General features: G+C 40.5%; 2 protein-coding genes and 1 long non-coding RNA gene across 3 annotated transcripts; all 3 read right to left on the minus strand.

The window, feature by feature from the left end:
• Positions 1 to 9,685: 9,685 nt before the first annotated feature.
• Positions 9,686 to 15,917, minus strand: dph3 (diphthamide biosynthesis 3). The gene is made up of 3 exons (XM_086284022.1): positions 15,595 to 15,917; positions 11,472 to 11,546; positions 9,686 to 10,976 (listed from the first exon to the last, which is right to left on the minus strand). Exons 1-3 carry the CDS (start codon positions 15,700 to 15,702, stop codon positions 10,908 to 10,910), a joined length of 252 nt encoding a protein of 83 aa, XP_086140148.1. The 5' UTR covers positions 15,703 to 15,917; the 3' UTR covers positions 9,686 to 10,907.
• An 8,763-nt stretch (positions 15,918 to 24,680) lies between these two features.
• On the minus strand, positions 24,681 to 32,908 carry LOC147301549 (adhesion G protein-coupled receptor G7-like). Its single transcript, XM_086282416.1, has 13 exons — positions 32,542 to 32,908; positions 31,970 to 32,079; positions 31,655 to 31,795; positions 31,487 to 31,575; positions 30,476 to 30,624; positions 29,273 to 29,386; positions 28,997 to 29,187; positions 28,310 to 28,462; positions 28,083 to 28,195; positions 26,562 to 26,896; positions 26,387 to 26,468; positions 25,807 to 26,095; positions 24,681 to 24,845 (listed from the first exon to the last, which is right to left on the minus strand). The coding sequence occupies exons 1-13, from the start codon at positions 32,906 to 32,908 to the stop codon at positions 24,681 to 24,683; spliced, it is 2,298 nt and encodes a 765-aa protein (XP_086138542.1).
• A 16,457-nt stretch (positions 32,909 to 49,365) lies between these two features.
• LOC147301550 (uncharacterized) lies at positions 49,366 to 50,864 on the minus strand. Its single transcript, XR_015127301.1, has 4 exons — positions 50,756 to 50,864; positions 50,173 to 50,347; positions 49,863 to 50,028; positions 49,366 to 49,704 (listed from the first exon to the last, which is right to left on the minus strand). It is a non-coding gene; the product is annotated as an uncharacterized LOC147301550 (long non-coding RNA).
• Between the last annotated feature and the right edge of the window lie 21,225 nt (positions 50,865 to 72,089).

Here is a 72,089-nt window from a genome sequence, read left to right on the forward strand (position 1 = left end):
CACAATGCACCCGACCCCTATGGCGCCTCCTGCAGGTGGTGGGCCTGCGGGAGGATGGGCCCATGTCTCCTCTTCGGGCTGTGCCCGGCCGGGCCCCATGGACTAAGGCCCGGCCACCAGACGCTCGCCCTCGGGCACCCTCCCCGGGCCTGGCTCCAGGGCGAGGCCCCGGTAACCCTATCCCGGGCAGGGTAAACTGTTCCCTCGGTTTCCTTTTCATAAGGGTCTTATGAATCGCTCTTTGTCTGGTCCCTCACCCAGGGCCAATTTGCCATGGGAGACCCTACCAGGGGGCAAAAGCCCCCAGACAACATAGCCCCTGGGATCCCTGTGACACACAAACCCCTCCACCACGATAAGGTAGCGATTCAATACCTTATCGTGGTAATAAATACATTAATTCTATTTAATGTATTTATTCATTTATTTATAAAGCACATTTAATAACAAGAGTTGACCAAAGTGCTTTACAACATAATAAATAAACAATAAAATTAACATCAATAAGCAAATAAGAAAATTCGAGAAAAAAAAAAAAGGTAACTCTCATGCAGTATAGAAAGCCAAAGAGAAAAAACATGTTTTAAGATGGGATTTAAAAAGAGTGACAGTTGGGGGCTTTCTAATATGAGAGGTAAATCGTTCCACATTTTCAGTGCCACAACCGCAAATGCCCGATCCCCATCTATGAACCATTCTAGACTTGTGTAAGGTAAGGCGCAAATGATCACTTGATCGAAGAGCTCTAGAGGGCGTATAAAGCTGCAAAAGGTCAAACAAATAGTCTGGTGCTGGCCATTTAGCACTTTGTAAGTCAAAAGTAAGATTTTAATATTAATTCTAAAACGCACTGGAAGCCAATGAAGAGAGGCAAGCACCGGGGTAAGATGTCAGTGTCTCTTCACACGGGTCAAAAGGTGGGCTGCAGTGTTTTGTACAAGTTGGAGCCATGCCAGACTGGACTGACTGACACCAACATATAGCCAATTACAGTAGTCCAGTTGCGAAAGGATGAACACATGGATTGCTCGCTCCAAGTTTTTAAGGGATAAAAACAATCACCTTAGATAGGAGCCTTAGTTTAAAAACAGACTGCTGAACAATTAAACTAACTTGTTTCTTAAATGTGAGTTTGTTATTCAAGAAAACCCCCAGGTTTTTTACATGTGTTTTAACAACAGATGCTAAGTTACATAAATCTAAATCTGGGGCATTAGAGTTATAGCTTGGTCCAGAAATAATTATTTTAGTGTTGTCCTCATTAAAGGTAAGAAAATTTGAGACCATCCAGGTTTTAACTTCGTCGAGGCATTTGAATAATGATTCCATGGGAGTGGAGGTATGGAAGATCGTGAAGGACCTCAGCCATCCCAACAACAGACTGTTCTCTCTGTTGAGGTCAGGAAAGCGATTCCGCTCCCTGAAGACCAACACAGAGAGACTGAGGAGGAGTTTCTTCCCGCAGGCGATACGGTCTCTCAATCACACCACCACACAGTACTGACCCACACATATAGTTCTTACACACACACTGGACATTCTGGACATTGTTTTCACTTCATCACTTAAATCACTTTAAGCATATTTGCACTGCACAAGACATAATGTGGATTGCACAACACTGGTCACTATATTCTTCGTTTCCAGTTAATACTTGTACAGCTGCTGTTATTGTGTATATATTTATTTATTTATATTTCTTCATACATTCTTATATAGTTCTATACTGTGTATTGTGTATTTTGTTGTACAGTTATTTTATTTTCCAACTTTAATTTATATATTTTATCTTATTCTTTCCCAGTTAAATTTACCCTTCATTCTAATTTGTGTTGTACAGTTATTTCATTTTTAACCTTAATTTATATTTTATTCCTTCCTAGTTAAATTTACCCTTTTTAATTTTTCATATTTATTTCCTATCTTATTCATAGCCTTTTCCTTTTTTTTTCTTTTTTTTCCCTTTAGGTTACGAGCAGTTGTCTAAGCATTTCACTGCATATCGTACTGTGTATGACTGTGTACGTGACAAATAAAATTTGAATTTGAATTTTGAGGTGTTTCTATTAAGCCGAAAATAGATCTGGGTGTCGTCAGCATAAGAGTGAAAACAGATGTTATGCTTCTTAAAAATTAGGCCTAAGGGTAGCATATAGATTGAAAAGAGAATTGGGCCTAATACGGAACCCTACGGGACACCACAGGTAAATGAAGCTGTGGAGGAAGTAAAATCATCAAGGCTCACAGAAAAAGTCCTCTCGGAGAGGTAGGACCTAAGCCATTCCAAAAGGGATACCTGTCATGGTCCTGAGTCTGAGGACTCAGTGTTTTGTGTTTCCTTATGCTTTTGTTCATTCCAAATGTGTATTCTGTTGTGATTTTTGCCATTTGTTAGGTTTCTGTTCCTTGCCTGCCTGCTCCCACTTCTCTGTGTTCCCTCTGTCTGTCCATGGTGTTATTGTGTCTGCTCATGAGTCTGCCTGTCAAGTTCAGTGTCCTGTCTGGTTCTCTGTGTCTGTTAAGTTTCCTGTTTTATTCTGAAAGTTCATGTCTCATGTCAGTGTGTTCAGTTTTACCTCTCCCCTGTCTCGTTAGGTCTTATTTCTCCCAGCTGTGTCCCCCTTCTGTCTCTAATTCCTTGATGACTCCCTCAGTGTATTTAAGCCCAGTGTGTCTTTGGGTCAGCGTCGCGTCGTTAACGTCTGTTCACCCTCACTTGCTGCGTGTTTAGGATTTCCAGTCCTCCTGCATCTCTGTTTAGAGTTTTGTTTGCTTTTGTGAGTTTTATTTTATCTTGATGTTCTGCTCCAGCAATAAAGCTGCATTTTCTGTTTAAACCTCGTGTCCTGAGAATCCTGCATTTTGGGTCCACCACTCCTGCCTGCCTGCCACACAGCCGACCATGACAATACCTTTGATACCACATTGCTCCAATAGTCTGATCATAATGCTGTGGTCGATGGTATCAAAGGCTGCACTTAAGTCTAAAAGCAGAAGCACAGCTGACTCACCTGAATCGGTGATTAATAAAATATCATTAAGAATTTTTAGCAGTTTCTGTACTGTGGTAGGATTTGAAGCCCCACTGGAATTTCTCTAGAATATTATGACTATTTAGAAAGGATTGTAACTGCTCAAATACAATTCTTTCCAAAACTTTTGACAGAAACGGAAGCTTGGAAATAGGTCTGAAATGAGCACGAACAGAGGAGTCAAGGTTAGGTTTTTAAAGTTTACTGGCTGTACTACAGCATGTTTGAAACCAGTTGGTACCACTCCAGAGCTAAGACTACTATTAAAAATAGTTACCATTTCGGAGTCGACAACCTTAATAATCTTTTTTAGAAAATGTGTTGGGACTCCATCTGTGGGGCAGGATGATATCTTTATACTATTACAAAGATCTTCCACTTGGTTAAAACATACAGGCTCAAACGGGTCAAAAGCAGTAGAGCAGGTATATGTTGTTAAGACATCGTACAGGGACAGAATAGGCACGGGTCGAAGTATTTCTATCCTATTAATAAAGAACTGCAAGAATCTCTTGCAAGTTTCAGCAGAGCTATACATATGAGAGGCGGGAGAGGTTTTCAGGGCCAAATCAATAATTGAAAAGAGAGTTCGGGGCTTATTAGAGTTGTTCTCAATAGTGTTTGCGAGTTAGATTTTTCAGCTTTCACAATGTCCTGATATCTATATAGACTCTCTCTCAGCAGTAGAAAATAAACGTAACCTGTCTTTTTCCCCTTTTCGTTCAGCCTTCCTGCACTGTCATCTAGCTGATCGGGTTGTCTCGTTTATCTGCGGGTCAGATTTAGTTGTTGGTCGCGCTAGTTTAAACGGGGCAATCTCATCAAGACTAGCCTTGCATTTACTAATAAAGTTAGATTCGATCTGCTCGGTGTCGTCGCCAAGGGAAGAACCCGACCATTTTTGAAAGGCAATGGAGAACTGTTCTAAAGCCGATAGTTTAAAAACACTATAACAGCGTGTTTGGGATTGATTTAAAATGGCAGTGGGATAAAAGTATGTTAAGCACAATGGTCAGAGAAAATCGCATCACATATTTCCAAATTAGAAATTGGTAATCCAGAAGACAAGGTCCAACGTATGGCCCTGTACATGTGTTGGATCCAATACATGCTGGGTGAGACTGAAAGAGTCTATCACATTTAAAAAGTCTTTAGCCCCTACGATTCAGATTTGATCATAATTTAGGATGAGGTTTAGGTTTTGAATTAGTTGTCTTCTTTCTTTCTAATACTGACAGTGTAATATAACATGCTCTACTGTCTCATCATCCCCACAGTGCTCACATTTCTCATTACAGTATTTCCCTTAAAATGAACTGTGTGCTGTTTAGACCAGTGTGCCCAAATCTGAGCCATAAAATGATTGTTTCTTCTCTTTTCTTCCTCCTGTCTCCTTCTCATTTCTCCAGTTTTCCTTTGGATTTTATAAAACCATTGCCTTTTTCATTACACCCTTTTTCTATATAGTACATCAGTCTTTCATTAATTATTTTCTCCATTATTTTGCATACATTGGAAGTTAGACCAATTGGTCTATAATGTTCTGGTTTTGTATCATCTTTGCCTGGCTTCCATATCGGTAGTATTATTGCTTCTTTCAAGCTTTGTGGTAATTTCCTATCTTCCCAAACTTTATTGTAAAGCTCCAATAATATGACTTTAAATGACTCACTAAGATCACTCATAATTATATAACCGATGTCATCTTTCCCTGGTGTTGATTTCTGAAGTCTCGATTTAACTCTGATTTTGAAAAAGGTGCATTTAGTAAATCATTTACTGTACATCAGCGGTCCCCAACCTTTTTTGTGCCACGGACCGGTTTATGCCCGACAATATTTTCATGGACCGGCCTTTAAGGTGTCGCGGATAAATACAACAAAATAAAACTAGTACCGGTACCGAAAAAAAGAAAATTTATTCATAACACAAGTGAAAAGACCAAGGAAAACCGATAAAAACGATAACAAAATAACGCTGAAAACCGATAAAAAACCCTGAAAACTATACATTTTACACCTGAGCCTCAACTCTCGCGGCCCGGTACCAAACGACTCACGGACCGGTACCGGTCCGAGGCCCGGGGGTTGGGGACCGCTGATTTACATCCTCTTCATGTTCTAATAACTCTCTATTCTCTGACACTATCCTTTCTTTTTCATTCTACATAAATATTATCTGAACTATGTCTTTTAACGAAAGTTTTAGCCGTCACATCTGCTTTTTCTTCATCTTTTACTGCTGTAACTTCACCATCACCTAAGACTGGATACCCATATTCTGTTTTAATCCCACCCATTCTTCTTATCATTGTCCATACTTGTCCTGTAAAATATCACAACATAGTGAAATTTAAATGATCAACTTCCGTATTCCAATTAATTTCATCCAATTCCTGGTTTGTAAGAAGCCTAAATGCTTCCCAATCTTCACTACCGAAACACCATTTCTGAAAACCACCTGCGTCAGACTTTTCAATACCCACATTTTTTCAGTTATTATATGATAGTGGTCAATTCCTAGTGTTTTATCTTTAACTACCTGCCAGATTGTGTGATCAGTTACTGATTTCATACCTGTTTTCATGTTAACTCTTGTATCCCTTCCAACCTCCTTCTAAACGTCAGTAAGACAAAGGAGCTGATAGTGGACTTCAGCACTAAGCAGGAGAGGAACTACCAGACCCCCGTCATCAACGAGTGCCCAGTGGAGAGAGTGGACAGCTTCAAATACCTCGGAGTTCACATCACGCAGGACCTGTCATGGTCCTGTCACATCAACACCGTGGTGAAAAAGGCCCGACAGCGTCTCTACCACCTCAGACGCTTGAGAGACTTCCAACTGCCCTCCAAGGTGCTCAGGAACTTTTACTCGTGCACCATAGAGAGCATCCTGGCGGGAAACATCTTAACCTGGTTCGGGAACAGCACCATGCAGGACAGACGAGCTCTACAGAGGGTTGTGCGGTCAGCTGAGCGCACCATCCGCTCCGAGCTCCCTGACCTGCACTCAATCTACAGCAGGCGGTGCTGGACCAAGGCCAGGAAGATCGTGAAGGACCTCAGCCATCCCAACAACAGACTGTTCTCTCTGTTGAGGTCAGGAAAGCGATTCCGCTCCCTGAAGACCAACACAGAGAGACTGAGGAGGAGCTTCTTCCCGCAGGCGATACGGTCTCTCAATCACACCACCACACAGTACTGACCCACACATACAGTTCTTACACACACACTGGACTTTCTGGACTTTGGTTTTGCACAACACTGGTCACTATATTCTTCATTTCCGGTTAATACTTGTACAGCTGCTGTTATTGTGTATATATTTATTTATATTTAGATTTCTTCATACATTCTTATATAGTTCTATATTGTGTATTGTGTATTTTGTTGTACAGTTATTTTATTTTCAACTTTAATTTATATATTTATCTTTATCTTATTCTTCCCAGTTAAATTTACCCTTCATTCTAATTTGTGTTGTACAGTTATTTCATTTTTAACCTTAATTTATATTTTATTCCTTCCTAGTTAAATTTACCCTTTTTAATTTTTCATATTTATTTCCTATCTTATTCATAGCCTTTTCCTTTTTTGTTCTCTTTAGGTCACGAGCAGTTGTCCAAGCATTTCACTACATATCGTACTGTGTATGACTGTGTACGTGACAAATAAAATTTGAATTTGAATTTTGAATTTGAACATTTAAACAAATAAAATTTCCATTGTCCATTAATTTTTGAATTACTGTTTCATTGTGGTCATTATTAGTACCCCATAACGAACTGTGTGCATTAAAACCGCCACACCAACATGCTTTTCTATTTAAATGGATATCAAGGTTCTCCATTCATTCAGGTGAAAGCCTTTTGCATGGGTTTTAAAAATGTACAATTTTGATGCTGTTCTTATTCCAAACTTCAACAACTATATATTCTGTTTTCCTTTTGCTATAAAAAAAAAAGTTTCACAACCTCCTCCATGAACCTCACTTCTGCCTCTGTGTTCACCACTATATCCTCTGATTACAAAATCTAAAGTCGGTTTTAGCCAAGTTTCCTGAATACAGATTATGTCTGGTTTCTTATTTAGAGTCTTATAAGTCATTTAGCCTCATCTTCACTCAATTATTTACATCATCTCCAAGATCCAACTGTGACACATTATCATTTTAAAGATATAAATAAAAGTTTCTAAAAGTCATCCACCGTCAACCAGCCCCTTTCTTTACCGTGAAAAGGTACATAAACCAGTACTGGAAATTTTTTTAGGACGATCACACTCTCAAAAGCAAAAAAGTAGGTTGACTTATAATAGTTAAAATAAACTATGCATTCTGTCAGAGAAAAAACTTTATTTGCAAAAAATAAAATATCAGAACAATGTAGGCATGTTTCCTGTTAGAAAAAGTAAATACATCAAACTGTCTGAGCCTCTTGCGTTTAATACAGTAACTCCAAAAATAATTGCTAGCGTTTGACATCCCATACTCCTCAGCAGATATGGCGTCAGGATTCCCATGCCGGACAGACCACAGTAATTCAGACTGGGCCTTAAATTACTGATTTCATTTTTTTTAATACTATCGCTTCTATTTCTTAGAAGCAAGGACAGAACATGTATAAAAGAAAATACCCAGTGTCTCGCTGTTATCGTTGCTGTGGATTGTGAAGACCAGTATAGGCTATCCATTTAAACATGGAGATTCAAAGTGCACTTAAACAAATGTTGGCCTACTCTTTTATGATTTTAGACAAGAGAGAAACAGGCTGCTGGGTGAGCTACGCTGACTCATATCAGCAGACAGAGTATAGCCTTGTGCTGTAAAAACACGTCAATAAAAAATAAAATGGGCAGAAAAGTTCAGCTCTAAATCCTGTCCCTTATTTCTTTTTGTTACTTTCAACAGAAAATATTATTTGCTGTATTAAATGATTTCATGCTCACTCTAACCTGTGTGAGCTGGTATTGGCATTTCATGTAGCCAGAAACTTCCAAGAAAACTTTGGAGACAAGAATAAAAATGTGAAATAACCTGCATCCATTTTTACAGGTGACCTATTTGTTAACAACTCTCACTACAGATTAGAGTGCCGATGGAGATAGCTGTGAGATTATCTCAGAAACCTCGATGCAATTCCAACACAAACGTTTGAGTGTCTCACACACTCGTTTTGAGCATCACAACCTTCAGAGAACTTCACTGAATGCTGGGTTATGTAAATAAAACAGAGCACTTAGATGTATTAGGAGCAGCTAGAGCTGGGCGATAGAACGATAACGATATGTATCGCGATATAACTTTTACTCGATAGAGAAATTAAGCTATCGCGATAGACCTCGCCGCTCTTGTCCTCTTAAAAAAAAAAAAAAAAAGGTCAGCCAATCCAAATTAAGCAGCGCAGAGCCGAACCAATCACAGCCGCAGCGTCACGTCGCGTGACTTGTTACGTACAGCACAAGTGCCAAGCCGCACGTGTGTTTGTTTGGGAAACAGCCAGCGGGTAATGGAGCCAGCGCATAATGGAGGAAATGAGTGTGCCGACTAGAAAAATCAACCGAGCGCGACCGAAGAGAAAACAGATGATGGTTCCAATGCCGGAGAGATTGTCGAACGGAAGAGCCATAGAAGTTCCGTAGTGTGAAGGTATTTCGGCTATTTCAAGTCTGACAAAAACAGAGTAGCGTGCACTGTAAATTGTGCCGAAAGCAAGTCTGGAAATACAATAAACTGGTGCATGCGTCACACTGTGCGCCACGTTATTGTTTCGGTGAAATGAATTTCTACAATACTGTTACTGTTAATTCTACTCTCTGCAGTGTTTAGATGCTTACATATACACACAGTTACTGTCCCTCCACACATACGACTCGGTTCTGCTTCTATGCCCCAGCTTTGTTTACTTTTTCCCACCGAGGCTTCTAGACTTCTGATTGGCCAACATTTCTGCACGGTTAGGAATCTAGCGCCACCTGCTGCTTTGGCATGTTCATAGCAGCGTTTTCCTTCATTTCTGCCTTTATGTGTGGACGGGATTATTTTTTAAAACGAAAACGGAAAATCTCCGTTTTCAAAAATACCCGTGTACGTGTGGACGTAGCCTCAGTCTCTGACTGGAAGCGCTAATTCGTCATTCGGCTTTTGTCAGACTAAAGTAACTGTTAAAACTGTTTGAAAAGCTCAGCTATACAACAAGGAGAGATTGAGAATTTCCTTTTAGTTCTCAGTTTATTTGATATTGACAAAAGTTAGTCAGTTTTGTCTGTTCTTCTGTAAAACAAACTAAGATTTATTTTTAGAATTAATATTTTGTTTCTAAGTGGAATTGACAATTTAGTCTGTTTCGTTTGTTCTATTTTGAAACTTAAACGCTTTAGCGGCTGCCTTTTGTGTAGTTTGCAATATTTGCCTTTATTTATCTGAAAAAGTCTCATGTTCCTTAAGTACATCTACCCTGTTGAACTTATTATGGGAAATAAATATTTAAATAAAAACAAGCTGCTGATTATTTCACATTTTACTTGTGAGCAACGGCACATTTAAATCTTACAAATATAGTTATTTGGCTTATATCGTGATAGATATCGTTATCGCCTGAAATGAAAAAAACATATCGTGATATGAAAAAATCTCATATCGCCCAGCTCTAGGAGCAGCTGGTTGTTAGGGATCCTCTGCTCATGTTAGGGAGAGAGAGCGCTTAGGTGTTGCTGCCCTCTGCTGGATTGTGTATTGTATTCAACTATCTAAAAGCATTTTGATTGTAAAGGGTGTGAAGAGTAAAAACGGTGTCTACTGATGCTGAAACAGCTTCCTGCTATGAAAAGAGCAATTCAGTCTCCAGACGAGAAGATGTTTGACTCTCTGATCATGCAGTCACACTTTCCACCACGATCTTTACTAACCAGTCACCTCAATCATTAACCGACAATCACCAAGCTTACTGAAATCAAATTAAATTGATGAAATCAATAACTGAAATATCAATATAATTAATATTAATTTACTTTTATATTGTCTTTAAAAAAAAAAAAGTCAGACCATCCTATCACAGATGTAATAAGAAAAGAATTTTCATGATCATTAAAAAATCTGGAGTTTGAAAATTTGAATGTTGCTTTGAATCAAACTCTCACCTAACGAAGGGGGGAGGGGCTTTATGGAAGACGCACACATGCTTTTTCTCTGAAAGTTTTCAGAGATATCGACTGCAGAGTGAAACTTTTATTGTGCTAACAAAGACTTTTTAATTCTGTGTTCAAAGGTCATATTATCCACAAACAAACAAAAAGTTTAAGTAAAAACTTATCCCACGGAGATGCCATGGAGCCAATCAGCACACGTCAGCTGATCGATTGAAACATTACTGATTCAGTAATTGTGTCATCACACAGTTTGTCCTATAGAGGGTGTCTGGGTTCTCTGTATGTGGAGGTTTTATATAAATATATATTAAAATATCTCAAAACTACAAAATAAAAGCTCTAAAGAAACCTGCCAGTCCTAAAATGAAGCTTCCTTCGTTCTCCTGAGCTTTAAAGTGAAAGACTGAATGTGCATTAAGAGTGGCGAGGTTGAGGCAGGAACCAACGCTTTGTTTTTTTTAAAGCGCAACCTTCATCTGTTCACAGCAAATGGCTCGGCTCCACGCTCATCCTCCCACATAATCTGCAGGAAGTCCATCAAACACATGAACGCCGCAACCTTGCGTCTTCAAAAAAATTTCATCTGGATCAAGTGTGATTTCATTCAAGATACATCTGGAGGAAATACAGGAGGCAGTGAAAGTCTGCCGTTTCCCAGCACCACCTGGACACAGCGTCGAGACGGGAAATGGTTAAACTGGGGTCTCTGTGAGGTCAAAGGTGAGAGGGTTCAGGATTGAACGACCTCCAGTTTGGCATGTGATGGCGCTTCAATGATTTCTCCAACCTGGAAAAGATCCTGAAACACACACATACAAAAAAGCCTGTCATTCATTGACAGGTAGTGACGCCCCGTACTATCCATCTGTCTTAAATTTAAAGTTGTACTTTTTAAAAAAAAAATCAATAATTTACATGAACAATTCACCAATGATTTGCAGAATAAAAGCATGATGGTTTAATGTCCCCAACACAAAAAAGTAATGTAAAAGTACTTTTCAGAGGTTTTTGTGATGCTGTTGCATCTTTTCTTTTCTATCATGTTTTTTTTATTTGAAAGTTTTAACTGATCGATATAAAACTGTCCTGATCAAATAATGAGAAATTCTGGTGTTATCACAGGAAACATTTTAGATCAAATAAACACTGAAGGTACTTTAAATAATAAAACAAAGTGATTTCCAGCTTCTCTAAAGTGAGAATTTGCTGCTTTTCGTCACTTTACAAGAAACTTTTTAAATAACTGATCGTTGAGCCCTTTATGGATGAACTGATAAGAGGAAGTCACAGATACCTTATCGTAGATGACTTTAACGATGAGCGAGCAGCTTGGACATGTCGCCACCTCCTCCCCGTTCTCCAGGTCCTCCTTCAAAATAAAAACAAATAAAATCTTCAGGTTTCTGTCAAGGTTTGAATGTTTTTGTGGTTTATTCCTCTCTCTTCCCCAATCAGTCCACGAGTGACATGTTTAGCCGCATGTTGTCCTTAAATTGCTATCGGAGTGGTGTCCAAAAAACAATGTGGGCTTCATAGATAACTGGGAAACTCTCTGAAGGAAACCTGGTCTTGTTAGGAGAGATGACATCCATCCCACTTTGGATGGAGAAGCTGTCATTTTGAGAATTCTGGCCAAATGTATTAATGTATTAATAAAAAGTTGCAGTCTGCAGCTTCTCTCCTCCTGTTACCTCCAAAAAACCCCATCTCAATAGAGACTGTGTCAGCTCCCAAACAAATGAAAAACAAACAAGAAACCAGCAACAAACACCTTAAACATAAAAAAAAAATCAGAAAGAAGGAACAGTACAGTATCCACATCTGAACCAAAGAGTAAAACAGTGAAATGTGGATTATTAAATATTAGGTCTCTCTCCTCCAAGTCTCTGTTAGTACATGACTTAATAATTGATCAACAAATCGATTTACTCTGCCTTACAGAAACCTGGTTGTAGCAGGATGATTATGTTAGTTTAAATGAATCAACACCCCCGAGTCATTCTAACTACCAGAAACCTCGAAGCACAGGCCGAGGGGGCGGTGTGGCAGCAATTTTTCACACCAGCCTATTAATCAACGAAAGACCAAGACAGACTTAATTCATTTGAAAGCCTGATGCTTAACATTGTCCACCCCAGCTGTGAAACTCAGAAACCAGTCTTACTTGTTATCATATATCGTCCACCTGGGCCTTACACAGAGTTTCTGTCTGATTTCTCAGACTTTTTATCTGATTTAGTTCTGAGCTCAGATAAAATAATTATTGTGGGTGATTTTAACATCCATGTAGATGCTAAGAATGACAGCCTCAACATGGCATTTAATCTGTTATTAGACTCAATTGGCTTCTCTCAAAATGTAAAAGAACCCACCCACCACTTTAATCACACTCTAGACCTTGTTTTAACATATGGCATAGAAACTGAACATTTAACAGTGTTTCCTGAAAACCCTCTCCTGTCTGATCATTTCCTGATTACATTTACAATAATTGATTAAACAGCAGTGGAGAGTAGACTTTATCACAGTAGATGTCTTTCTGAAAGCGCTGTAACTAAGTTTAAGAATATAATCCACCCACTGTTATCATCTTCAATGCCCTGTACCAGCACAGAGCAGAGCAGCTATCTGAATGCTACTCCAACAGAGCTCGAAGTGGCAAGACATTTCACCCGTTGCCTACTGGTGGTGGTCAGAGGGCCCGGTGGCGCCAGTATCCGGCAGCCTCGCCTCTGTCAGTGCACCCCAGGGTGGCTGTGGCTACAATGTAGCTTACCATCACCAGTGTGTGAATGTGTGTGTGAATGGGTGGATGACAGGTTGTGTAAAGTGCTTTGGGGTCCTTAGGGACTAGAAAAGTGCTATACAAATACAGGCCATTGTTAATAATTTTACCTCCTCACTATGTACGACTCCGGATACTGTAGCTACTGTGAATCATAAGGCCTCAAACCCGAAGTACTTGACTCTGTGGTATAACTCTCAAACACGTAGCCTAAAGCAGATAACTCATAGGCTGGAAAGGAAATGGCATGTCACAATTTTAAAAGATCATCATTTAGCCTTTATAAAGCCTGTTGCTTTATAAGAAAGCCCTCCGCAAAGCCAGAACATCTTACTATTCATCACTGATTGAAGAAAATAAGAACAACCCTAGGTTTCTCTTCAGCACTGTAGCCAGGCTGATCTGAAATCTGTGCACCTGTCACATAAAAGAAATCATCAAGATTGTACGGTCACTCTTCTCCATCTACGACATGTTGCCATTCGTTTTCTGTCGCTTTTCTGGGGCTGGGTCATGGGGGCAGCAGGCCTCTCTCAGCTATCTCCAGTAGTTCTGGGTTCTCCCAGTAGGTCGTGATCTTAACACCTCAGCTGCCTCCTTTTAATGTGCAGGAGTAACATCTTTACCTGACACCCTCAAACTGACCTTCTCACCCCATCTCTGAGGGAAAGGCCAGCCACCCTTTGGAGAAAACGCATTACCTGATCAAACAATTGCAGGATTAAAAGTACCACAGGCCACCCAACACAAATGCTGCCTGTAAGAATAAACTCTCCCCTGAGAGCACCGCAGCAAAGCCGCAAGGTCTGAGGAATTGAACAGAGTTCAGAGAGACAAAGTGTAGGGACAGTGTAAAAACTGCAAGACCTGACTGCAGTCGCAAGTTTGGGATGCTTCGTGAATTACAAAGAAAGAACTCGTCATGAAGTCGGACTTTCCTGGATGAACCTTTGGATGGTGCTGAGCAGGCAAACACTATCAAAACTGATAAAGTCTGAGTTTCTTCTTGCTTATTCTGAGTATCTGTTTCAGTTTTAGAGTGTTCAGGTATGCCAGATGCATCCATACATGCATTTCTTCCAAACTATGTTTCTTTGTTTTAATGTTTCAAAAAGAAAAGAAAAAGAAGATCATCTCCATCAGTATATGACATATCACTAAAAACACCCAAACTCCATTAGAAAAAGTCTAAATTTCCCTCCTGTACACCCGTGTATTCTACCTGCAAAGAAATTAAATATCCTTCAAATGTCAGATCTCAACACAGAAGAGCCAACTCTTAGTCACTGAAGGCAGAGACCCACAAATAAGCTGCAACTCACTGCAGTTTTAGGATTTCTTCAGCCTGCTAACATGAAGGAAGTCTTGATATGGTGAACTGTCATCTTGTTCCTGAATTTAAGGCAAGGCAAGGCAAGGCAAGTTTATTTGTATAGCACAATTCAACAACAAGGTGATTCAAAGTGCTTTACAGAGACATTAGAAACAAGAACAAATAAAAAGCATGATTTAAAATTGATTAAAACAAGAATATAAACTAACTAACTAATTAACAAACAAACAAACAAACAAACAAAACAGTATATAAAATCAAAACAGATAAAATCAGAACAGTAGATAAAATCAGTAGTTAAATGTAAGTTTTGAAATTTAAGCTTAAAGTGTGGATTTGGTGCTTTATTCAAATGCAGCTGAGAACAGGTGAGTCTTCAACCTGGATTTAAATAAACTGAGTGTTTCAGCTGATCTGAGGCTTTCTGGGAGTTTGTTCCAGATATAAGGAGCATAAAAGCTGAATGCAGCTTCTCCGTGTCTGGTTCTGACTCTGGGAACTGATAAAAGACCGGATCCAGATGACCTGAGGGATCTGGAAGGTTCTTACTGGGTCAGGAGGTCATTGATGTATTTTGGTCCTAAACCATTCAGAGCTTTATAGGCCAGCATCAGAACTTTAAAGTCTATCCTCTGACGAATTTAAGAGAGCTAAAGTTCACTTCAGCTACAAGTTTCTACTATTTCAGAAAAAAAAAACTACTTAAAATACCGTCTTTTCTACCTTAAACCATGTAAAACAAAGTTTCATGATGTCACAAGAAATGACTGATAATTACTCAGTAGGCTTTGATTTGTTTGAACGTTTTTACTCTCTTAAATTTGAAGACTTTTAAATGGAGTTTGGTTCCGTTCACTGACGTAGTTTCACTGCTGAGAATAAAGTATGGTGCTGGTTTATTATTTTCTATTCTTGTGTTTTTCTTAATTTTTGCTGCTCTTAACTTTGTACTGTCCACTTTTTTGTCGTGACCAAACACATTTCCCACGTGTGGGACTAATAAAAGTTTATCTTAACACCAAACCAAACTTCAGTCAAATAATGAGAGATTCTACGTCCCACCTCTGTGGCAAATCCGAAAGGAAGGTTGAAATACTTCTTTAAAAAAAAAAAACGGACATATATCAACGTGCCATCAATAAATCCCTGCCGAATCCAGAAGAAGACTGTATCGATGATGAAGGGAGTGGGAAACTCTGTTATGTCCTCCGTGTAAATCACCCACTATATGAAGATGTAAAAACAGGAGATTTCAAACTGAAGTTTGGTTTGTAGCTGTTAGCCGTGAGCTGAACTTACTTTGGTGATGGCGAAGCGGTCTCCGCAGGGACACGGGAAGTAATACGTCTCCGTATCCTCGTCGTATTCAAAGTCCTCGATCTCCACTTCGTCGTGAAACACCGACATTTTCCCCTAAACACACGCAAAGTCCACACAGAACAGCACCAGATCCGCACCGGCAAAGCGTGCCTGCAGCGCGGTGTGATGACGTACACAACCTCTGACTCAACGCTGACGCAACTATCAAAACAATAACACAAACGTGGTCAATGTAAAATAAGGAAAAGTGAAAAATAAGAGCAGTAAAAGAACAATAGAATAAGTTATAGTGACAATATTGAGTTTTAAAGAGCTAGAAAATTTTTTGTGTTTTTGCCATTTTTAACTACGACTGTAGATTGTAGTTCCCACTTATGTCCACTATAAGGAGCCAATTTATCAGAAAACCCAGCTCATATAATTTCAACCGTTGTACCTTTATATTCATAATAAATACTAAATAAATACACATGTAAAGGATTAATAGATACAAGTCAACCACACATTTAATAATAATAATAACAATAATAACAACAATAGCAATGATAATAATAATAATAATAAGAAGAAGAAGAAGAAGAAGAAGAAAACAAAGACATTTAGATGATGTTGAGGATCAGTTTTAAAGGGCAAATTCTCGAAACCTTTAGACTGTTTTTCAGTGGCATTTGCTGTTTTATGTGCTGGTGAGGCTCACCATTCAAAAATGTTTAAATTTGAGCCCAACAGAAACTCTGCTGACATGATTTCAGTGTGATTTAAGACCAAGGCTGAGATTGTCGAGGCTAGGCTGTATGGCGGGTCCAAACTCAGTTTTCATTGATGGTAATTCGCAACAAACAAAGAAAAACGCACACGGAGCAGAGCAGGAGAAAAACAAACACACAACCTGAAAATCAACAGAACAATGAGCAGCGTGACAGTGATGATGGATTGAAATGACCTGAAGATGATTTCATGAAAATGTTTTCATACTTTCTGGTGACACGGCTCGAGGTAGCAACACTGTCGACAAAAATAATTTCAATAAAGATTTCTTTATTAAAAAATGAAAATAAAAGCCAACAAATACAAATGAAACCTCTCATATCATCACTGAAATCTTCTAACTGTTGCAAAATTAAATACAAAGGAAGATATTTTATATGTTTGGATCAGTGAAAAGTTATTAAAATGACATTTTCCCCCAAAGGCCTCAGAATCACCTTTGATTACAACGAAGGCCCAGCCCACAGCCTGACGGTCACAGGAAGCTCTCACTTCCTCCAATCACAAACAAGCTGAGTCCTGAAACTTTCTCTGCACATGCTCAGTAGAGGTGTGGCAGCCACCAGATCCACCTATTGTATCAATTTGAAAATCCTAGGTGACATATTTCTCAAGTTGTAATGTTCACAAACTTGCCTGCCGGCCAACCCAGTGGGATGATGACAATACAAGTACCTCGGGCTGTGGGTGGACAATAAACTGGACTGGTCATGCAACACAGAGCACCTGTATAAAAAAGCACAAAGCCGACTGTACTTCCTCAGGAGGCTGAGGTCTTTTAACATCTGCAGGAAGCTCCTGAGGATGTTTTACCAGTCAGTGGTTGCTGGAGTACTTTTCTATGCTGTTGTGTGCTGGGGGAGCAGCACAGCAAAGAAGGACTCATCCAGGCTGGAGAAACTGATCAGGAGGGCTAGCTCTGTGGTCGGCATGAAGCTGGACACTCTGGTGACAGTGGCAGAGAAAAGGACATTAAAGAAACTGATGGACATTATGGACAATGCCAGGCATCCTCTGCACACGGCCATAAACAATCAGAAGAGTCTGTTCAGTGACAGGTTGCTTCTCCCCAAGACAAGAACTAACAGACTTAAAAACTCCTTTGTCCCACACGCCATCAAACTGTTTAACTCCTCTCTGGAGGGGAGAGGGAGGGGAAACAGGAGGACAAAGGAGGGGGGAACAACTAAGCTGTAGTGCCTCTTCACCTCACTGTGCAATACCTTTTGTGCAATACTTTTGTAAATAGTCAACAGTGCAATAGACCTCAATACTTGAAATGTGCAATTCACTTGTATTTTTATTTTTTATTCCTATTTATTCTATTTATCCCCTTCGTATATTTTATTTATATTGTCTCTGTATTTATATATGTGTGTGTGTGTGTGTGTGTGTGTGTGTGTGCGTGTGTGTGTGTGTGTGTGTGTGTGTGTGTGTGTGTGTATATATATATAATATTCTGTAACTCTGTAACTTCTGTCGGTGCTGTGCTTTTTTGGAAATCGAATTTCCCAGAGGAACCCACCCGAGGGATTAATAAAGTTCTATCTTATCTTATCTTATCTTACCCCATCAGTCATAACAACTATTACGAAATATTGATAGTTATAATAAATGTCAGAAATTGAGAAGCTCAGTTTTTGTTACCCAGAGTGAAAACACACCAAACCCAGCTGTCCATGATGATGAGCAGCTGCAGATCAGGTTTCCTGAGTCGTCACAGTCCAGTTTGTTAAAGGTTTTAAAGATCCTGTTGCTTTGGGAGTCTGTGTGAAAACACCCAGTTCCAGTGCTTCAACAGGAGCCACCGATAAAATAATAATGAACATCAAAGCCGTTCAGAGGTTCATTTAACTGCTGCAGGCATCTTTCCAATGCCAAAGTTTATGGTTTCTTTTTTTTTTATCTGATATTTATTTTATTTTATATTTCCTGTTGGTTGCATTGTCTATTTATTAATGATTTACTTCAGCAGAAGAATGCAGAGTTTTAACTGAGTGCTGCAACCACTGATGTGGTCTTATCAGCAGGACAATAGGATTTTTCTTTTAGTGCCTGGTGGAGCCCACACTTGTCAGGTCTGATACTTACAGTTGTAAAGTGCATTCAAACAGGTTTTATGACCAACTTTAACTTTCATTCTTTGGATGCATGTGGCAACTCCACTAAATTGTGGTAGTTCACAGAAGTAATCTTCAGGGCCTTGATCTCAGCTATCTGGATCAAAATGTTGCACATGTTTAGCTACGAGCTCAAGCACTTAAGAGTGTGGACACTATTACTCCTTTCTGGAACAGGCAAGAATAAGCTGGTACTACTGGTATGTGAATCATGTGGCACTGTTCTCTGTGCTGAGAGCTTTCATACATAGTTAAAGTAGACAGAGAGTCAGAATCTGAGAGTCTGTGATTGACAGGGCAGTGGCAGCCTAAGTAACATTTAGGTTTTCCACAGGAAGGGCTTCTTCCAGAAACTAGGATCAGCAAGCTGTAGTAATGGATGAATGTAAGCAGATGGAAAAACAAACAAACAAAAAATACAAAGCAGGTATGAAATTATTTCACAAAGAGTAATCAACTGAACTAGACTTGTTACCACAGTATCAGTTGTAACAGTTTGGCAACAGGTGAGTGGAGAACTGGCTCTTGTGCTCCAGGAGGTGATGAGTGGATGTGAAACAGATGTGTCCACCTGCCACTTGGCACACGCGAGGAAGACATACCTCCAGGCTAACCCACTAGGAAGTTTGACTGCCATTTAAACTCACATGTACACAAAGAAAGGGAAAGAGGAGGCTATAACTATCACATTCATAGTGGTGTAGAGAGGAGGCTGAACAGTTCTGGAATTTTTTAAGTCCCCCTTTAGCGTCTGGCTAGCAGGTGTAAATAGACCGCAGAGTGCTGGCCTGATGAGTTAACTCTTCTGTGTTGTGCTAACTCATCAGGCCAGGGCTCCACAGTCTATTTACACCTACAGGCCAGTGGACACTGTTTCAATGATGAGGATGTACACATCCTGGACAGGGAGGAACGCTGGTTTGAGCGCGGAGTCAAGGAGATCATTTACGTGAAAAGGGAAAAACCATCTCTGAATCAAGGAGGGGGCCCAACGTTACATCTTTCACCATCTTACAATGCTGTGATTGCAGCCATTCCCCAACTCTCTGTGAATGGTACTCATAGCCACTGATTAATGGCCATTGATCAATGGTCATGACAGTTTGCATATTAATAATTAAGCAACTGACCTCATAGCCCATTTTTCGTCAGCTGTGCTAGTTTCAGTCATTGTGCAAATGTACTGTTTATAAGATTATGGAAACCTGCAGTCAGCTGAGACTGAAGAAGTCACTTGGATGAGTGACAAAACGTTTCTTGCACTGAAAACACCACGTCCAGATGAGCAGAATCAACCTTTTGGAATTTCCTTACCTGGATTATTGAGCATGCTCGATATTACAGAGTTATAATATTATAGAGTAATGATATACCAATACGAAAATTATCCAATAATATTTAATATATCCATCCATCCATTTTTTTCCGCTTATCCAGGGCGGGGTCGCGGGGGCAGCAGCCCAAGCAGAGAAGCCCAGACCTCCCTCTCCCCAGCCACCTCTTCCAGCTTGTCCAGGGGAACACCAAGGCGTTCCCAGGCTTGCCGAGAGTGTCCTGGGTCTGCCCTGGGGCCTCCTCCCGGTGGGACATGCCCGGAAAACCTCACCCAGGAGGCCCCCAGGAAGCATCCTTGTCAGATGCCCGAACCACCTCAACTGGCTCCTTTTGATGTGGAGGAGCAGCGGCTCTATTCTGAGCCCCTCCCGAATGGCCGAACTTCTCACCCTATCTCTAAGGGAGACGCCAGCCACCCTTCGGAGGAAGCCCATTTTCCACTGCTTGCATGCGCAATCTTGTTCTTTCGGTCACTAGCCACAGCTCGTGACCATAGATGAGGGTAGGGACGTAGATCGACCGGTAAATTGAGAGCTTCGCTAGAGTGTAGAGAGCTGAGTGTAAAAAAAAGAAAGAAAATTTAATCTCAGACCAAAAAAGGTTTACTCTGCTGTTCTGCTTTTTCATCTGTGTTAATTTTGGTCTGCTGTATTGTACAACATGATCCAACACATACCGTGGATGCTCTTTATGTTCCTCCAAACTTTGCCAGAACTCCTTTTAGCTCCACTGAACTGCAATCAGGGGCGATTCTAAGATCAGAGCTTTGGGGGTGCTGAGCACCCAGAGAGCTGCCCAGCCAGGCAAGATAAACTTTACTCGTCACGACGAGACTTCTTCCCTGTCTCTGTGAGTCCCTGCATCCTTAAATGTCTCCAGTTGTCCCGAGTTCCGTCTGACTGTCTCCTTGGTGCATTTAAACCCCTGTTCCTCCCTGTCCTCATCGTCTGTTGTCTTCGTTTCCGTTATCAGTCATTAGAATTTTACCATCTCTGTGCAAGTCTGCAAATTTCTTTATTAAATCATAAGATTCTTAAATTCATCAAGTCTCTCTCTACCTGGGTCCTCGTCACAAAACATGACATCATTGTTTTGTACATTTTAACACAGTCCCCATATTTGTGAAAGAAAAGCAAAACACTTTTTTTTAAAGTCTGTAACAAAACCATCAAATTTGATAAAGGTTATTTAAATGCTGCAAAAGAAGAATGGATTGGAATAGAAAAAATACATATCCTAACCTTAATTACTGGGGGAGAATAATGAATGATGATCATAGTGAGTAAGAAGTAAACTGAGTGCATTTTTTGGACAGAGATTCACTTTTAATATGTATGTATAATACAATAGATACATAAAAATACACTCCAAAAATAGAGTCCTTGAAATGTACAAAATATTGATAAAAATAATTATAAAAATGGAGGCAACTTTGCCTATGGTACAATGTATACAATGTATGAAAAGATCTTTACTGCAGATACTACTATGGCTCTGCAGACTTTTTTCTTTTATTTTAATGTCGCCTCACCTTGAGATTGGCAAATCACTTTTGGTGGTCAACTCTCTCAAGCAGTTTAACAGTTTCTGTTTTGCCTGTCACTGTACCCCAGGGAACAGTGACAGGATTAATCTTTGGTCAGTGCTGAGTAAACACTGTTAAAACGGAAAAGTCTGAGTTGGGTTTTTCTTCCTTATTCTGAGTATCTGTTTCCGCTTTAGAGTGTTCAGGTATGCCAAATGCATCGAGACATTTCTTCAAAAATGTGTTTTTCTGTTTAAAAAAAAGGAAAAAGAATATCATCTCTATCAGTATATGAAACATCACTATAAATACAGAAATTGTATTAGAAAAAGTCTACATTTCCCTCCCATACACCAGTGTATTTCCATTGCAAAGAAATGGGATATCCTTCAAATGTCAGTTCTTAACACAGTACAACCTACTTTTAGTCACTGAAGGCAGAGACCCACAAACAATTTGCAACTCACTGCAGTTTTAGGATTTCTTCAGCCCGCTAACGCAAAGCAAGCCTTGATATGTTACCGCCGTGAAGTGAGCTGTCATTTGTGAGCCACGATAAAGCAAGCCGCCTTATTTCCGCCACATAAATTTTCCACACATTTCTGCACTAAGCTTTACGGTAGCACTTCTTCTTTGTTGTTGATCACAAAAAAAAATGCACGAGCACACCCATGCACGGACATCTCACACACATGCAAGCACGCAGGCACACATGCATGCACGCACGCACGCACGCACGCACGCACGCACGCACGCACGCACGCACAAACGATTTGGAGGTCTTTTCTGCAGGAAAAATGAAGCTCAAGGACAACTGTTTTTCCTAGTGTTAATTCATTATTCTTTTCAGTTTGGTTAGCAATGTGAATCTTCATTCATCTCAATCCGCAGCAAAATTCCTGACAAGTTTAAGGTCAGTTATGCTCAAATTCAATACAGTCAATGCAATATAATCACATTATATTTAAAATATCATTAAAAAACATCCTGATAGTTGATGTGAAACTTTCAACACATTCTTCCTCTCTTCCACCTACTTTACGTGCTGTAACATTCCTCAGAAATTATAGGATAGTTATACTCAAATTCAATACAGTTACTCAGTATAGCATCATATTAAAAAAAAAAAATCATCAAGCATCATGAATAAAATCATCATTTTTCACTCCATGGACAAAGGGCAAAAAAAATGCCCCCCCCCCCAGTAATAATATCATGTGACCACAGTCCATTTAATGCGCGTGGGATCCAAAAACACAGAAAGAGACCAACAAATAAAAAATAAACCTCTCAGATCATCACTGAAATTTTCAAACTGCTGCAAAATCCATTAAAAAAGGAACATATTTTATATGTTTTGATCAGTTAAAAATTTATTAAAATAACATTTTCCCCCCAAAGGCCTCAAACGGAATCAGCCCTGATTACAACAAAGGCCCAGCCCGCAGCCTGACGGTCACAGGAAGCTCTCACTTCCTTCAATCACAAACAAGCTGAGTGCTGAAACATTCTCTGCACATGCTCAGTAGAGGTGTGGCAGCAGAGGTTTCAACATAGAGCTGATATTACGGGTATGAAAGTTGAAGATATTCTTTTTTTTTTTTCCAGTTTTTTGGATCAATTTAATCTTCAGGTTTTGGTTGAAATGATTTTTCTTTGATTTCTTGTTTTTATTTTTGTAATCTTCTGATTTCTGTTTTGTTGAATTTTTGGATTCTTGTTTTGATTTGTTTTCTTTATCTTTTGCGATTGCTGTTGATGGTTCTTCTAATGATGGCTTTCAGGTTTTCCATCCTGTGTTTCTGGTTTCATGGTCTTGGATATTTTTATTATCGGTGAGAGTTTCTGTCTTCATGTGACAGTATGTGTTGATAAAAGCTACCCTGAAGGCCTGTGATGGGACTTTTGTGATCCTTTGTTTGAGATGGTTTTTAATCTAAGCAAATCGTTGTGTTTGGATAAAGGCTGTTTTGAGCCAGACATTATTTCGGCTGTGTCTGAGGAAGGTAACGTAGAGCACAACAAAAGCCTGTTCTAAGAAAAAAAAATACAACCTTAAAAATGCATAATGTCCACATTTTCAATGAAAACAGGTATTGAATTTAATGAATTAATATCACATTGAAACTTCCTCAGTTGACACTCATATAAACAAAAGTTGCATTTTTGCATTAGCTTTCTTAGATTACACTGTGTAAGACCTCATTTAATGCACTAAATCCACCATCTGTAAGATGACATCAATCAAAGCAGCCGACAAAAGATTAAAAACAACAAATTGTCAGATAATTAACAATTATTCCAGACACAGATGATAAAATTTGTGTTTTTTGTAAATAATCATCATTTACTAAGAGTGAATTACTCCATTAAGCAATCTGATATTACCACAAATTCTGTTTTGCTTTTTGTTTTGTTTTGTTTTTTCCTTTTTCTTTACATTATTGATACTTGAGACTATTAAAAACAATTTAGACAACACAGATAAGCATAAAATACCAGTTCACAGTGTTATAAACATTTGATCTAAAGTGACACAGCTGTCATCCTAAACTGACAGCTTTTGCAACCATTATATTGAATCTGTTCGGAGTTCTTATCAGGCTCAGAAAAGCATTATTTTTAATGTTTTTACACATATATTTACACACACACACACACACACACACACACACACACACACACACACACACACACACACACATATAAATAACGGACCTGCTGAACTCGACTCTGATCTCAGGCTAGAATGTTCAGGAAGCAAGAATAGTCACTGCTTTTTTCCACCTGGGTCACTTTAGTTTTTTACAAGGCTAGTGTAGACACTGTTACCAACATGAATCACTTCAGACTGATACACGATGCTACTTGGAGAGCAATGCTGATGCTTAAAATAACAATAAAAACCAGTCTTCATACCTGCAGTCTGTTCCTGAACACGTGACTGTGCTAGTGTTTGGTTTCTGTCTGGTCAAAGAAAGTCTGCCTGCAGCAAAGTAGCCCAAACATCCTGGAGCATCCTCTGTGCATCCTGGGAAATTGAGCTCCTTCAGCAGATCTGCTTTTTGTCCCTACCCAGAAAAATTTCAGGGAAAACTTGTTCATGAACAAAACAAACAAAATAGTCTAATTCTGCTTATTCCACAGATTTGAATGAGTTTGAGGAGATTTCTGGAGGTTTATTGTTGATGTGATCATGACTCTGATTTTTGATTGACTGTGATGCAGTTATTTAGTTTATGTTCACATTAAAAATAATTGAATACAGATGCTTTTAAAATCATCCCCAAGTCATGGGTCAGCTGCTTGTTATGACCTCATTTTCCCCTGTATTTCTCCGAGTGGTTCTTGTGCCAGTTCTTCCATAGACGGTACTTCACATTGTTAAACGAGATGCTGGCTGAGGAAAGGTACTGCACTGATCGGGACATGGTGGCTCTGAAGGTCGGCGTTGTGGCTGTGATGATAAAAATCTGAAGGCCCTGAAAACATAGAGAGGGAAAATATATATACATACATATATATATATATATATATATATATATATATATATATATATATATATATATATACATACATATATATTTTTAATTTATTTTATCAACTTTTCTTCTGACGATGCTGTCTGTGTTGAGCGCTCCGCTACTACTACTCCGCCTAGGTTGCACTGTCGAGCGCAGATCCACTGAGCGCAGCGCAGGCTAGCCAGACAGAAGTTAAGCTCGTTGCAACATGGCAACTGCCTCATCACTAGCCGAAATTGAACCTCCCCCACCCTCATTCAGATCTGGCGTTTGGAACTATTTTGGTTTTCATGTGAAGTATGACCCTGATGGTAAGCGCGTCATGGACAAAAGTAAAACAGTATGTCGGATGTGCCACGCAATGCTCAATTACATTGGTGGGAACTAGTGCGTTAGCTTGGTTAGCTCGTTAACGTGTTGACGCTGTCCAGCCCCACGCACGGGCCGATCCGCGGTAACTCGTTAACGGAGATTTGCCACGTTATGGCGTTAATGTCATTTTAACAAGATTAACGCTGACAGCACTAGTGGGAACAGAACGAATATGTCTGCACATTTACACCGACATCATCCTAGTGCAAAGACAAGTGGAAGCAGACAGCAGTCATTTAGACAGCCGTTAGCACATGATTCTCCTTATGGGGACCTGATATGTTTAATATGCTGCTGAGAAGATTATTAAAATCAAAAATCAAAAATTTTCCTTGAAGCAAAACACAAAGACTTTCAGTGGACATAAAAAGTGTACACACCCCTGTAAAAATGCCGTGCTTTTGTGTTGTTAAAAATAAATCACTCAAAAACTTTTGTGATAAATAACAATAATAAAATAATACGATACGCTGATTGTATAACCGCTGAAGAACCTTTTGATTTAATCTCTCAGTTGAAGTTATAAAATCAGAAGGTAGAGTCTTACCTGTGTGGTTGTGCAGAGGCAGAACAAAATGCTGAAGACCAGGTTCATTGTTCCTGAAGTGACGAGGACCAGATACCCAAAAACCCAGGACACACCCAGTAACACAGCCAGAGTGAAGCATTCAAGGAAACTCTTCCTGAAGCAGGACTTCCTGGTTGCTTTAATGGACACATAAACCAGCAGGACGATGTTGTAGATCAAGATCAGGCCGACTGGAAGGAGGAAACCCCAAAACAAAGGTTTCTCAAAGCTGAAGTGTTTGTTCTTATCCAGCGCTGCCAGCCAGCAACTTCAGTGACATGAAAAGGAATTATACAAATAATATGAATAAATAACTTTGTCTAAACTTTAATCAAAACTAAGAGGAATTATAATAAAGTTTGTAAAGATAAAAAAAATAAATTACAAAAGCTGTATAGGCGCATCGAAAAGAATGGTTGTATCAAACTGAATCTCTGTGAGTAGCATCATACAACAACAGCAACAACAACACTGTAATATTGGTAAAAATGTGACTTTTGTTCATATTGAAGTACAGGTCAGTCTAAAGTAGATAAATGTGGTTTGTGTGATTACTCACAATTCCTCCTGTCTGTATCTCAGAGGATTGTCCACTCTGTAGGTCACCCCCAGTGTGATGCCCATGAACAAGGCTGGCACTCCTAACACAATAATTAATTAATTGGGACAGATTGAAGGGTCTTCAAGAATAAACAGCTTGTCAGATTTAAGTCCCGACTTTATAAATGTCTTACCCCATCCCAGAGCCATGCCCAGCAGAGTCCAGTGAGGTGGTAGACTGCGGCGTATTTTCTGAATCAGGATCTGAGTACCGTTCACGCTGTTCCACATGAAGGTGGCCATCAGGAGGAAGTGCAGCAGAGCCGCTACAGCCGTACACGAACCGCGGTCTGGTTCTATGCGTTCATCCGAGTCAAGGATTTCATTGGTCCGATCGTCAGTCTGCACCTCAATGTCAATTTGTCTGCTGGAGTTTTGGACTCCAGAGACAAAGGTGATGATAAAGGCCAGCAGGCTGAAGTAGATGCACAGCCGAGATATCAGGCTTTTCTTCTGTTCATTCTGAAAACTACAGATGAAAATGAAAAAGTGACAAATGATAATATGAAGTCTTACAGGAAAACTGTAAAAAAAAAATAGAAATACACGTGAATGTAATTTTAAATATGACATAAAAAATAATCAATTAATAAAAGGCTGAAAACAAGATTGTGATGTTGCAAAAATTAATTGCTATTTTTGTCATACAAAGCAAAAATCTCCTTAAAAATTTTGACTTTTCTCAAAACAATAAATTGCATTCATGTTATTTCTTTAAATGTTATTATTATTATTATTATTATTATTATTATTATTATGACCTTTTCTCTGTTTTCTTTCATTCCAAAATATTATGTTTTTTTTTTATTTGTTTTTATTTTATATATAATTCAGACCTCCTTCGTTTTGTTTGTTCGCACTTTTGGCGGAAGTTACAGTCTTTAGTTTGTTTGTGTAATTATGAATCCACAGGCTTTGCTCACCCAATTGAGAGATTTTCTGAAATTCTTCTTTGCAAATACTTTCAAACTCACTCTGTTTTTTTTTTTTTTCCTTCTTTGATTTAAGTTAAAGAGGAGATATAATCCAAGGACATTTGGTCAGACCTTGGGTATCCTCTGGAACCTAGTGGTGATTGAATGATGGTGTTATTTTCCAATTATTTTTCACAGGACAACAAACTGTGTTGGTTTCACATCAAGGAGAACCCAGGAGCAATTTGTCCTTCTGTTTAACTTCAGCATCCAGACCAGAAATCTAATTTATCTACTTTGAGAAGGTATGATTGGAAGATGCCCACACGACCATTAGGGTAGTAGTAGAAGGATCTTAAAACTATTAAAATATTACATTGTAAAAATGTGGAGAAAAGTTCTAGAAATAATTTAAAAATAATTTAAAATTTTTAAGAACTAAAGGATTCCTTTTCTGGATAAAAGCAAGAGGGTAATTAAAATTTTCTCAATTACAATAAAATTAAATAAAGTAAACAAAGCACTGAGAGAAGAGTAGGGAAGTCATTGAAATATCTAGATTTATGGCTCAGTTTTTGTCATACCAATTTTTTTGACCAATTTTGACTCTGTAGCTAACACTTCTGTTTCTAACATGTTTGCTGCATGTTAGTTGCAGTCAAATACATTTTAACCTGTTAAATAACTACACTTTTTTGTCAAATGACACATAAAAACGGAGGTGGGGTGGTCTAGTCTTACATTTCTTTAACGTTATAAATGATCGTCACAATCAAACCCAGAAAAGAAAGAGAGAGTCCCACGATGGAGATTGCACCCAGAGCTTCTGCATACTCGTAGTTCTCTCTGAATGACTGAAACACAGATATGATCAAAAGTCTCACTAAATATCTGTATTGTTGCAATGGTTGATGAAGAATCAACAAACTGTGGCTTCATCTTTCAGTCTGCAGATTTGTGATACTCACCCAGAGAGCAGCAAAGTTGGTGGTGTGGTTACAGAAACATTTAATTAGTCCATCTGAAGTGTTTCCTTTAGAGCAGCCACTGGTGCTCCAGTCCTTCTGACTGTAGTTCCAGAAAACGCAGGAGAAGTCGTACAGAGACGTTCCACTGATGTTCTGAAACAGCAGCGCACAGACAGCCCTTTAATTTAGATAACTTAGACTTAACGCATATTTTTAATGCAGTTTGTTTGCTTTTCTTTTGTTTTGTTAACACCATTGATATTTTTCTTACAGTATTTGTGTTTGCTTTGAATCAATTCTGATATTGTATATTTGATATTAACATGACATCATTGTATTTTAACATACAGATTGTTAAAGGTAACACATCTACAACATATTTTTTATAATAATATCCTGGCAAAAATCCTTCCACTCCATACAGAACTAACATGCATAACATGCAAACTTTTTCTGCAGTACCTACAACTTAAAGCATTTAAATCCATTCCTCACACGAAAACAAGAAAACAAAACCCGTTCTCAAAAATATACAGAACAATAGTGTGACTGGACAAGTTAGCTTTTGTGACCAATTTTACCCCATTAGCAGCAGGAAGAACTGCAGCTGTGCTGAAGATATTAAATTATAACCAGCAGACATCAGTCATTAGATTTATATATGAATGAAGATACTGGATTTCTTACTCTTGGTCTGAACAACATCTCCACATGTTGTGGCACCATGTTGGGTTCCTGCCCTCTGACGCTGGCTGACAGGACCCTTATGGTGGCCCGTCGCTTCATGTAGAGTTTTGAACGAAAGAAACGATCATTCTGATAGAGAACAAAACCCAGAGAGACGTTCAAGTCTGTCTGACGACTTCTGACATCTTCGCCTAACATGAGAGAAAAGAATCCACTGCTATTAGTAAGAACTTGTTAAAATTAGAGGATTTTTCAGCTTTAAAAAGACAGACTCACCTGGCAGGAATCGTATGTAAATGAGGGCATCAGCTATGAAACTGTTTTCCATCACGACCTGTGTTGCGTTTGTGTTCAGATGAATTCTGTTGGGCAAAAAATTCCCAGAAATCCCTGTAGTGACAAGATGACTGCATGTCAGTGAACACATTAAAAATGTACAAATTTACTGTCGGTTCTTCAATTTTAAAGTTAAAGTTCAGATTAAAATGAAAGTTAAGAACAAATTTAAGATAATTTCTTTACAACACCATTTTTTGAAAACAAGATCATTTCATTTTATTTTATCTGACTGGAGAAAGTAACTTGCTTCTAGTATCTCTTTGTAACTTTGAAATAGTCTCGAAGAATTGAACTGAGCACTACTTTTTAAATCTTGATGTATTTGACAATTTTATTGCTTTTTTTATTTTTCAGCAGAGCAATAAAGAACCACCAGCCAAGGACTTCAGCCATAAAAATATTCTTGGGAGCTGTCCCACAGAAGAGTTCAGATCATATTTATTCAATGGCAAATTTACTGGATCAAAGTGATACTATTTGACAAAAGCAGACAGAATCTCGGGTAGATTCTTAACTTAAGTTTCTGAGGACTTTATCAGTTTTCTTTTATTGTTGTTTTCTGTGTTTTGAGTCTGAAAAAATACATTATTACATGCAAATTTAGAGAGTGAGGCCAAGTTATTCACATCATTAAGTTGAGTTCAGGTTTATAATCCTCCCACAAGCTTTGAGGTCTCAAAACTATTTTGTGTTTTCAGTCACGGTAAACATGAGTCCATCACACGTGTTGAAAATACAGCAGTAAAAAGACTAAATAGTGAACAGGACACAGAGCACAACAACAGCAGCCAGTTTCAATGGTAAAACCATCAAAGGACACAAATAAAGTTGCTTTATACAGAAGATAAGAAATCACCACAGCTGGACTTTAGAACCGTCAACTGGGCAAACATGTCAACCTTGAGAGTTCACTCAAGAGTTCAACTGCTGAAAGCTCAAGTGAAGTAGAAATCATAACCTGGTTAATAAACTACAAAGTAGAAGCCAATCTGTTCTCTCCGGTGTTCAAATCTTTGCTTTTAGATCTGTCAGTTACAATATTTGATTAAACCTGCAGGTATTTGCTTTAGAATGCTTTATAATTTAATAAAAACCAGTCCACGGGATGATCACTGCTGTTCGACACAGTTTCTTACTGACCTCTGAGAGAGGTGAACTGGACTCCGTGAGTGTCTGCAGCAGGGATCTGTGCCGACTGGACCACCAAGTTCGGCTGAACCACTTGAGATTGAGATGTATTTTGACTGAGGCTGAGGTTCACTGAGAGCTGGTCCAGAGTCACCGTAAGCCTGGACATTAAAAAAAAAAGCCCCCCCCCCCCCCCCCCCAAAAACAAAAAAACAAAAAACAACCCAACAACAAATAATAATAACACAAACAAACGCAGAAACACAAAACATTGTTTGTCTTAATCAGATTTGTAGTTTCTACTATTCAGTTGTACCAGTCCATTTTTGGCACTCCCCCTGAACTATAAGTGTCAGTTTAGAGCTTCAACTTTACCTTTATTACTTTCATCTCAAAAGGAAACTCACCTGAATAGTACAGATATTTAAGGTCTAATGAGAATATTTACAATTGGAGGTCTTTACAGTTTGAATTGGAACAGGAAAGACTAAGACTGCTGACACTCTTAAAACTGCTCTTAAATTCCTGAATCAATTATTATTCATCTGTGAGTTGGATATTTTGTCTCTAAAACAGAACAACTTTGACAACTGCCAGTTCCTGTTTATATGCTAAAATGCATCACACTTCAGAGGAATTACAAAATAGCCAATCAAACTAGGATGGTGAACATGGCAAACATTGCTTAAAATCAGCTTTTTGCCAGTGTCACAGTGAAATATTTCTTTATAATGTAGCTGCTTAGACTGGTTGTTCATCTAATATAGAAAAAAGTGAATTATCACTGAATATGAGTTAAATCTGGTTGACAGAACTTTAGGGAAATAAATACAGCTGATGTTAGCACTTTGGTCAAAGCTCCTTTGTATTTCAGTTTAACCTCAGCACTGCTAGCATGGCTGTAGTTTCATGATGAATATTTTAATGATCTTTCCCATAGTGCCACCTTTACAGCAGTTTTTAACAGTCTTAGCTTCACTGCTGATGAGCTTATTTATTTGTTTATTTACATATTTAGTTTACCCCAGAGTTGCGTTGTTTTCCTTGGTATCATCTGGTATAGTGGCGTTCAGCAGCTGACTGACTGTTGCTACTGCTGACACTCTGACACTCTGCACAGACACAAATATGAACTGAGATTAACATCTTACTTTCTTTTTTTGCCCCTTACGATTTGCTGAATGTTTGTACCTCTGTGGCGTTTGCAGACAGCAGCAGTGTGTTGACAATCTCAGCCGCAGCTGTAACATTTTCAGCCGTCAGCTCTTCTGCTTTTGATGTCAGAATCTGAGTGCTGGTCGCCAGTGTCTCTAAATCAGCTGGACTTGTAAGCTGAGGTAAGAAAGACATGATTTTACTCATCTGGTTCTTTACTGAATCTGGAATCATCTGCATGTTACCTCAGAGCTGCATTTCTACAGGATTACCTCACAGAGAAATACTCAAACTTCAGCCATATGACACTTTCAATCTTTCTTCAGAAGAAAAAAAAACTGCTGTTCTTACATTTTTTTGTATGTCGCTGAGCGTCAGGTCACACTGGAAGATCTGTGGAGGGCTGAAACCTGGTGATCCATTCATGGACAAACATCTGGCTGAAGATTTAGATTTACCAGCTGAATGGAAATGGTGATAGAAAGATAAACATCAATACACTAGAGTCTACGTGATGGAGTGATGTTGGACTGAGGGGAAGATGTGGATGACTTACTACCACTCGTTCCTACTTCACATTTTTCCTCAGAATACGCAAACCAGCCGATGGGTGTACGAGGGAACCTGAAGCCTCCTAACTGCTGCTCTTTGCAGAAGTTTTCTACGAAAAGTTTGTTAAAAAATAAATATTTTTTCCGTTTGTTTTTTTAGAATACTAGGAATTTTATTTGTTTTTAATCACAAAAGAAAAAAAAGGACTTTTAAATAATGCATGCTAAACTTGATTTCAGGTTGTAGAAATCCTTACAGCTGGTACATTAGACATTTTGAGCAAATTATAGTTTTTGATCTCTGGCATTCTCTCTTTCGTTCTCATCTGAATGTTTTTGACCCATCAGACTCTAGTCGGTAAAACTTCTTACCTTCTGAGCATGTTACTCCAGTCCATTCATCAGGACAGATGCAGACACCGTTCTCTGGTTTCCCTCCATTATCACATTTCAGGACAGTGGTGGTAGGAGGGGTAAACGTAGTTGGGGATATAGTGGTCGTAGTAGTATTAGCAGTAGCAATAGGTATAGTAGTTGAATCATAATGAGTGGTGTTTGCTGAAGGAATTGTTGTAGGATTAGGAGGTAAAGTACTGTCAGTGTATGGGCTCGTAGCATTCGTACCAATTGTAGTAGGAGTACTGTAAGTAGCAATATTTGCATCACTAGTTGGGTAGAAAGTAGCAGTGGTGTTTGTGTAAGGAGTAGTTGTATTAGTATCACTTGTAATAGTAGTCATGGGAGAATAGTGAGTAGTACTCATTTGATCAGTCATGGGGTTGGAGGTAGTATCAGCTATCTGACTAACAGTCGTATCAGGCCTGGTAAAATCTGTAGTTGTAAGAACAGGACTGGCACTAGTAGGAGGAGTTTCTGGATAATCTGGTGTTTCCAGGTCAGTGGTTGGAACTGTATCTTGTGTTGTGGTACTCAAATTAGAAGTATTAGATGAAGTGGTATTGTTAGGAACTGTTGTTATAGTAGTGATATCCCCTGGAGTTACAGTAGCAATGCTTTGTTCAGTAGTTATATTTTGTGCAGTAGTAGAATCATCAGGAACATCAGTAGGAAGTAGTGCAGTAGTAGCAGTATCAGTCGTATCAGGCCTGGTAAAATCTGTAGTTGTAAGAACAGGACTGGCACTAGTAGGAGGAGTTTCTGGATACTCTGGTGTTTCCAGGTCAGTGGTTGGAACTGTATCTTGTGTTGTGGTACTCAAATTAGAAGTATTAGATGAAGTGGTATTGTTAGGAACTGTTGTTATAGTAGTGATATCCCCTGGAGTTACAGTAGTAATGCTTTGTTCAGTAGTTATATTTTGTGCAGTAGTAGAATCATCAGGAACATCAGTAGGAAGTAGTGCAGTAGTAGCAGTATCAGGGATGTCTGTTGGTGTAGTTAACCCTGCTCCAGCTGTGAAGGAGGGTAAAGGAACAGCTGTGAGAAACACCTAAGAAGGGCAATGATCAGTTAGTTCATTAAAAGCGCTATGAATGCTGATACTTAGCACGTATGGTTTTCATTATACCTGATCTTAGTATGTCATCATTAGTGTTGGGAAGGTTACTTTTAAAATGTATTCCACTACAGATTACAGAATACATGCCCCAAATATATATTTTGTAACATATTCTGTTACGTTACTCAATGAGAGTAACGTATTCTGAATACTTTGGAATACTTAATATATTATCATGCTTTATACAACTACATGAATGTACTATTGTTGTGTGATTTATTACTGATATTGAAGGTTACTCGCCATACCACTACATTTTAAATCTTAACCTCTGTGCTGCCACTGCTGGGTGCACCATCATCACCCTAATTTACACCCTAATTTACGAATAAATTCTTTACAAATCCTACCATGTGAATTCATGGATTTTTTTTTCACATTCTGTCTCTCACAGTTGAAGTGTACCTCTGGTGCAAATTACTGACCTCTGTCATCATTTTAAGTGGGGGAACTTGCACAATCGGTGGCTGACTAAATACTTTTTTGCCCCACTGTATATATGGAAATTCTTTGTTTTTACACTCAACAAAAATATAAACACAACACCTTTGTTACTGCTCCCATTCCCCATGGGATGGACGTAGAGACCTAAAATTCATTGCAGATACACAATATAACCATCCCTCCCAAACAGTGGTCACAAATCAGTCCAAATGTGTGGTAGTGGGCACATCTGCTATATTGAGATAATCCATCCCACCTCACAGGTGTGCCACATCAGGATGCTGATCTGACATCATGAGTAGTGCACAGGTGTACCTCAGACTGCCCACAACAAAAGGCCACCCTGGAATGTGCAGTTTTGTCTCACAGCAAAATGCCACAGATGCCACAAGCAATGAGGGAGCGTGCAACTGGCATGCTGACAGCAGGAATGTCAACCAGATCTGTCGCCCGTGCATTGAATGTTCATTTCTCAACCATAAGCCGTCTCCACAGGCGTTTCAGAGAATATGGCAGCACATCCAACCGGCCTCACAACCGCAGACCTCGTGTAACCACACCAGCCCAGGACCTCCACATCCAGCAGGTTCACCTCCAAGATCGTCTGAGACCAGCCACCCAGACAGCTGCTGGAACAATTGGTTTGCACAACCAAACAATTTCTGCACAAACTGTCAGAAACCGTCTCAGGGACGCTCAACTGCATGCCCGTCGTCCTCATCGGGGTCTTGACCTGACTCCAGCTCGTCGCCGTAACAGACTTGTGTGGGCAAATGCTCACATTCGATGGCGTCTGGCACGTTGGAGAGGTGTGTGCTTCACGGATGAATCATGGTTCACATTGTTCAGGGCAGATGGCAGCTGAGAATGTCCCAGTTTTTGCATGGCCAGCATACTCACCGGACATGTCACCCATTGAGCATGTTCGGGATGTGTTTGACCGGCGTATACGACAGCGTGCACCAGTTCCCACGAATATCCAACAACCTCGCACAGCCATTGAAGTGGAGTGGACCAACATTTCACAGGCCACAATTGACAATCTGATAGACTCCATGCGACGATGTGTTGCACTGCATGAGGCAAATGGTGGTCACACCAGATACTGACCGGTTCTGGGTCCCCAGACCCCCAATAGTGCAAAAAACTGCACATTCCAGGGTGGCCTTTTGTTGTGGGCAGTCTGAGGTACACCTGTGCACTACTCATGATGTCAGATCAGCATCTTGATGTGGCACATCTGTGAGGTGGGATGGATTATCTCAATATAGCAGATGTGCCCACTACCACACATTTGGACTGTTTTTTGTGACCACTGTTTGGGAGGGATGGTTATATTGTGTATCTGCAATGAATTTTAGGTCTCTACGTCCATCCCATGGGGAATGGGAGCAGTAACAAAGGTGTTGCGTTTATATTTTTGTTGAGTGTACATTCATCAGGTCCCAATCAGCACAAATAGCAAAGACAAATTAAAAATGCATGCCATGAAAGAGTTCGGGTCTTAGGAAATTGATATAAGGTGGACATTAGGTAAGACTGCACTTTTTGCAGCGATCTTGTATAGAAAACTATTCCGTGCGTATATAACACAGGTCCGTGGCTCCGAACCGTAGTAAAGGGACCTCTGGCTAATACGTCGGGTTCCGTGTTGGTCTCGTAGCCGAAAACTACCTTTACTTTGTTGTCTGGTTCAATTTTTTTTTTCTTTCCCAACAGTGTCTTTATTTATTTTGAACATAGGAGTGTACATATCTATGAAACGTAACAAAACAAGTAGCTAAACTTACAGAAACTACAAGCTACACATACTGCCTTTATACACATAACACCATATAGGAGAGGATGAGAAAAAAAACAGTAAAGACAAAACAACAAAAACAACACACAAAAGCAAAACAAACAAACAAGGGAAAGACAAAAAAAAAGGAAAAGGGGGGAATAACTGTGTACATCTCCCATAAATTATGCACCCTCACAGGTATATGTTAAATGTAAATTAGAAAGTAGTTGTTCAATGTCAAGCATTAAACATATTCCCGAATGGACAGCAGAGGGCCACCTATGAATCCTTCCCAACAATTTCCACCAAGTGGGGCTAGTCTTTATTAGCAAGCAAGTTTTTGAAGGGGCCCCAGATGCTATAAAAGTATCGCCGCTTACCCCTGACTGCGTAGGTGATCTTTTCTAAGGGCAGGGTAGATGTTAACTCTGAAATCCATTTACTTCTTCTCGGTCTATCTACCTCTTTCCGAGTAATGGCAATCACTCTCTTAGCCATCAGCAGCCCTATGTCTAAAAATAAGCTATGTTTCCTTGTTATATTACAGTTAGCTGGATAGATGCCCAGCAAAAAAAGTTTTGGTTCTAAATGCAGTTTTATTTCTAATATTTCTTCAGTACATTGTTTCACTTCTTCCCAGAATTTCCTAATTTCAGGACACTGCCACAAACAATGGAGAAGTGTGCCCTTTTCCTCGTCGCATTTTATACAAACATCTGGGATGGTACTGTAGAAAGCATTAAGTTTGACTGGAGTCATATATGTACGCATTAACCAATTGTACTGCAAGAGATTTAAACGAGTGTTCACTTTTTGTGATTGTGCCCTGGCGCAGGCCCTCTCCCACTCTTCAAGCGAGATATTCTCCTGTAAGTCTTCTCTCCAGGATTCAAGCTGTCTGGGTCAACTTTGCTAGCGAGATACAGAGAGAGGCGTTGAAATGCTGCTCCAACAAACTTATTGTTTTGGAAGAAAACACGAACACAGTGTACAGTCGAGTCTTAACAGCTTACTTACAACTGGGCTCGTCAGGCACTCTTTTTGGCTGCAGTGGTTATTATTATGTTCACATGCTTCATACATGCTATGCCTGTAACACTCTGCCTATTGCCTTCCTATTAAATAATGCAGCTGTGACTGACTTTACAGTTACGTCTGTGACGATAACAGTGACTGTGACACACTGAACACACACAGTATAAGCGGAAGTCCATACACTGACCACAGCTTCAAGAACAGTATCTGTCGGAGGTCAATATTATTTCTGTATAACAAAACAATAACAACACAGTAAAATGTCTCCAGATGGGAAGACAGTATCAGCAATATAGCCTGACTTTATGTGTGGACAGATTTTACTGTTCACGTGGATCAAAAGAAATGTAAAATTAAAAAACAAAAAAATGAATAAATACCTGACCTTTCAGGGGCTCCGTATATTCTAACTAGTTTATAATACTCATTAATTTTGTATTCATTAATAATGAACTTAGACATAACACATTATCAGTATTATTCTCATATTCATGCTTATATGAAATCGATTCTTGTATTTTGTTTGAGAAGAGCAACAAAAAACAATACATTTTATCCTAAGCTGTCTGTGTAATTTAATAGATCATACATATAAACTTTACTTGAAAACTCAAAATGAGTGAGTTATTGTGCAATTATGACCTCGTGACTCAACACACTAATGGCTCTGGTAATGTCAGAAACCGAGAGGCTCAGTTTTTCTTACCCAGAATGAAAACAAGCCAAATCCAGCTGTCCATGATGATGAGCAACTGCAGATCAGGTTTCATGGGTCGTCACAGTCCAGTTTATTAAAAGTTTTAAAGATCCTGTTGCTTTGGGAGTCTGTGTGAAAACACCCAGTTCCAGTGCTTCAAAAGGAGCCACCGATAAAATAATAATGAACATCAAAGCAGCTCAAAGGTTCATTTTAACTGCTGCAGGCATCTTTCCAATGCCAAAGTTTATGGTATCTTTGTTTTATCTGACGCTTATTTCAGTTTATATTACTTGTTGGTTGCATTGTCTATTTATTAATTACTCACTTGTAAATGTTGGACTTTGAACTGCACTCAGCAGAAGAGAGCAGAGTTTTAACTGGAATGCTGAAACCACTGATGTGGTCTTATCAGCACGACAATGGGATTCTTCTCTTAGTGCCCGGTGCAGCCCACAGTAGTCATGTCTGATTCTTGAAGGCTGTGACTGAAGTTGTGAAACAACTTTAGCTTTCATTCTTTGGATGGATGTGGCAACTCCACTAGAGTGTGGTCTAGTTCACTGAAGTAATCTTCAGGGCCTTGATCTCAGTTATCTGGATCAAAATGTTTAGCTACATGTTCAAGCACCCTTTAAGCTCTATGGTGGCCATTTGTGGCCACTTCACTTTTCTTTTTTCAACCATTTTTGCTGTGTTAATGCAAATGGAATTAAACTTCCAAAGGGTCTAGATTTTTTCAGATATTTTTTTATTTTATTTTTACTTCAGCTGCTTAAATATATCAATAATATACACTATACATCAAATTGTTACTCTTGGCTCTATTGTGGCTATTTTTGGCCAGTTGAAACCCATTATAAACACTTTTTTGATTCCTTGTTATTGACAGTACTAAATCAGGCAATTTAGGTAAAATTGCTTTCATTCTAAACTTGACACATGAAAATTGTAGTTTTTAATGGTTTTTTTTTTTTTTTTTACCAAATAACATCATTTACCCATTCTTGGCCAAACAAGCAATTTCATGTAATATTCTTAGTTTCCAATAAGGAAACTGATGGCTTAACACACTCGAATAGACCAATAGAATGACACAATTTTGACATAGGTTTTATCTTAAGGATCTAATAGTTTGTGTTTGTGCATGACATGTAGCACAAACATGTATTTGCAAGATAGACTGGAATAAATTATGATGAACAAGAAGAACAACATCACACAGAGACTGCTGGTGTCTTTCTACAGAGCCTCCATCGAAAGCATACTAACGTACTGCATAGGCATATGGTACGCTAGCTGCACAGTGGCTCAGAGGAAAGCACTCCAGGGAGTAATCAACGCTGCCCAAAGGACAATCGGCTGCCCTCTCCTCAAACTGAAAGACCTACACAGTTCCCGCTGCCTCAAAAGAGCCCATAACATCAAAAAGGACACCTCACACCCTGGACACTCCATGTTCGAACTGCTGCCTTCAGGTAAACGGTATAGAACAACATACACAAGGACTAACAGACTCAAACACAGTTTCTACCCAATTGCAATATCATGTCTCAATGCTACTAAAAGTAGATGACTTTCATTGCCCCTGTTGTCATTTGTGCCCTTGATGTTGGAATGCTTTCAGACATGTTTTGTTGGATGCGCTAACAAATTGACTGAGTGATTGATTGTTTGAGTGATATATCAACTAGGTCGTATGTTGAGTGTCTGTATGGGGCCTTAGGCCTGGATTGCTTGGGTGTATTTACTGTATGAGAATACTGTATTTTATATGTATTTCTATCTTTTATATCCTATCTATTATAGTTTTTAAGTATTTATCTTTCGTGATGTTGCACTGACCGGAGACATCTTTCAATTTCATTGTACTTGTGACAATGACAATAAAGAATATTCTATTCTATTCTATGATGCATCAAACATTACATAGGCTGCAGTGAATTTCTATTGATGCAGGCTATTGAGCTTTGAGGTTCCCAGTCAAACGTTGCTTTGAAGCACATGCTAAAAGCACTTTTATTGATGTATTTTTCATAAAAAGAGACCATACCCAAAATATTAACACTCAAAAGACCAAGAAAAACCAAAACTCAATCACCGGCATAGCTGGACTAGCCATCGGGCATTTGCCTGGTGGGCCGCTGGCGATTTTTTGTTTTTATGGGCCGATGGATTTTTTATTTTTTATTTTTTTTTTAGGAAGGTTATATATAATGAAAGGTGTTGGATTGGCCAATTGGTCATGATCGACTCTGGGCTGGACCAATTACAGCCGAGGAGGCCGGATGCACCCTCCCCCTTGTTTAGCAATCACGTGATTTTCGCGCATTGCATGCCGGGAACTCGTGGCAAAACAATCCAAGTACCGCATCAAATGCAAGCATTTGCAGCACCGCAAACGTTCATTCTCCGGTTCCAATGCCTTCTTGTTTTTTCTTTGACGCACAAAAAAGGAATGTACAAAACAAAAGGAGAACAATGCCGGTCCGTACAAAGACAGACTCGACGAAAAGACAAAGAAAAGATACGAGGAAAAATCAAAGGAGTGAAAGGGTCAGACCCTTACGAGCACACAGAGTGGACAAAGGACGTTAGCGTGCTGCCCAACTTTCACCACGCTCAGATTTATAATTATACGGTTCTTGGAGTGAGTGCACACACTCATGAAGTTTAGTAACTTCAGGTCACTGCAACAAGCCCAGGTACAGTTTACCGACGAATGGGTACAGGACCTTGAAATGCACCGTGTAGAAAGTAAAGACCATCGTACGAACAAAGGTAAGTTTACCAGTCTCACAAATCGTCGTCATAAATACACATTCGTTAACCATTTATTAATAGGACCTTTGAGCTCAACGGTAATTAATTAGTAGTGGAAATAATTTCTGGTATGCATTACAGAAATGTAGCAGTGACAATAATATTGTATGCTGTAATCATACTGGACAATTAGTGATACAAAACAACTGTTTTATCCTGTGAATAAAAGTATATGTTTTTGTCAATGTACCATGGTAATAACAGAAGCGAAACGCAATATTGTGTCAGGACAATTCACTATTTATGCACAATAAACACAATAAACAAAGGAGCATAGTGCGACAATTTCTGTTCAGCGCCAGACTTGCTTGTAACCTATATCACCAATTATGTTAAGAAAAATGACGTATTAACTACTACAAAACTCTGACCTTTGTGGGAATGCTTGGAGCAGACTAACCTGTGAGCTGGAGTGTTCTGGGACGTTATATTTGTCAGGGTCCTGGGCCATGTGGGCCCAGTATTCTTAGTTTCTTGTATTTTTGTATTTTGTTCCTTATTTAGGCCATGTTTCCTGAGTTGTCCTGTTGTGTTGTTCCCTAAGTGTTTTCCCTTCGTGACTCTTACCCCCTGTGTGCCCCTCTGTGTATTTTTGAGCCCTCGTCTCTCTTTGTGTTTATTCCATGTTTCCCCTGACCCAGCGTTTCTAGTTCCTTGTGATGTTTGTAATATGGTACTTGTGTGATTTATTCTGTGGCTTCTAGTTTTGATCCCTTGCCCTTCATGTCTCTCTGTGTCCCCTCTGTTCTGTGTAATTGTGTGTCTTTGCATGTTTGAGTTTGTTTTCTGTCCCTCTGCATTGTGCATTATGTTCTCATGGTTGGTCTTTTGTTACTCCCTCTAGTCTAGTTTCTTGTGTTCCAAGCTGAGTATTTCCCTCCGCGTATTTTGGGTCTTAGAGTCCTCTGCCTTATGGTTTATGTCTCTGTGTTTCTTAGTTGCTTTCTTCACTGTGTCAAGTTTGCGTCTCTGTGTGATACTTCCTGTTTTACTTTGATGGTCCATGTCTTATGTGAATGTGTCCTGCTTTGCTTGTCTCGTCCAGCCTGATTACTCCCATCTGTGCTCTCCTTCTGTGTCTCATTCCCTCGTTATCCCTCTGTGTATTTAAGCCCTGTGTTTCTCTGAGTCAGCGTCGCGTCGTCCCTCATGCTGTGTGTGTCTCCCCGTGTCTTCTGGTATGTGTTACAATTAGCTCTTCCCAGTTTAGTTTTGCATTGCTTTTGTATCACTGTTATCGTTTGTCACCTGTCAGTAGTGATGGGCAGATGAAGCCCCATGAAGCACTGAAGCTTTTCATCCAATTGGTTCACCCCAACGCGAAGCTTCATGAAGCTTCATTTGCTCTAGCAGGACACCTACTGGACGTAAAAATAATAGCTGGCATGAATTTGAAGAGTGTGGCATTTTGCACACAGCCTGTAAATGTCAACAACAAAAGGAGTGTGTAAAACATGTATATTGTAGTGATGGCAGTATACTGTGTATATTTATAGTGGCAGTATGGGAAATGATTATTTGGAAATGCTTGAAATGGAAATGATCATTTACTGTGAGGTGAGGTGTGGTTGGGGTGTGGACAGTAGTTGTGCTTTTGTAACGTTGAGGTATGGACAGTTACACACTGAGGCTTTGAGCCTCAGTCCTGCCTGTTCACATTTTATTCTGTAAAAACTAAATTTTCACTGCTTTTATGACCTTTTTAGTGGGGAGAACATAGCTAGGATTTAATGATTTAACAAATCTTTTGAATCCTTTGTCCTCCACAATGCTAAATGGCTGGGAGTCCTCAATCACCATGCTGACCAGGTCTTCATCTATTTGAGATTGTTCTCCTGAGGAAAGACAATAAAGACAAAGCACAAATATAAATATCACACACGTAACTTATAACAGTTGTATAATATTGTTATATTATTTAGTAACATTACTGCATCCTATATTATCATTGCATTTGATCGCTCACCTGGTCTTGCTCCACAATCGGTGTCCCCCTTATTCTCATGCAAAGCTCTGTAGTGCCTAAGCATGGATGAGGTGTTGTTGTTGTTATATCCCAGCTCCCTGGCACATAGCAAACACTTCACCTTGTACAAAAGTCAAGACAGCTCAACATAAATTGTATTGCACCATCAGTATCATGAAAATACATCTTCTGTAGAAATTTACATACCTTGTTGGGAGGAATAAGATCAAAATGTTCCCACACAGGGGAGGACATCCTCCTCTTCTTAGCTGGCTCCATTCTCTCCTGACTTTCCTCACTCTCATAAACCTCCAAACGGTCTCCAAACTCTCACTAACCGCAACTCTCCATCAAACACCCACATTTTTGAATGAAGTCTGAGGGGTTTATATCGCTGTCATATCTCGCGGCAAAGTTCGAACCACTTAATGAACCAGTCACGTGGTACAGCCGGGCAGCGAGGCTTCGGACGTCATCATTTTGAGCTCCTCCCATAAACGAAGCAAGCCTCGATACGCGCTTCGCGGAAACGCCCCCTCCATTACTCGACACACGCTCCGAAGCCTCGATACAGAACGTCCCATCACTACCTGTCAGCGATAAAGCTGCATTTTGAGTTCAGTTCTGTTTTCCCGTGAGTTTGCGTTTGGGTCCTATTTTCCTGCCTGCCACACACCGTTACATGACAATATTTGATATATCCAGACCATCCGTCGGCTCTTACTTCGGAAACATGGCTTAAAAAAATTCTCTTCAACGACTTAATCCGATATAAAAAAATGATCTCTTTACCCGTCGGCTTCCCGTGGCTGTCATGCGACCGGCTATTGCAGTTAATAATACAACAGCTTCTTGCCATTTTTTGGGTTTCTTTTTATCGCTGTGTAACTGAGTTCAATTGAAAGCCTGCGTGCGCTAGTACCTCTTGCCACAAGTTCTCAGAATCCTTTGCGGTTTTACCCCTGAATGACGTCACATTTGATATCAAGATGGCGCCGAGTATGGCAGCCTCGTCGCGAGCTCCCCCAAGCAACGGCTTTCTTCTGTGTTTAATTTTACTTTTCCTTTATTTGTTCACGAGCAGCACTTGTCTCCTTGTGTACGACCGACAAACCTTACTGGACATAAAAGACGGTCTTTCTTATAACTTTCCGGAGTTCAAGTTTTGCAACACGGACGCTCCGTTTGCAGACCCCCCATTCATCTCACCTGAGACGCCTTTGTTCTCTGGCCCTGGAGGCCGCAAACGCCGACGCAGAGGGAGAAGATCTGGCATTCTGGTTCGACTGAGACGGCACACTTACAGACCACCGTTACCCAGTTTATTACTGGCTAATGTGCAGTCTCTGGAGAACAAGCTGTGCGAGCTTCGGGCACGGATCTCATTCCAGCGAGAGATGCGGGACTGCTGCGTGATCTGCCTCACAGAAACCTGGCTATCGGACAAAGTACCGGACTCCGCAATACAACTGCCGGGGTTCTCTGTGCACCGCGCGGACAGGTCACAGGATCTTACTGGGAAAAGCAGAGGCGGTGGTGTGTGTTTCATGATCAACAACAGCTGGTGTGATTATGCGAACGTGCACCCGGTCAAATCCTTCTGCTCACCGGACCTGGAGTACCTGATGATTAAGTGCCGGCCATTCTGGCTACCGAGGGAATTTACAGCAGTGATTATTACGGCTGTTTACATTCCCCCACAAGCCGACACTGACCGTGCACTCAGGGAACTGTACAGCGCGATCAGCAGTGAGGAAACCGCACACCCAGAGGCAGCGTTTATCACAGCCGGAGACTTTAATAAGGGAAACCTGAAGAAAGTCTCACCAAAACTCCATCAACACATCCTTTTTAACACACATGGAAACCGGCTACTCGACCACTGTTACACCTCTTTCCGGGATGCGTACAAAGCCCTCCCCCGCGCCCCATTCGGCCAATCAGATCACTGCTCCATCCTGCTCATGCCCGCCTACAGGCAGAAGCTGAAACAGGAAGCTCCAACCCGGAGGGCGGTGCACTGTTGGACGGACCAATCGGAGTCTGCGCTGCGGGACTGTTTTGATCACGTGGACTGGGAAATGTTTCACGTGGCCGCCAGAGACATTGATGAATACACAGACTCAGTCTGTGGATTTATCAGGAAATGCGTGGAAGATGTCGTCCCATCCAGAACAGTTAAATCCTTCCCAAATCAAAAACCCTGGATTAACGGAGATGTTCGCGCGGCACTGGCGGCACGGAACACCGCCTTTGCCTCCGCAAACACATCGGACTACAAACACGCACATTACCAACTCCGGAAGACGATCAAAGCAGCCAAACGTGAGTACAGGGACAGGGTGGAGCAACAGTTTGACAACCCTCGGAGTATGTGGCAGGGACTAAACACGATCACAGACTTTAGAGGGAAAACCAGCACACCGCAGACCACGGCCTCTCTGTGTGAGGATCTAAACGTATTCTACGCTAGATTCGACGCAGCGAACACCATGAGACCGGACAGTGTGCGCACCGCGGATGACGTCAGTGCGCACACTGTGTCTGAGGAGGATGTGCGGAAGTGCTTCAGGAAGGTGAACGCGCGCAAAGCTACTGGTCCGGACGGGATTCCCGGCCGCGTCCTCAAGTCATGCGCGGCTCAGCTGGCTGGAGTGTTCACACACATCTTCAACCTTTCCCTCTCTCTGTCTGTAGTCCCAGCCTGCTTCAAAATGGCCACCATCGTCCCTGTACCCAAATCCTCCACCATCTCCTCATTGAACGACTGGCGACCTGTAGCCCTGACCCCCATCGTAAGCAAATGCTTCGAGAAGCTGGTCAGGGACTTCATCTGCTCTGCACTACCCGACTCACTGGACCCTCTACAGTTTGCATACCGCCACAACAGGTCCACTGATGATGCCATAGCCCTGACACTACACACTGCCCTGTCACACCTGGAGAAGAGAGACACGTATGTGAGAATGCTGTTTGTAGATTACAGCTCAGCATTCAATACCATCGTTCCCTCGAAGCTGGACAGGAAACTGCAGGATCTAGGACTGAGCAGCTCCCTCTGCAGCTGGATCCTTAGCTTCCTGTCTGACAGACGCCAGGTGGTCAGACTGGGCAGCATCACCTCATCCCCCATCACACTGAACACTGGTGCTCCACAGGGGTGTGTACTGAGCCCTCTCCTGTACTCACTCTACACCTACGACTGCACAGCCACTAACAGCTCCAACATCATTGTGAAGTTTGAGGATGACACTACAGTGGTGGGTCTTATCACCAACGGTGATGAGACGGCTTACAGGGAGGAGGTCAGCGCCCTGACCCACTGGTGTCAAGACAACCATCTCACCCTCAACGTCGCAAAGACAAAGGAGTTGATAGTGGACTTCCGGAGGTGCAGAGAAGTACACACCCCCATCACCATCAACGGCGCTGCTGTGGAGAGAGTGAGCAGCTTCCGGTTCCTTGGAGTACATCTGGCTGAGGATCTTACGTGGTCAGTACACACAAACAAAACAGTGAAGAAGGCGCAGCAGCGCCTCTTCTTTCTCAGGAGACTGAAAAGATTCGGCATGAGCCCCCGCATCCTCAGGACCTTCTATCACTGTGCCATTGAGAGCATCCTCACTGGATGCATCACCACCTGGTATGGCAACAGCACCGCCTACAACTGCAAAGCTCTCCAGCGAGTAGTGCGGTGCTCTGAACGGATAATTGGAGGTGAGCTTCCCTCCCTCCAAGACATCTACAGGAAGCGCTGCCTGAGGAAAGCGGGGAGGATCATCAAGGACTCCAGTCACCCCAGCCATAAACTGTTCAGACTGCTTCCATCAGGAAGGAGGTTCTGCAGCATCCGGTCCCGTACCAGCAGACTGAGAGACAGCTTCTTCCATCAGGCCATCAGACTGCTGAACACTTCATAGACACCTCAGCTTCACTACTGGAACTTCAACATTATGCACTCCACACTGTATATAAATGCCACTTGTTTTGCACATATTCAACTCTGTATATTTTATATATTTTATTATTATTATTATTATTATTATTTTTTTTTTACTATTTAATTTGTAAAAATGTGTATACACACACACACACACACACACACACACACACACACACACACACACACACGTAGGAAAATATTTAGTATACACATCCAGAAATGCATACACTATTATATATTGTACATATATTTATTAGTTTCAGGTTGGCCATTCTTGTATTTTGCTCATTTGTGTTGTTGTGTTTGCACATCTCTGTTGCTTGTGGGGCTCGCACACAAGAATTTCACTCGCATGTGCTGTGCCAGTGTGCCTGCACATGTGATGTAACAATAAAAGTGATTTGATTTGATTTGATTTGATTTTCAATCTTTATCCTGGTGGGCCGGTCTCTAGTCAAAATGCCCGGGCTGATTTTTTTTTTTTGTCCCAGTCCAGCCTTGATCACCGGACATTTTGCAGAGTTCAAACGTGCAGCTGCAGCGTGGCCTGGAGTTTATGCAGGTGCAGACAGTGCTACTTCTGTAAGTAAGCCTAACAGCTTCCAGATCATTTATTCTGACAATATGGCAAGAAGGTCATCACTGCTTCAAGCACTTTTTGTATTATCTGGTCAGAGAGCAAGGACAGCAAGCAGTTCTCTGCCCTTGAAGAAAAGACATCTGCCCAAGATAAAGAAAACGTCCTCTCCAGAAGATGAGGAGACAATCTCCAAAGAGGCTGACTACATCACCGCTGATGATGAGTACCAGCCAGTGCCTGAATCCTCTTCTTTGATGAGGGTTGGGGGGCATCCCACTACTGAAGAGAGACTGCTCTACAATCCAGTAACCACTGGTATCAAACCAGGGCTCATCCTTTATGCAGTTCCCTTCATTAGCAGCCTGAGATCTACTTTTGACTTTTTAATGACAAAGGAGATCTTTCAGCTGCTGTGCACCCTTACAAACCTGCACGGGAGGCAAAGGTGTGAGGATTGGAGGATTATAGATGAAGTGGAAATGTGAGCCTACATCAGAATAAAGCAATACATAGCATGTGGGATGACAACACTGGAAGCTCTCTGGAAGTAAAAAAGGGAAAGGGGTTCAGACTCAAACTGACAGAGGAGCTCCAAGGACAATGTCTTTACTTCGGTAACCTTGGCAGAGGAACTCCTCAGATGAAAACTGGCACAGGGGAACAACCTAGAGCTACCTTCCCAGCTCCTTCAGTTGCAACAGAGGAATATTTTGTTGCCTGTCTTTGGCTTCACCAAAACTACCATGGTGATATCCCAAATGCCAAAGCAATGGAGGAATGTGCTTCTTTTGACCACAACACACAGGGAACCAGCAGATCCCTGTGTGTGATGGGGAATAGAGGAAGCCTGGAAGCAAGAAGCAATCCTGGACTACAGTAGGCACAAATACAGCTTGAATAACTTAGAGAGGATGTTGGCAACTCGAGTTGTTGAAGGACAACTAACTGATGGCTGCTGGCTCTTTTCTCCAATCTCCTGGATGTCTTGGGATACGATGCCTTTGTCCCATCAGAAACAATTTCACAGAAGTGGGGGAGTCCTCTACAACCTACAAATAAAGAGTGATCCCGGAAGAGCTTGGGCACATGCTGGTGACCTCAACAATTGCAAGACGGCCTTGTCCCTTGATTCTCAGCCACTTCTGCCATTGATCTCAAGATACAGTAGTCTGAACCACAGTATGACCCACACCCCATCAACAAAATGAGAAGAAGGTGCAAAAGGCGCACCTCCAAGATTGGAACAGCAGCCCCTTGCACCAGGTGTAGAAAGTGTGCCTACAAAAACCACTCTACTGTGGTTAGAACATCTTGCTGCTTGAGGATGCACACAGAAGCACACACACTGAAATAGAAATTTTGATCATTTTTGTGGGCATTTCAGTGGTTATTTGGTCATTAAATTGCCTTTCTGGCCACTAACACACGATGACCAAAAATAAATAAAAAATTAAAAAAATAAATAAAGTAAAAATAAATCATTGTTACAAGTTACTGGTACTGACCTGCAATGGTGATTACAGAAAAACTTTATTGCTATTTTCTGTAGTAATACGTATTCAAAGGTTATAAGGATATGTATGTATGTATGTATGTGTGTGTGTGTGTGTGTGTGTGTATGTGTATATATGTGTATATGTATATGTATGTGTATACATGTATGTGTGTATATACGTGTATATACACACATACATGTATACGTATGTGTGTATATACGTATATACACACATACATGTATACGTGTGTGTATATACGTGTGTGTATATACGTATATACACACATGTGTGTATATACGTGTGTGTGTACACGTGTGTGTGTATATACGTGTGTGTGTACACGTGTGTGTGTATATACGTGTGTGTGTGTACACGTGTGTGTGTGTATATACGTGTGTGTGTGTACACGTGTGTGTGTGTGTGTACACGTGTGTGTGTGTGTGTACGTGTGTGTGTACACGTGTGTGTGTGTGTACGTGTGTGTGTGTACGTGTGTGTGTGTGTGTGTGTGTGTGTACGTGTGTGTGTATACGTATGTGTGTGTATACGTGTGTATATTCGTATGTACTGTTAGACATTTTATTGTATTTTTACAGTAACTTACTGGCAACACTATTGCCAGTAAGTTACTGTAATTACTGATCTACAGTATCTTTACTGTTGTGATGTTTTACAGTTCAACCACTTTACTGTAAACATATATAACAGTATAACAGCTTTACTGTAAATGTTGTTTGTGGTAATGCAGCTTTACTGTAAACGTGGTTTATGGTATAACACTGTAATTGTGTACAGTATAATTTGTTTAGACTGTAATTGTGTTTTACAGCATATAAAATAATATTAACATTCATATTCAATATAAGAACATTTACAAAAAACAATATAATTCAATAAAGTAGTCTCAGAATAGTGAATTAAACCAACATTTATTGTTGATATTTTTTTAACAAGAAAAACATTTTTCAACTGAATAAAAACAATGTCAATAACCAAAATAAATAGAAGCGTACATGAAAACTACACAGTCCTTCACCTTTCTGTGTCTGATTTTTTTTAAGGAAAGCAGTTTTTCATTCCACTAAAAACAGGACAAACCCACCAGCATGAACATTAAATAAACTATTACAATTGTAAAACAAAAATCATTTACAAAATGTAATAATTATCAGTGGGTCCCAGGAAATAGACATGGGATTTAGATTTCCATTACCAGGATGGTCGGGTTCAGCGTAGTCTTTATCACCACCTGTCAAAGACACATCATCAATATTCATGTTTGCTCAGGTTATTCACTTGTTCACATCTGTCTGAGATCATTCATACTGTTGTATGGATGTGTGTACAGTATGTGTATTTGTGTAATTATCAGCTATGTAAAATATATTATCATCTCTGTATTCTTACCTAGTTGGAAGTCCTCCATTCAAACTCAGAGAGCCGCTGGAGGAAGGTGGTGATCCGAGGGCTGATGCTTGTAACCTTCCTCTTTACGACACGACCTGTCTTGCGGCTTGTACCAAGTTTTGCAGGGCATTTTGTTCCCATGTCTGGATTGATCCTCACAAAGAACCTTATAACGGAAAAAAGGCTGCTTTAATTTCAAAATTAAAACATACATTACAGCAATCACCTATATGTTTCTGCAACTGTAGTCAAGCTATCACATATATTTCATTCTTAAATGGTGTAAGCTTTAATGGTGTAAAGTATTTACCTCTGTATCATCTCCAGTGTGATGGACGCTGACTCCTGATACTCAAGGTTGAAAACGTAGTATGACGCAAAGAAGACAGCAAGGGTGCTGGCGAAGTCATGCATCTGCTCAGGCTCATAAAATACCTTGCCCTCCAAACTGATCATCTAGCGGCTTGCAGACATGAAATTATTCCCTAAAAACAGACAAGAGTCCAATAAGACAATTTGCTCACCCTTACAAATACGGTTTCCACAAGAATGCTGGATAGCAGGCCTCACACTGTACAAAAATAGAATCCACACGGTTTGCTGCTATTTCTCTTATTATTTATTATGTAATGAAAATTATGATCAATTACAGGAAAAAACTGCCTAATGTTTTGGCATTTTGGCCTGTGCTGAAATGTTAGGCTGTTTTTTCCTGTTGGTCATTGTGTATAATAAATAATAAGAGAAACAGCAGCAAACTGTGTGTATTCTATTTTTATACAATATAAAACAGACAAACCCCTGTTAAATAAGTTGTTGTGGGTACAAATACCACAATAATTACATAGATTTTTTACAAAAATATTACAAGAGGATTGAAACTATTTACTTACCAAGCGCTATTACCCTTGGTGTGATGGGTAAGGTCATCTCTCTCTCAACAGACATCTTGGTGGAAAAAGCCTTTAAAACACAAACACTGAGGCTACATCACACTGTCAGGGCAGGAGGACAGCAATGCACCACACTGGGCCGGAAAAGACAGAGAGACAATTGTTAATTTAATGTTGCATTTATTTAACCCTTGAAAAATATATTTACATAAGTAAATAAGAGAAAAAAACACACACAACCCATCTTTTCCAGAATAATTCAACTAATTGCTCTTTTGACCAACCTAACACAGACGTTACATGGTTTTCCTATGAAAAAGACCCTGGAAGACGTTGTATTAAAGGGAAAAAAACATGCTCCCCTTCCCACTTAAAAAAATAATAAATATTAAACTTAGGTTGGAGTTCCTGGCGCCACCAACCTAATGTTATATTAACTTTTTAATGTTGTGTACTGCAGCTCACACAAAATTAAATAAAGCAGGCTAACCTACATGAGCAAGTTCAAAACTGGATAAGATTGTTTTAGCAGTCTCTAAATTTCCCCAAAAAAAGTTGTCTTTCTTTATTCTCATTAAATGTGTATTTTTACCTGCTGCTTTAGCTGAAGCTAAATGTCCCACTGTTAGCGTGGCCAGCTTCTCAATAGTCATAGAACAGAAGCGCAGGAGGACAATGCACCACACTCGGCGGGAAAAAGACAAAGACTGTCGTTGCGCCTGTGTTCCTCGCCCCTCCCCGTGGAAAATATATATCTAAATATATATTTAAATAAGAAAAGAAAAAAAAACACACACAACCTATTTTTTTCCAGAATAATTCCGCTAATGTGTTATTTCGACCAAGCTAACACCGATTTTAAGCCCCCCCTCCCCCACACACACACAAAAAATATATGCTCTTAAAAATTAATAAACGAGTATGTTAGGTAGGAGAGTCCTTTGCATTACCTTATTACGTCCCGTTTGCAGTTTCCACACAGAGGTCCAACAATAACAAGGTGCAAAATCTTTTGTCCTCTCGAGCATATCGTAACGAAGAGTTAACAAAGTTGGCCTGTCTTTCCTTTCCTGTCAATCACTGGATCACAGGTCATGTCAGTCAGGATATGGAGTGGTGGTTGGTAGAGGTAGGTGGGTGGGCGGGGCCAGCATGCATTCAGTGTGTGTTTCACTAAGTTTGGTTGACTAGTTCCCAGAAGAGTTCTGTACATGTTGCACGTTCAGTAAATGAGCAATTCAGTTACTGCTCGACTGAGAAGCCTCCGCCAAATTATAACAATATTCTCCACTGACTGAAGTTCGCCTTTGGCAACGCAGTGGCAAGCACACATTTGCAGCAGCTGTGCATGTGCATACAACTGCATGCAGCAGATTAGATGATCAGAATTCTTGAACCTTACACACAGGCAAGTCCCCTAAAAAGTCAAAACCATAATACTTTCACTGGTATCATACTGACAAATGGCATAGGTTGGAGGAAAATCTGGAAGTGGTTGGCAGTGAAAGAGTTTAAATGTAATGCACTATTGCAACCAACCACTGAAAGAGTAAAAATACACAAACAGTATGATGAACCATTCAAATCACATAATACAGTAGCACTACTGCTAAAGTGTTAACGGTAGGTATAACTACTACCGCAATTTTAAAAAATACAGTAAGTAGATGTAAATAACCTTAATATACCCATAATGCAAAGCAAATTACAGTAATTAACTGTAGAAATGTTTTCAGGTAAGTTACTGGGCATTTTGTGGTATTTTACTGTGAAAAATACAGCAAAGGTTAACAGTGATATGTATGTATGTATGTATGTATGTATATATGTATATATATGTATATGTATGTATATATATGTATATGTATGTATATATATGTATATGTATGTATATATATATATATATATGTATGTATATATATATATATATATATATATGTATGTATATATATATATATATGTATGTATATATATGTGTATGTATATATATATATATATGTATGTATATATATATGTATGTATATCTATGTATGTATATATATATATATATATATATATATATATATATAGAGGATCGCAAGTTCGATTCCTGCCTGGGGCGTCTGTATCCAGTAAGGGTCCTAAGGCTAGACCCCCTATGCTAAGCGAGCCTACCGCAGACATGAGCGAGACAGATAAATATGAAGGCATGCCGGCTCGGACGTCGCCCGGATCAACAAGGTCCGCGTCAGGTGTTGAGGAACCAGGGCACCCTGACGAAAAGTGGGCTACTGGAACAAGAAGGCATCGGTGGGCAAGAGATGAAAACAGGGCGTTGTTGGAATGCTACTACGCAAGTAACCCCGGCGGAAGGGGCTACATGAATATCGGAGCACTAGGTGCGGTGACTCCCAAGCTAGGCGAGTGGCTCCAGCAGATCCCGGGAATAACATCGGAGATCTCTGTCCAGAAGAGCGCAGTCCTGGGAACAGCTAAGATACTGCGCAGGACCCTCAAGCTCCCAGGCCTCTGGTAGAGGACCCGAGCTTGAAGGATAAACCGCCCGCAGGGGCGTGCTGGGTGTTTATATATATATATATATATATATATATATACATATATGTATATATATATATATATATATATACATATATGTATATATATATATATATATATATACATATATATATATATATACATATATGTATATATATGTATATATATATATATATATATATACATATATATATATATATATGTATATATATATATATATATACATATATATATATATATATGTATATATATACATATATATATACATATATATATATATATATATATGTATATATATATATATATATATACATATATATATACATATATATATATATATATATATATGTATATATATATATATATGTATATATATATATATACGTATATATATATATATATATATATATGTATATATATATATATATATATATATATGTATGTACGGGGACATGCATACATACACATATACAAGAACAAGAAGCCATCGGTGGGCAAGAGACGAAAACAGGGCGTTGTTGGAATGCTACTACGCAAGTAACCCCGGCGGAAGGGGCTACATGAATAGGATGAGGGACCTATGGATTCTTCAATACCCAACATCCACAATGACAGCGAAACAACTAGTAGCTCAGTGTTCCAACATTCGAAAGAAGGGACTGCTCTCACAGCTAGAGATTGACGAGGTACAACACAAATGCTACGGCAAGGAGGAGTCAGTACGCCAGGTCAGGGGGAGATATCATCACCCCCACCCGAGATTGGGTACATAGCCCCAAGTGCGATAGGAGAAGGACCGTTGAGTGCGAGAGGAACTGACCTGAAAAATAGGATCATGGCCAAGCTTGAAACCTGGATCCCCCGTAGCCGGTTACCAAGATTACGTGAAGTACCCTCAGAAGGTCTGCTAGATGATGTTAATGCAGCACTACGGACAATACCTACAACCACGATTACCGACACTAACAAGCTGATCTACAATACGGCAGCAGTGATCAGTGAGATGCTTGGCTACAAGTTGAACAGCCACAAGGGGCAGTACCCTCCATGGAGAAGGAGGCTAGAGGGCAAGATCAAAGTAGCACGGAGGGAGGTCAGCCAACTAACGGAGTTGCAGAAGGGTGCGACAAAGAAGGTGCATAAGAAATACAGCAAGCTGTCCATACCTGAGGCCTTGGAAACTGCCAAGCAAAGACTCACAGCCTTGGCCAGCCGCTTGAGGAGGTACACCAGAGAGATAGAAGGCAGGAGAATAAACCAGCTGTTCTCCACAGAACCAGCAAAGGTGTACTCTCAGTGGCAAGGGAACAATAAGAGAACAGCACCACCAAGGCTGGAGACGGAGCAATACTGGAAGAGCATATGGGAGAAGGACGCAACCCATAACGGCAATGCTCAGTGGCTAGTGGATCTGAGGGCAGACCACAGGGACCTCCCTGAACAGGGTCCAGTAACCATCACAGTGGCAGATATCCAAGAAAGGGTGTCCAGTATGAAGAGTTGGACAGCACCAGGGCCCGACATGGTTCACGCCTACTGGCTAAAGAAGCTGACTGCACTCCACAAGCGTCTGGCAGCACAAATGAACCAGCTGCTAGTTAACAAGAGACACCCGGAATGGCTAACCGAAGGTCGGACGGTCCTGATCCCCAAGGACCCCAAGAAGGGACCGGTCCCCTCCAACTACCGACCAATAACCTGCCTCAGCACTACATGGAAGCTCCTGTCAGGCATCATATCTGTTAGGTTTTGTATTGTTCATTGTCATTTATGCTTAGAAATATTTAACCATATATGCTTAGAGGTGTATAATCATTTGTAGATTGAAAGAATGTCTCATCCTAGGAGGTCTGTAACAACTCTGTGTGAAGAGGGGAGTGCGTTCACTCCTCTACAGAGTGTTCTGGCATAGATCACACACCTCCTAGGAGAGGTCATATCTTCTCTTGTTGATATATGGCATAGCAAACACACGTATATCTGTTTAAGTATAAGAGCCTTTTGTTCAGATGGACCCGCTCCTGGCACCAGCGTTTGGGGAGTCTTCACAGGGTCACACCTTGACCACACACACACACACACACACACACACACACACACACACACACGCACACACACACACACACACACACACAGACAGTATTCTTTGTTCACATGTATACCTATGTAGACGTCATATGTTAATGAACCTATGCATATTCATGTAACCTCAATAAAAGGGCAGTGTTACGGGAGAACGGACGAGAGCAACTGGGGTCAAGCGAAGGAACGGCGTTTGTCCGGTCTCTCCCGTGCACGAGTAACATGAAGAACTTTGTCTACTTCGTGTCTTGCTTGCTGTGTAATTATATTGTCCTCAACGTTCCAGCGAATAGGTTCAAGCTACAAACCTATCAATATCGGCTAAGATGAACAGGCACATGGGTCAATACATGAGCGGGACACAGAAAGGAATTGGCAAGAATACCAGAGGCGCAAAACACCAGCTACTGGTAGACAGAACAATCAGCCGAGACTGCGAGACCAGACTGACCAACCTGTGCACTGCCTGGATTGATTACAAGAAGGCCTATGACTCAATGCCCCACAGCTGGATACTGGAATGCCTAGAATTGTACAAGATCAATGGGACCCTAAGAGCCTTCATCAGGAACTCAATGGGGATGTGGCGTACAACACTAGAGGCCAACTCCAAGCCCATAGCACAAGTCACCATCAAGTGCGGGATCTACCAAGGAGATGCTCTGTCCCCACTGCTGTTCTGCATAGGCCTGAACCCCCTCAGTGAGATCATTAACAAGACTGGCTACGGATACCGACTACGGAACGGAGCAGTTGTCAGCCACCTCCTGTACATGGATGACATCAAGCTGTATGCCAAGAGTGAACGAGACATCGATTCACTGATCCACACTACCAGGCTATACAGCAATGACATTGGAATGTCGTTCGGACTGGAGAAGTGTAGTCGGATGGTAACAAAAAGAGGGAAGGTAGTCAGAACTGAGGGGATTGAACTACCAGAAGGCAACATTGCAGACATAGAGGACAGTTACAAGTACCTGGGGATCCCGCAGGCGAATGGGAACCATGAAGAGGCCGCTAGAAAAGCTGCAACCACCAAGTACCTGCAGAGGGTCAGGCAAGTCCTGAGGAGTCAGCTGAATGGTAAGAACAAGATCCGGGCCATCAACACGTACGCCCTGCCCGTGATCAGGTACCCTGCTGGGGTAATAGGCTGGCCAAAGGAGGAGATAGAAGCCACTGACATAAAGACAAGAAAGCTCCTTACCATGCATGGAGGGTTTCACCCCAAGTCCAGCACCCTGAGGCTGTACGCTAAGCGGAAGGAAGGGGGCCGGGGACTGGTGAGTGTCAGCACCACAGTCCAGGATGAGACAACGAACATCCAAGAATACATTGGGAAGATGGCCCCAACTGACCGAGTGCTCAGTGAATACCTCAGGCAGCAGAAACCCAAGAAAGAGGAGGGAGACGAGGAACCATCATGGAAGGACAGGCCCCTGCACGGTATGTACCACCGGCAGATAGAGGAGGTGGCTGATATCCAGAACAACACGTTCTCACTCCCAAAGCGTAACATTTTACGCTAGGTGACAAATCGTCACCATATTACGTTTTTGGCTACCCACCACGTTCCTAAATGACGACCTCGGAAAAAAGAGGAAATATGAGAACCGTCTGGACTGAATCTACACATGTTTGCTCTTTTTCTTCAAATCGCTTAGAAACACGCTATTTAACATCATTAAAGTCCTGGTTAAGGTCAGGAATAAGGTTATGGTCAGGGCTAGGGATAAGGTTAGGTTTAGGGCTGGAATACAGGGCTGGAACGTCTATTACCGCGGGAGCGTCATTGCACTGGATTCCAGCCATAGCCCGCCGCGTACAATAAGAACGCCGAAGGTCTCCTTTCGCGTTCCTCAGGAACGCTGCGGGACGTGACAAAACGTCGACATGTTACGCCTTGGGAGTGAGAATGGGCTGTCCAGAAATCCTACCAGTGGCTGGACAAAGCTGGACTGAAAGACAGCACAGAGGCACTAATCATGGCAGCACAAGAACAAGCTCTGAGCACAAGATCCATAGAGGCTGGGGTCTATCACACCAGGCAAGACCCCAGGTGCAGGCTGTGTAAAGATGCCCCAGAGACAATCCAGCACATAACAGCAGGGTGCAAGATGCTAGCAGGCAAGGCATACATGGAACGCCATAACCAAGTGGCCGGCATAGTGTACAGGAACATCTGTGCCAAGTATAATCTGGAAGTCTCGAGGTCAAAATGGGAGATGCCCCCAAGGGTGGTGGAGAATGACCGAGCTAAGATCCTGTGGGACTTCCAGATACAGACGGACAAAATGGTGGTGGCTAACCAACCAGACATAGTGGTGGTAGACAAACAGAAGAAGACGGCCGTAGTGATCGATGTAGCGGTTCCGAATGACAGCAATATCAGGAAGAAGGAACACGAGAAGCTGGAGAAATACCAAGGGCTCAGAGAAGAGCTCGAGAGGATGTGGAGGGTGAAGGTAACGGTGGTCCCCGTGGTAATCGGAGCACTAGGTGCGGTGACTCCCAAGCTAGGCGAGTGGCTCCAGCAGATCCCGGGAATAACATCGGAGATCTCTGTCCAGAAGAGCGCAGTCCTGGGAACAGCTAAGATACTGCGCAGGACCCTCAAGCTCCCAGGCCTCTGGAAGAGGACCCGAGCTTGAAGGATAAACCGCCCGCAGGGGCGTGCTGGGTGTTTTTATATATATATATATATATATATATATATATATATATATATATATATGTATATGTAGGGAGTGCAGAATTATTAGGCAAGTTGTACTTTTGAGGAATAATTTTATCATTGAACAACAACCATGTTCTCAATGAACCCAAAAAACTCATTAATATCAAAGCTGAATGTTTTTGGAAGTAGTTTTTAGTTTGTTTTTAGTTTTAGCTATTTTAGGGGGATATCTGTGTGTGCAGGTAACTATTACTGTGCATAATTATTAGGCAACTTAACAAAAAACAAATATATACCCATTTCAATTATTTATTTTTACCAGTGAAACCAATATAACATCTCCACATTCACAAATATACATTTCTGACATTCAAAAACAAAACAAAAACAAATCAGCGACCAATATAGCCACCTTTCTTTGCAAGGACACTCAAAAGCCTGCCATCCATGGATTCTGTCAGTGTTTTGATCTGTTCACCATCAACATTGTGTCCAGCAGCAACCACAGCCTCCCAGACACTGTTCAGAGAGGTGTACTGTTTCCCCTCCTTGTAAATCTCACATTTGATGATGGACCACAGGTTCTCAATGGGGTTCAGATCAGGTGAACAAGGAGGTCATGTCATTAGTTTTTCTTCTTTTATACCCTTTCTTGCCAGCCACGCTGTGGAGTACTTGGACACGTGTGATGGAGCATTGTCAAGACAGATGCAGACTTCTTCCTGTACCACTGCTTGAAGAAGGTGTCTTCCAGAAACTGGCAGTAGGACTGGGAGTTGAGCTTGACTCCATCCTCAACCCGAAAAAGCCCCACAAGCTCATCTTTGATGATACCAGCCCAAACCAGTACTCCACCTCCACCTTGCTGGCGTCTGAGTCGGACTAGAGCTCTCTGCCCTTTACCAATCCAGCCACGGGCCCATCCATCTGGCCCATCAAGACTCACTCTCATTTCTTCAGTCCATAAAACCTTAGAAAAACCAGTCTTGAGATATTTCTTGGCCCAGTCGTGACGTTTCAGCTTGTGTGTCTTGTTCAGTGGTGGTCGTCTTTCAGCCTTTCTTACCTTGGCCATGTCTCTGAGTATTGCACACCTTGTGCTTTTGGGCACTCCAGTGATGTTGCAGCTCTGAAATATGGCCAAACTGGTGGCAAGTGGCATCTTGGCAGCTGCACGCTTGACTTTTCTCAGTTCATGGGCAGTTATTTTGCGCCTTGGTTTTTCCACACGCTTCTTGCGACCCTGTTGACCATTTTGAATGAAACGCTTGATTGTTCGATGATCACGCTTCAGAAGCTTTGCAATTTTGAGACTGCTGCACCCCTCTGCAAGATATCTCACTATTTTTGACTTTTCTGAGCCTGTCAAGTCCTTCTTTTGACCCATTTTGCCAAAGGAAAGGACGTTGCCTAATAATTATGCACAACTGATATAGGGTGTTGATGTCATTAGACCACACCCCTTCTCATTACAGAGATGCACATCACCTAATATGCTTAATTGGTAGTAGGCTTTCGAGCCTATACAGCTTGGAGTAAGACAACATGCATGAAGAGGATGACGTGGACAAAATACTCAGTTGCCTAATAATTCTGCACTCCCTGTATTTCAAAATAATAAATTTTCAGAAAACACTAAAAGTTGATTGTCTTCCAATATTCTAACATAATTAGAAAAATTAGACTTTGTAAGTACATATTCTTACAGTCCTAATGCCAATATGATTCTTCATAAGTCCTGCTTTGAAATACTGAACTTTAAAATTTACCTGATGAAAGGTAATTTATAGTGGCACTCTGTCAGGATAATTCTGACTATATGATCACTCTATTAATCTGAATCCTTCTGAAATGTGCTGTGAATGCATGCTGATGCAACTCACTGTGGGAAAGCTGTTAATAAAATGAATCTGTGACACATGCAACACATTCACAGAGGAAGAGGACACAAAGGGAGGACACGCAGAGGCTGTGTTAAAGTCAAAAATCCAACTCTTTAGTCAAAAACAGGCGGTGGTTACAAACAGGAAGACAAGCAGTCCATCAAACAGTCTACAGGGTCAAACATACTGGGAATTCAAACAGCAGTAAAAAATAATTGGACACTGAAAAACTTGAAACAATGTGTGACGCAATAAAAGGAAGCAGCGCAGTATATTCACTGAATTATCATCAATTACAAAAGGGAAAAACAACGATTTCTAAGGATTATTTCCTTAATTGCAGTTAGAGTGTGGCTGGTAAAGATGGAAACATACAGAATGTAAACTGTGTGAGTTTGGTGAACTTTGTTAGTAACAGATGAGGTAAAAAAAAAAAAAAAAGAGAGAGACAAAAACTCAGTATGCATTAGAAAGCATCTAAACATTCTGGTCGTGGATTTTTACAGTCTTATTTCCACGTGCTGTCATCATTATAATCATCATGATCAATGGCGAGGTCCTGAGGTGGGCGGGACTGACTCTGGTAATGTCACCATGAAGGAACAGCGTCTGGCACGTGTTGGTGAAACATCTCAGTACACTGGTGTAGTTTCCTCTCCAGCTGTTTGACATTTGACACTTCAACATTAAGGGGAAGAAGAAGAAACAGTGTTAGGTCAGGTGACCACATGGTTTCTAAAGTAACTGACAGGAAGTAACCAGGCCATTAGAAATGGATGGCATATGTTTAGAGTTACTGTAGTTAGGTAACTCTACTTACCAAAAGCAGCAGCACACAGATGAAGGATCAGATGCTGAATGTTGCAGGAACATGCTCATGTGTGGTGGTCATTCAATGCTGCTCCGGCAGGTTACACAGTCCAATAGTGATATCCTGCCCATCTGAGAGTTTGAAAACACACATGCAAAGATTTATTTGTATTGCAGTCAAAGTGGGATGTTCATTTTTGTCCTTTAGAAATGTTTGTGTATTTGAAAACACTATCGTTTAAGGATGGCTCAGATCGTCTCTCTCTAAGAGTGTCTCCTTTAAAGGGGAGTCAAGTTTATCCACTGATCCACGTCACTTTACCTGGATGTTTTCTTTGAAGCTGGATGATGACTCCTCTCTCCTCCACTCAGAAGCACTCCTAAAATAACCAAGCAAATAAATAATATTGAAGATTTACTCACAACATTACAAAGTCAGCAAAAACATCTCCTTTTGATTCCATTTCTCCATTCCTGCTGAACATCAGGCAACAAATATCCCAGTAAATCATAGTAAAATGTAAAGCACATACAATACAATACAATTTTATTTATATAGAACATTTAAAAACCACAGGTATGCCAAAGTGCTTCACAGAACGAGTTAAGAGCAATAATAAATACAAATAAAATACACTAACAGGCCGGAGACATAACTAACCAATAATACACCAGGCATAGTAGGCACAACCCAAAAGGCTGAATGTTAAAACGTTTGAAACATTAATAAAGCAAAAAAGGTAAGTTACAGTACACTTAAAAGTGCGAGGTCTAGGAGGTTGGGAAAGCAAGGCTAAATAAATATGTTTTTAATCAAGATTTAAAAGAATGAATTGAATCAGATGCACGAATAGCTTGAGGGAGGTTATTCGTGGTCACCTCTGGTCTTAAGCCGAGATCTAGGTCGCACCAGGAGCATTTGGCTTGCTGCTCTAATCATACTATGTACAACATGTGCCTGTATAAAGAACATTCAAGTCTAAAACTGACAACTATTTTAGCTGTGTACGGTTTATTTGCAGCCTCCAATGAAAGATCATAATTGTCATTTTCTCTGCCTTGTCTAACCTCTGCAGAGCCCCTCTGTCAAGAAAAACATATCTGTAAGCATAAAAAAATATATACATTTCATAACACTGCACTGGACAAACCTCAGTCAGTTGATTTCCTCTGTGCAGTGCAGACGAGCATCAGTCAGCAAGTCAAGGTGGTGAGATGGACTCGTGTCCTTTGTGACTCTGCTAGTTCTTCTGAGGAAACACCACCGTCTCTCCACACCATCATCATCTGTGAGCACAAACTGCTGCTCTGCCAGCATGTAGGAAATCACACACACAGGGGTGAAGAAACATTAGAGCTCGAGTTGGGATACTTTAGATCTAAATAGATCAAACTAGCTCTTAGTTTCAGCAATCAGTGAACAGACAAACAATGATACCATACTGATTCTGTATGAATACAATATAGTATTTTCAATTCAGAAAAAAATGAATTACAAAAAATAAGATTGTATATTATTTAAAATATTCTGCAACCATGACCAAAGTCAGAATCATCATTACAGTACTGTGGACTGCTGTCTCAGTCCTATAGCGTTCTGCAACTACAACTAACCTGAGGCGGCTTGGATTTGGCTGCAGGTGCCCCTGTACATCCTTCTCAGCAGCACACATGTGGGTACCATTTAATCCCACTTCTTCCTGAGCTTTGCTTCATCACAAGACTAAAGGTAGCATCCCGTGTCACAGTCTTATCATCATCCAATTGGAGAAGAAACATTTACGCGCCTCCTGGTTTTGTTTTCTGATCCTGCAAAAAGACTGAGGACAACAAAGCCCAGAGAACACGAGATACACAACATCCAACATTCAGACTCAACAGCCTCCATAAATGAAGAGCACCATGTTTGTTCAGTTATACTAGATATGAGCATACTTCACATTATTGTGTATGAATAATAATGAGGAGGCAAACTTTGAAGATGCAGAGCATGATGTCCCATCATCAGACTGTAAACAAACATCCACCAGGCTTCTTTGTTGGCAGAGGTGATGATTCTCCCATCAGGGATCAGTAGCGTGTGTTAACCTGTGGTATAAGCAGCTGTCACTGAAATATTACTGTTTCAGATAAGAAATCTAGCACATAAAAGCCAGGGTGGGAGGGATCTCTGCAAACTGACTTACCTCTGCAAGTGTGAAGCTCAACAAAAAACTGACTCTCCAGTCACAGACAAACAAAAAACTCCAGCTGGGAGATAGAAAACGCTGTCTGGGTCTTGCTGGATGTTGCTGGTCAGAGTCCACACATTAGCAGAGTGCTTCTTGGTCCCACTGACCCATATGGACAGCGACTGTGGAGAACTGTTCTGGCAAATGGAAAAGAGAATTAAAATGACAAAAAGTCAAACAGGATTTCCATAAAGACTCTTTGAGCCAGCAATCAAAAGATAATTTGTTCATATTTCAATTAAATATGAATATGTTGCTTAACTGTAAGCAGTTAAGATCTGACAGGTAAACATAGAATTAATCTCAGGTAGGGCTGCTGAATTAATCGAATTTTAATCACGATTACGATCTGGGCTTTCAACGATCATTAAAAATGACTGAGCCGATTATTAGCCCCTCCCTCATGCTTTACTCTCGCGCTGCTCCGTGTGGTAAATCAAGCGCACCGCTCTCCATTTCGAACACACGTCTGAAGAGGACCCGAGGGAAGCTCGGAAAGCTAAGCAGAAGTTATTTGGAGAGGAGAGTGACTGCAGTTGGTTGAAAAGAGAGGTAAAAAAAACTTCAGTGGTGTGGAAACATTGTGGGTTCGCGGAGTCAGACGTGGATCAAGTAGACACAGTGTGTAAACTTTGCTACGGTGTAGTAGCTGCACCACAGAGCAACACTGCAAAGTTCACTAAACATAGATGTTTACATTTTTCATTTATTTCTTATATTGCAAACATTTGCACTGTTATCAGTATTTGCACACTATTTTATATTATTTTTTTAAAGTCATTATTCAATACATTGTTATTGTCAACCCTTTAAAGCCGGTCAGAGCAGCACGCTCTGTTTTGTGTAACTATTTTTAAATCCCTGTAGAACCTGAACCGCGTAAGCTAGCGCAATAATTTGTTTTGCATATGAAACCGGAGGAGTTGTACTTACATCTTATGCCATCAGCTTGTCCTCGGTCACGGTTTCCTTCCACATAAAGCTTTGCAAAAATTGCATAAAAAGCGCTTGCAGGAACAAAAACATAATATTCCAGAAACACGCTTTGCCGATCCGATCAGCTGTTCTTAACACTTCCCACATTGAAAAAGACGTCAACGCAAACTATCGCATTTCCTGCCCGGAACCGGAAGTGACGTCATTTTCGTGGAAAATGTAGTTTTTTACTTGTAGGCCTTAAAAGCCTATACTAGTGTTTTTATAAGTCATGTTTGACTTTTCTGAATAGTTTCTGGGATGCTTAGAACTCAAATTGCACTACTGGAAATAGTTTATTTTGATGCACCCGCTGTTTTCTTTGCAAATTTGCATCATAGGATTGTTTTTTGTTTTTCCTGCAGTATATAAAAATTGCTGTATCTCCAAAATAAAACTATGCAGACACTCAAAATAAATTTCCTGTTGTTGTAAACTATTTTTTGCAACTTTTTTGTATTTAAAGTTTTGAGGGATAAACCTCTTAAATTTCTCCAAGTAGAAATATATGTAAAAAACAAAAACAAAAACGATTTTCAATTTTTTTGTAGTTTATTGCACTTGTTTGCAATTAATGTAGTTACTATGGACTTAATGCAGACATATTATTAAAATATGGGCTATAACAGTTGTATTGATGTATAGCAACTTGAAATGCTCCCACAAATGGCACTACAACATGTAAAAAAATTATATAAGCTCTGGCGGACTTGGTTCTATGGTAGGTCTTAAAGGGTTAAATAAATATCGTCAAATAATCATGATCTCAATTTCAGTGAAAATAATCGTGATTATCATTTTTGCCATAATCGAGCAGCCCTAATCTCAGGTAACATGACTCATAGTAGAGATTCAGTAGGAAAGATTGCCAGCTCTAATATTATTACCACACAATCCAAGGACACACCAACAGCTCAGATTTCTAGAACTATTTAAACAAATGTCAGTTTATCCATTCAAGTTCTTCTGAATATTCAATTCAGGTTCACAGTGGGAGGGTGGGGGGCTCGAGCCTGTCCCAGTAGTCATAGGAAGAGTACAACTGGATAGGTCAGCAGTCTGTCAGAGAACTAACAGAGAGACAGACATCGGAGTAATAAAATTAATGTAAGCTTGCTACAGCTGTATGTATGAACATGTGTTTCTGTGCTCACAGTCCACTTCTCAAGAACATCCATCCATCCATCCATCCATTCGCTTCCGCTTATCCTTTTCAGGGTCACGGGGGGCGCTGGAGCCTATCCCAGCTGTCATAGGGCGAGAGGCGGGGTACACCCTGGACAGGTCGCCAGTCTGTCGCAGGGCCAACACACAGGGACAGACAATCATTCGCACTCACATTCACACCTAATGGCAATTTGGAATTTCCAATTAACCTATCCCCACAAGCTGCATGTCTTTGGACGGTGGGAGAAAGCCGGAGTACCCGGAGGGAACCCACGCAAACACGGGGAGAACATGCAAACTCCACACAGAAAGACCCCGGCCTGATGTTGGAATTGAACTCAGGACCTTCTTGCTGTGCGGCAACAGTGCTAACCACCGTGCCACCGTGTTGCCTTCTCAAGAACATGTAGTTCATTTTCATTGGGGGGCGATCGTGGCTCAAGAGTTGGGAGTTCGCCTTGTAATCGGAAGGTTGCGAGTTCGAGCCCCGGCTTGGACAGTCTCGGTCGTTGTGTCCTTGGGCAAGACACTTCACCTGTTGCCTACTGGTGGTGGTCAGAGGGCCCGGTGGCGCCAGTGTCTGGCAGCCTCGCCTCTGTCAGTGCGCCCCAGGGTGGCTGTGGCTACAATGTAGCCTGCCATCACCAGTGTGTGAATGGGTGGATGACAGGTTGTGTAAAGCGCTTTGGGGTCCTTAGGGACTAGAAAAGCGCTATATAAATACAGGCCATTTACCATTTACCATTTTTAGTCTACTTTAAACAGATATCACAAAAGGCTGATGTGGCTGGTTCAGTAGTCTGATTTAAATACGATATCTTTGGCCAGAGATTAATCTGGGATGTTGCTTCACTGCACTCATAGGTATATTCCCCACACCTGAATACAAAATACTGATAGTTACATATAACAGTTTCAGCTGATACAGTATGACTCAATCTGATTCTAAATGTTCAGCACACAGAGAGAGACACAGAGGTACTGTTTAAAGTTTAGTGTTAACCTGAGTCACTGATCATTTGCAGTATTACACAGTCTGCCAGTCTTTGCATGATGTCCACGTCACTGTAAGCTGACTCTCAGGTGTGACAGGTGTGCCAGCAGGAAAGAGTAATAATAACCTGCATCCTGAGGTTTGTCATGCAGGATTAAAGGAGCCAGGCTTTGTTCACACAGCTAGGATTGTATTTTACACTGACCCTGGGTCAGTATAAGTATCATACAGTTTAAACGAAGCACTGAAACTTGCACGTATTTATTAGACGCATTGAAGCTAATCAAGATATTTACTGTCAATCTGTGGCTGCGGTTAATCGCTTTACTTGAAACTTTATTAATTAGTAACTTCATCAGTCATGACAGAAGCTAATATTTCTGTCCTAACATCGTTTAAACAGTAACAGCTTTACTCCAATATAAGCTAACGTTTACACCGTAACTTTAAGCTAGCACTATAAAGACGGTAAAACATGTAATATCTACAAATGCATCTTAAAGCTGTTATATTAGCACTCGCTTTATTACTAACATAACCACATTAACATTATTGATACTCGCTGACTTTTAATAGTCATTCTGTCCGTTTAAATGGCCTTACCTGTACACACTGCTGTATCCACCGGATTACTGATGAGTGAGCCCTCACTTACGAAGTCACAGTCAAGCTAGCTGCACCGCCAGCCTCACCGAAAATGTGGTTGCACTACTCTTACGCATATTACGGTATGGGTGAAGCCCGGTTTAGAAACGCAGTCTTTTGTGTCCTGTATGGAACGCCAGGACTGCCATAATGAATTAATTAAATACACCATTAAATAATTAATTAAATGTGTCAATAATTAATTAAATTGGAATTAATTAATTAAATAAATAGTTATGACACATGTAATTAATTAATTATTGACACATTTAATTAATTATTTATGTATTTCACATTTTAATTAATTATTGACACATTTAATTAATTATTGACACATTTAATTAATTATTTAATGATATATTTATTTATTTCATTTTGGCAGTCCTGGCGCCTGGCTCTCATCATGAAATAATTTTATCTGTCAGCCTCACCCATCAAACTCAGGGGGCGGGGTTAACGCTGATCGAGTCAAAACCATTGCTTTGGCCTGGTGGCCATTGTTTCTAGCACACAACAACCGGCATGTGGAAGCTAACAGAACTGAACTTTGAAAAACCCTGTTTGTGTGTCACCAAATACCGTTTTAATATTTTTTTAGCCGAGAATGTAGTGGTTTAATCTTCACGTGTCTGGTCGGTTTGTCAAGATACAGCCTCTTTGCAAAACTGCTTCGATGATTTCGGAGATGTCTGCCCAGTCTCACGGCAAAGCGTGGGATAGACCCGCTCGCCTCGCAAGCAATCCCACCGACAAAGCGCAGGCCCCGGTACACAGCTGTAGTAACCCCCGCTGACTTCTTTTACTGAGGTTATATTTATCGGTGTTTTATTTCCTGATGTTCTAATGTGTTAATCATGCTGACCTCGCTCTGTACACCACGCAGCGAGGTCAGCATATCCACGATATCCTCAGCTCCATGAGTTAACACAAAGTTTCCCAGCTGACTATCTAACTTCCAACTATTCCAGAGATGTGAAAATATATAGCATAAAGAAAAGTGTAAGAGACTCAGCAGCAGATTAGAATAACAGTTATACATTTAATAAATCACCAAATGAATCCAAGAAACGAGCAAACCTGTTCCGACAATTTGAGTTTGTATTCCCTCAGCTGCAGACTCGCTGCTGTTTAAATGTTTGAAAAGGAAGATTAGATATAAAAAACGTCAAACATAGACTCAGTCTGCCTTCACATTTGATATGAGGCCAGAACGTATAGTGGCTGTGTCCTGTTTTAAGATCATACATGTAAAATTGTTGTCTGACCTCCGTCGATCCAGCCGCTCAGAGTCCGTGGTTACCATGGTTACTGCATAAGCAGCTATAATGTTAACAACTGGCACTGAGGAAACCTCCCGGCAGCATGGGTGTTTATGTTTTTCATTGCAAAAGAACTGTCTGAATGGTTAACTGAAGTTAACTTGGATAAATTATAGTTAAGGAGTATCACAGATAACGCCTACGTGAGCTGTGCGACTGTTCACCACTACACTGAAATCAGCAGGTTATTACTGAAATACACGTGCTATATCATAAACTATGATATAAATAGGGAGGTCCTATTAACATGTTTAGTTTTAAAGGACACCTTCCTGCCTTTAGTCTCATTCATGAGCAGTATTAGTTTTCTTCTAACATCCAGAAGTCTGCACGATGTGTTTCATAGTTTGTAACAAGCCTTTGACAGGTAAACATAACATGACCGAAAAAGCAAAAAAAAAAAAAAAAAAAAAAAAAAAAAAAGAGAGAGAGAGAGAGTGTTGACATAAGAAGAGAAAATACTCTCAATTATGGAGACAGGCAAATGGTTCATTTATGTTTGATGTTTGTTTATTCCTCCCTAAATATCGTCGGTGAAGTTTGCCATGCACGTAAGATTTTCCTGCGCATTTTTATACCTCTGCCAACAGAGAGAGAAAAAAAATCATCACATTCTAACAGACAGCTGGTGCTTAGAATACAGTTGAATAACTATTAAAAAACTGATGATATTTAGATGACAGTTCAGTCTAACACATGTGCCAGTGAACCATTAAACGTCTGTGAAACTATGCAGTTATGAAACGTAACTTTAACCTCAGCCAAACCGATTTGCTCAGTTGTAAATAAAACAGCGAAGTAAACGTGACCGACAGACAGAACCTGAGTGAATGAAGTCCAGCGTTTAACCACTGAGAGCTAAAACTCAGCAGAGGTTTCAAAGCTGTGTGCCGGTGATTGGACATCAGCCGCTGATGAAGCTGTTCGCCTATAAAGTGCTCTGTAAGGAAACAAGCTCCAGCAGCTCTGCGCTCGGGGAAAACACTATATTTACTTATCTTGTGCAGAAAAATGCGCTGACATTGCTTTATATCGAGCACCGGCTGCCCAGTTAAACTGTGACTATCACCAGGTAACGTAGGCGTGTTCCTTGAATTAGCAGGTGTTAAACAGCTGGCAGATGAGGAGGAGAATGCATGCAGGTAAACTGAGGGTCTGTTGAGCTGATCGCTGGTTTCGTGAGAAAAATGTCAGCTCGTTATTTATGTTACAGAAGCACAGAGATACAAGACCAGGCGGAAAGAGACGATCGTTCGGTGAAAATGAGAATCTGCGAATGCAACATGTGGAACACGGAGAGTGGAATATGTAAACAAACCGATTAACGTAACCCCCTCGGTGCACTCTGCATGCTAATTGTTAGCAGAGCTAGTGAAATCTCTGAAAACATCTGAGCACTTTTGCAAACATGTTCTATGTTGACAACCTGACCAGACATACGGCGCGACATTCGCGGCTAAAACACTGTTAAAAGTGTAGCTGGTGACAGAAAAACAGGGTATTTTAAAACTACACCACCACCATTGCTGCCTGTGATTTGATCTGCATTCTGGGATACCTGGCTTCCCCAAGTCTACACAAGCAATCGATTATCTAGGATCGACCTGTTTTGACTTACTTTGCACGGCAACCAATCAAATGTTAGAGAAGCTGCATGGGCAGCGTTAACCCCGCCCCCTGGGTTTGATGGGTGAGGCTGACAAATAAAATTATTTCATGATGAGAGCCAGGCGCCAGGACTGCCAAAATGAAATAAATAAATATATCATTAAATAATTAATTAAATGTGTCAATAATTAATTAAATGTGTCAATAATTAATTAATTAAATGTGTCAATAATTAATTAATTAAATGTGTCATAACTATTTATTTAATTAATTAATTCCAATTTTAATTAATTATTGACACATTTAATTAATTATTTAATGGTGTATTTAATTAATTCATTATGGCAGTCCCGGCGTTCCATAGTCCTGACATTATTTTACTTCACAATCCACTCCCAGTTTTAGTGTATCTCCACTTTTCCCCCTGTGATCCACAGCCCAAATTACTGTATGATTCAGAGAAAATTAACAATAAAATTTACCCAATATACTCTACTGTACTTTTAATGTCCTCATCTTTGACCTCAGAATACAGGAAAACTGTAAGAGGTGACACATATATTTCACTGGATTCTGACTCTAGGCTGCCACTCTTCACCCTGTGATCCACAGCCAAATATACTGTACGGTTTCTGAGACTGCTGTGTTAACAGAGTATGACAAAGGCTAAGAAAATATACTGCCTAAAATAATATCAAATTTATACAACAAATTACAAAATTGTCACATCTGCTGTTATTGCCATGTGTTAGATAGAGCATTTAGTCATAGAAAATACATATCATTGAAATATCATCAGTAAAAGAAATACTCTCACTATGTAAGACATGTCAATCAATCAATCAATCAATCTTTATTTATAAAGCACTTTTCATACAAAAAAAATGTAGCACAAAGTGCTTTACATAGTTAAAAGCAGCCCACCCCACCCTCCAACTCACTCCCCACACTCTCATTAACATAAATGATGTGAATACACACATATCCCCCCCCGACACACACACACACACACACGCGCACACTTAAAGAGTAAAAATTGGGCTGGGCTCGCATGAGCCAAGTGAGGAAACACTATAACAGGGAGCCGTCTGCACCGGGAGCCGGTCACAGACCGCACCCTCCAGGCTGGGCACACAGCAGGAGGGAGGCCAAGGAGCCCCCCAGCCAGGCTGAGAGGACCCCCAGAAACCCAGCAGCCACAGTCGATCACAGCCCCGGTGCAGAGAGCGCCCTCTGAGGAAACACTGGAGATATGACACAATAGGATATATACAGGGTAAAATGATAAAATAAATTTAGATTAAGATTAAAAAATGAATAAGAATAAAATCAATAAATATTAGGTAAAGTCTAAATTAATAATAGAATAACAGGATAGAATAAATAAGCATAAAATAAATAAAAGCTAAATTAAAAAGGTGGGTCTTGAGCCTATTCTTAAAAACATGTACGTTCTCTGCGGCCCTGAGCTCCTCCGGCAGGCTGTTCCACAGACGAGGACCATACCACTGAAAAGCTGCCTCTCCGTGAGTATGTGTCCTGACTTTAGGGACAATTAAAAGGCCAGCACCAGAGGACCTCAGGGTCCGCGAGGGTTCGTATGGTAAAAGCAGATCTGAGAGATAAGAAGGCCCAAGACCATTAAGACATTTAAAAACCAATAAAAGAACTTTAAAATCGATCCTGAAACACACGGGGAGCCAATGTTAGCAAATTCAATTAATAAATATTTTATCAAGTCTATACAGATGTTTAAAGGCATAATGCAAAGCATGTTTGTTTCTTATGGCTTACAAATGTGTTTGCCTTTAACATAATTTACATTTCATTTACAGTTTCACAGACAAAACAATAAAATAGGTTTCCTGAACTGTTCTTCATGGCCCAAATTTTGAATCCTTTTGAGGGTGATGCATTATCCATGAAGGTTGGCAATTTGTTCATTGATCTCTGACCCTCGCTGACTATGACGCCTCCTAATTCTGCTTCCAGCCTTGCTGATTAATTTGTTCTTCCTTTTGGCATCCCTGTCACTGATGCTGTCACCAGTTGTACACAACATCTCTGTTTGTCCACCAGTCTAATCTGTAATTCAGGTGAACCCAGAATTACATGTATCTTTGTAATGTTTCAAAAAAATATATCCTATATGTTGATGGGCATTGTCACACTTTTCTTTCCTTTATAAGTAAGAATTTCTATGGTTTTAATGACAATTCATATACAGATTATGTAGGACATTTAATTCAACACTCAAAAAAGTTCCTCATCAGCAGACTGTAGTACAATTTCAGCCCACCGTTAACAAACCCATCCAATGCAGGGTTATCAGAGAAATTATGCAAATGTTATGTTTTTATGTACTGGTAATCTATTTATCATTTATCATGATTCCTGCTCTGATG

This window comes from Aulonocara sp. 'chitande type north' Nkhata Bay, linkage group LG23, assembly GCF_057382095.1.
Source record: "Aulonocara sp. 'chitande type north' Nkhata Bay isolate Kocher_YH1m ecotype deep benthic linkage group LG23, A_spYH_male_GT1.1, whole genome shotgun sequence".
Classification (NCBI taxonomy): Eukaryota; Metazoa; Chordata; class Actinopteri; order Cichliformes; family Cichlidae; genus Aulonocara; species Aulonocara sp. 'chitande type north' Nkhata Bay.

Bases quoted from the DNA above. Each gene is read 5' to 3' on its own strand.
- dph3 (XM_086284022.1), bottom strand. From the start codon at position 15,702: ATGTCGGTGTTTCACGACGAAGTGGAGATCGAGGACTTTGAATACGAC. The intron at 11,547-15,594 runs GTAAGTTCAGCT...TTTATTTTGAAG, and splicing joins ACCGCTTCGCCATCACCAAA to GAGGACCTGGAGAACGGGGA. The intron at 10,977-11,471 runs GTATCTGTGACT...TGTGTGTTTCAG, and splicing joins TTAAAGTCATCTACGATAAG to GATCTTTTCCAGGTTGGAGA.
- LOC147301549 (XM_086282416.1), bottom strand. From the start codon at position 32,908: ATGACTACTATTACAAGTGATACTAATACAACTACTCCTTACACAAAC. The intron at 32,080-32,541 runs GTAAGAAGTTTT...ATTTCCATTCAG, and splicing joins TGGAGTAACATGCTCAGAAG to CTGGTAAATCTAAATCTTCA. The intron at 26,096-26,386 runs GTGAGTAATCAC...ATGTCACTGAAG, and splicing joins AGATACAGACAGGAGGAATT to TTGCTGGCTGGCAGCGCTGG.